The 72089-nt window shown below is 39.9% G+C and overlaps 1 protein-coding gene across 1 annotated transcript; it reads left to right on the top strand.

Annotated features, from left to right (window-relative positions):
* The first annotated feature begins 11591 nt into the window (after nucleotides 1-11591).
* On the top strand, nucleotides 11592-70651 carry LOC6603368 (ran-binding protein 16). Its single transcript, XM_026992560.1, has 14 exons — nucleotides 11592-11743; nucleotides 52638-52730; nucleotides 52927-53033; nucleotides 53093-53322; nucleotides 60786-60885; nucleotides 60944-61159; nucleotides 68221-68367; nucleotides 68428-69107; nucleotides 69162-69454; nucleotides 69520-69673; nucleotides 69729-70134; nucleotides 70206-70344; nucleotides 70408-70485; nucleotides 70548-70651. Exons 4-14 carry the CDS (start codon nucleotides 53150-53152, stop codon nucleotides 70634-70636), a joined length of 2475 nt encoding a protein of 824 aa, XP_026848361.1. The 5' UTR covers nucleotides 11592-11743; nucleotides 52638-52730; nucleotides 52927-53033; nucleotides 53093-53149; the 3' UTR covers nucleotides 70637-70651.
* Nucleotides 70652-72089: the final 1438 nt, after the last annotated feature.

The following is a 72089-nucleotide window of genomic DNA, read 5'->3' as shown; positions in this document are numbered from 1 at the left end:
TCTCGAAGTGACCGAGGACGGCCATCCAGGCATGGAGACTCAGGCCCACTCCAGGGCGTGACCTGCGTAGGTCTAACGATAATTATAAAATACAAAATTGTACCTCCTACCTCATTGTCAATTCACATATAAGGCTCTGATCTTAAAAATAAAATTTAGTTTAAATTTATAACTCAACTCGCAAATGTCTACACTTTTTTTTTAACTGGCTAACCGAATTGATTTCTATATAGAACAACTCTTTTTTCATAAACGGTTTTAGATTTCGTTTCAGAATTTTAGATCTACTAAATGCATAACTCCGTTATGAAATTCGTAAATGCTTTCGTTGATTTTCTGCTTGCGATCTCTTATCAACTCTCTCACGTCATCTTCAGATAGCGGTTCCAGAAAATAGAAATTCTGCGATTTACAGCGTCTGCATCTCCAGAACCATTCACTTGCTTGGCCACTTAAGTTTTCTCGTAAGCTATCATTAGTCAAATCATGTATATGAACTTCCCTACTGGCATACCATTGGGTGAGCCATTATACTGCACTTTCCAGCTGGTAATCAAATTTGCTACTTTTCAACATAGCGACTTAGATTGAAACTACTATTTCTCTCCAGTAAATTGTTATTATTTCTATATTCATTGGATATGATGGTAGGTACATCTCTTTCTAGATTAAGTGACGAAAGCTCTAGTAGTTCCTCTTCCCCAATAAGGTTCGTTGTTATTTCCATTCTCATCTGTATTGGTATGTAAATGAGGTATTGCGTCAGTTCTTCAATTTATTTCTGTTGATAACTTAGAAATTTAAGGAGAATGTTCCGAGATCATGGACTGCATTTGACTAATTTGCGAAGTTATTCGATGATCTACCTGTGATAATATTCTCTGCTCTAAGAAACCTACATCTTGGCTTGGGTTACCCGTAGAGGCAGAATTAGACAATACGTTACTGTTATCCTCGAGATCTACCTCCTCATTTGATTCCTGCGACTGTTTCTTTTTCTTCTTTTGACTACCCGTCAACAGAATCCTCTCCAAACTATTTGTTTCCATATTCAGGTTGTGGTCGGCAACATTTTCGGGGGTTTTTTTTTGGGTTTCAACAGACTCTGCAAAACTGTTCATTATTTGTTGATGTGGTCATATATCCAAATTACGTCTTGCGGCCATGGCGCACACACAAGTAAATCTTTATGAATTTTAACGAATAAATGCTCGAAAATATCAAATTCACTTGTTAGGTTGTTTTAGTATTATAACCCTACATTTGTATTTACCTTGCTGCTAGCTTATAATTATTAGTGTTAATCTACAATTGTATTTACTATTAACGTTGTACGAAATATCGTAAGTATCTGAATAAGTATCGATATGAATAATCATCCGATAGTTCTAGTTCTGCGAACTAGAACTATGCGAGAACTATGCGGAGAACGGGAGATCGGAGCTGGGTTCAGGGCACTTTTGGCTGATCGACAAGACGGAGAGGTTGGAGAAAATAAAGCGAAACAGAGGGGTTGTAATATTGACGCGTTAACAGAATACTTAGATGATAAACAAGACCGAACTCAAAGCGATTTAGAATCAGTACGTAAGAAATCTTTGGATAAAATCGAGCATTGTCAGCAGAAGAGTGAAGAGTATTTTGAAAGGAATCACAAAAATCATATTGAGTTCTTGGAAGGCGATTTCGTTGTAATGAGAAACATTGACACCACAATAGGTACAAATAAAAAATTTGTTCCGAAGTACAGGGGTCCGTACATCATCAAAAAGGTATTGCCGAACGACAGATATGTGTTAAATGACATTGAAAACTGCCAAATAAGCCAAATCCCGTATGAGGGCATTATAGAGGCATGCCGATTAAGGAAATGGGCAGATTGGCGTAATCAGTGTGAAAGTGACCCCTACTTAAATAGTTAACAAAATATATATATACACATATAATTAAAATTACTCTTAATTACATATTTACGATCGAGGGCGATCTAATTGTCAGGATGGCCGAGCTGTTAGGTTGTTTTAGTATTATAACCCTACATTTGTATTTACCTTGCTGCTAGCTTATAATTATTAGTGTTAATCTACAATTGTATTTACTATTAACGTTGTACGAAATATCGTAAGTATCTGAATAAGTATCGATATGAATAATCATCCGATAGTTCTAGTTCTGCGAACTAGAACTATGCGAGAACTATGCGGAGAACGGGAGATCGGAGCTGGGTTCAGGGCACTTTTGGCTGATCGACAAGACGGAGAGGTTGGAGAAAATAAAGCGAAACAATAATCTTAGAAAGTCCGTGTCCCTCACACGCCGCAACTGGCCGTTCAAGTGCCGACTTCCGGCGGTTGCCGCCTCCCTCCATGTGACACTGAAGCTTTCAGTGGGGACTACCAGCAGTGGCCCACGTTCCGAGACCCGTTCACCGCCATGTACATAGAAAACCCGAGGTTGGCTCCAGTGGAAAAACTGTTCCACCTCAACAAAAAGACGAGCGGTGAGGCCCACGACATAGTGGCACAGGCTCCGCTCACGAACGAGGGTTTCGCGTCCGCATCGAACGCCCTCTGTGAGCGTTTCCAAAACAAGAGGCTGTTACTCAAAGCCCAGCTGAAGATCCTTTTCAGTCTGCCCCAAATCCGTACCGAGTCAGCAGCAGCGCTAAAATCGCTCCAGAGGGCCGTCCACAAGTGCCTCACGACCCTCACCCACTCTGAGGTCTCCACAGACAGCGTTTCCGCTGACGGAGTGTTAGTGTACCTCATTTCCGCTAAGCTGCCAAAGACGACCTTAGAGGTTTGGGAGCAATCCGTGACGCACATCTCCGAAATTCCCACCTGGCACGCCATGGACAAGTTCCTGGCGGAGCGGTACCTGTCTCTCGAAGTGACCGAGGGCGGCCATCCAGGCATGGAAACTCAGGCCCACTCCAGGGCGAGCATACCCACTTCAAACAATTCCAGAAGCAATCCGTTTCGGTCTCAAGGAAGTCCTTATCCTAGGAGTGTCCACTCGTTTGAGACCACAGTGAATCAAATGAGGAGCACGTGTGATCTCTGCTCCAAAGAGTATCATCCAATCCGTTTTTGCCCTCACTTCCTTCAAATGCCCGCTGACGCTCGCTCCGACTACATTAAGCAAAAGCAGCTTTGTTTGAACTACTTTGCAAGGGGCCACCAGATACGAGCATACCAAAGCGCCCACAATTGTATCACTTGTGGAGACCGGCACCACACGCTTCTACACCGGAGCAATCCAGCAAACTCCAGCGAAGCAATTTCCCTCACTATGGCCCAATCGGCCGCCAGTTCCACACGGTCTAAGTTTGCCTTGGCTGCAAGCAGACTGACACGTTCGATCAGAAGCTCAGAAGCTCGCTCTGCCAAGTTCATCGAGATCAACTCCGAAGTCTGTGCGCGAAAGTGGATGCGGAGTTCGAGGCCTGTGTGGGGGCGATAGCTGAAGCAGATTCAGAGGGGGTAGCTGACGCCCAAGGAATGTACGATAACTACTACACGGTCTCGCGCAATGCCTTGCCGAACTGAACGATCACTTCAAGCCCCCGACTGTCCCTCACACGCCGCAACTTGCCGTCCATGTGACACTGAAGTTTTCAGTGGGGACTTCCAGCAATGGCCCACGTTCCGAGACCTGTTCACCGCCATCTACATAGAAAACGCGAGGTTGGCTCCAGTGGAAAAACTGTTCCACCTCAACAAAAAAAACGAGCGGTGAGGCCCACGACATAGTGGCACAGGCTCCACTAACGAACGAGGGTTTCGCGTCCGTATGGAACGCCCTCCGTGAGCGTTTCCGAAACAAGAGACTGATACTCAAAGCCTCATACTCAAGATTCTTTTCAGTCTGCCTAAAATCAGTACCGAGTTAGCAGCAGCGCTAAAATCGCTCCAGAGGGCCGTCCAAAAGTGCCTTACTACACTCACCCACTCTGAGATCTCCACAGAGAGCGTTTTCGCTGACGGAGTGTTAGTGAACCTCATTTCCGCTAAGCTGCCAAGGACGACCTTAGAGCTTTGGGAGCAGTCCGTGACGCACAAGTCCGAAATTGCCACCTGGCAAGTCATGGACAAGTTCCTGGCGGAGCGGTACCTGTCTCTCGAAGTGACCGAGGACGGCCATCCAGGCATGGAGACTCAGGCCCACTCCAGGGCGTGACCTGCGTAGGTCTAACGATAATTATAAAATACAAAATTGTACCTCCTACCTCATTGTCAATTCACATATAAGGCTCTGATCTTAAAAATAAAATTTAGTTTAAATTTATAACTCAACTCGCAAATGTCTACACTTTTTTTTTAACTGGCTAACCGAATTGATTTCTATATAGAACAACTCTTTTTTCATAAACGGTTTTAGATTTCGTTTCAGAATTTTAGATCTACTAAATGCATAACTCCGTTATGAAATTCGTAAATGCTTTCGTTGATTTTCTGCTTGCGATCTCTTATCAACTCTCTCACGTCATCTTCAGATAGCGGTTCCAGAAAATAGAAATTCTGCGATTTACAGCGTCTGCATCTCCAGAACCATTCACTTGCTTGGCCACTTAAGTTTTCTCGTAAGCTATCATTAGTCAAATCATGTATATGAACTTCCCTACTGGCATACCATTGGGTGAGCCATTATACTGCACTTTCCAGCTGGTAATCAAATTTGCTACTTTTCAACATAGCGACTTAGATTGAAACTACTATTTCTCTCCAGTAAATTGTTATTATTTCTATATTCATTGGATATGATGGTAGGTACATCTCTTTCTAGATTAAGTGACGAAAGCTCTAGTAGTTCCTCTTCCCCAATAAGGTTCGTTGTTATTTCCATTCTCATCTGTATTGGTATGTAAATGAGGTATTGCGTCAGTTCTTCAATTTATTTCTGTTGATAACTTAGAAATTTAAGGAGAATGTTCCGAGATCATGGACTGCATTTGACTAATTTGCGAAGTTATTCGATGATCTACCTGTGATAATATTCTCTGCTCTAAGAAACCTACATCTTGGCTTGGGTTACCCGTAGAGGCAGAATTAGACAATACGTTACTGTTATCCTCGAGATCTACCTCCTCATTTGATTCCTGCGACTGTTTCTTTTTCTTCTTTTGACTACCCGTCAACAGAATCCTCTCCAAACTATTTGTTTCCATATTCAGGTTGTGGTCGGCAACATTTTCGGGGGTTTTTTTTTGGGTTTCAACAGACTCTGCAAAACTGTTCATTATTTGTTGATGTGGTCATATATCCAAATTACGTCTTGCGGCCATGGCGCACACACAAGTAAATCTTTATGAATTTTAACGAATAAATGCTCGAAAATATCAAATTCACTTGTTAGGTTGTTTTAGTATTATAACCCTACATTTGTATTTACCTTGCTGCTAGCTTATAATTATTAGTGTTAATCTACAATTGTATTTACTATTAACGTTGTACGAAATATCGTAAGTATCTGAATAAGTATCGATATGAATAATCATCCGATAGTTCTAGTTCTGCGAACTAGAACTATGCGAGAACTATGCGGAGAACGGGAGATCGGAGCTGGGTTCAGGGCACTTTTGGCTGATCGACAAGACGGAGAGGTTGGAGAAAATAAAGCGAAACAGAGGGGTTGTAATATTGACGCGTTAACAGAATACTTAGATGATAAACAAGACCGAACTCAAAGCGATTTAGAATCAGTACGTAAGAAATCTTTGGATAAAATCGAGCATTGTCAGCAGAAGAGTGAAGAGTATTTTGAAAGGAATCACAAAAATCATATTGAGTTCTTGGAAGGCGATTTCGTTGTAATGAGAAACATTGACACCACAATAGGTACAAATAAAAAATTTGTTCCGAAGTACAGGGGTCCGTACATCATCAAAAAGGTATTGCCGAACGACAGATATGTGTTAAATGACATTGAAAACTGCCAAATAAGCCAAATCCCGTATGAGGGCATTATAGAGGCATGCCGATTAAGGAAATGGGCAGATTGGCGTAATCAGTGTGAAAGTGACCCCTACTTAAATAGTTAACAAAATATATATATACACATATAATTAAAATTACTCTTAATTACATATTTACGATCGAGGGCGATCTAATTGTCAGGATGGCCGAGCTGTTAGGTTGTTTTAGTATTATAACCCTACATTTGTATTTACCTTGCTGCTAGCTTATAATTATTAGTGTTAATCTACAATTGTATTTACTATTAACGTTGTACGAAATATCGTAAGTATCTGAATAAGTATCGATATGAATAATCATCCGATAGTTCTAGTTCTGCGAACTAGAACTATGCGAGAACTATGCGGAGAACGGGAGATCGGAGCTGGGTTCAGGGCACTTTTGGCTGATCGACAAGACGGAGAGGTTGGAGAAAATAAAGCGAAACAATAATCTTAGAAAGTATAAAACATCCGTGGATTTTCTGCGCCAATACACTCCAAAAATAATCTATACGGAATAAGGGTATTGAGATTTGAAACAAAAAAAGAATTACGGCAATACATATCACTCTATAACTTGTTTCGAAAATATACTATTAAAAAAATATTGTCTTTGATAGGAGCTGAAGCTTCAGAAGAAATATACGAATTGTTCCGTACAGTTAGCATTCTAAATCTTAAAGATTTATCCAGAAATTTACAACCTCTTCTTCCACTTAGTTCCTTGCACATGAAGCAGTAGGTCTGCTCCATCTTCGTTTCGGACAGAACGGACTTTGACTAGCACCAATCTTTGCAATTTTCCTGAAAGGAAACAAAAGCAACAAATTTCTACATGCTGACAATAAGTAAGACACAAAGTTTTGTTACGCTTGTTATTGTATCGTGCCCCACGTTGGACGCCGCTTTTGTAACGGGTCCTGGTGTTCTGGTGTGGTAGTTGCTGTAACGTGTGGGATCTTACGGCTAGGGCTCGTCAGATGGCGGGGATATTTTAGTTGTTCTAGTTAAACACATACAAGAGGTTTTGGTGCTAACCTGGCCGTTAGATGCTATACAAAAAACAAAGTCGATAGTGCCACATGGTCAGGTCTTGTTACTCCGAGCTTACCCACCCAACCACGTAAACACTGCTCGCTTATTTTTGTGTTAACCCTTAAACCCCTATATGTTTCCCCTTCCAATACCCCATTATAGTTATTTTACTCCAATTTAATATCGACCAATCTTCAGTATATTTTCATTGTAACTCAAAAAACTAGCAAACACAAGTTTCCTTACCGAAAATAACACAAGTATTTAATTTCGACCAGTAGGCAAATCAATGGGAGAAAAATATTAATTGAATTGAAAAAAATGTGGCTTAATCACTAAAGAATATAGTTAAAATTGATAGATATATGTATGTATATATAAAAGATGGGGTATATAAATATGATATAGGATATAAGAAATAATGAAATTAATATAAAGAAAAATAAATATCAGAAAAAAATGGTCAAAACGTCAGACCAGCGATCCGCAATGAAAATCCAAAACAAAATTAAATTTCTATATATATTTTTATTTTTTTCTTAATGGTAGTCAGTGAACTTGTTAGTTAAGCTGCAATGCATTAGCGAAATACATGGAATGCGAGCAATACAAGCTTAAAGCGGAATTGGCAACTACGAGAACGAAAAGCTTCGAATGTTTTGAACGCAAGCGTTGCGCTCTCTTAGCAGCAGCCGCCCGCCGTTAAGCATGCCTTTTAGAATTATGCGAATACCGGCGAAAAGGAGAAAATGGAAATTGGTCACTTACAGCATCAGTGCAGTAACTCGCTGTGAAGCTGTGGAAACAATGTTAATGAGGGCCCATACCGGTGGGGGATTGGTCAAAGGGGGGAATATTAGGAAGGTTTTCTTTTTATACTATCATTATTTTGTTGTTTTGTTCAAACATGCAAAATAAATTAAGTTTTGGAACTTTTACTGGTAGCGGTGCTATCGAGGCATGACTGTGACGCGTAGGTGAATGGAATTTACATACAAATAGCAAGGTTCAGAAGGAGAAGGAGCAGAAGGAGCTAAAAAAATAAAATAGTAAATAAATAAAATAAAATTAATACAATTCAAACTAAACTATTCTACAAAATTTTAGTACGGATCCCTAGCGGCTTCTTCTAGACTGTTTCAGAACTTGAGTAAGCGGAGCACCCGTAGTGATCGGGCTATTGACCTCTATACACAGCAACTGCAAGGCGCATGGGGCCTACGCAGAAATAAAACCACGAGGGTTAGAGAAAACGTATTTTTTTCCTACAGGGCACTTGAACATACCGTTTATTCTGACTTTACCACTAAGACAAGAGAGCTGTTCTCTTCTGGAAGAGATGATTGACGCACGGTTTTCCAGACACTTGGTGGGGAGGCGTGACAGATATGCAATTTAAACCAGGGTAGTTTATTTGCCAGTTTCTCGCCGCACGGCTATAAATTTCGCACTTTTACTGCTAGAAGCATGCACAGCTCGGATATCTCGAGGTTGTTTTCCCCGTTTGTGGGACCGTTTCTTGCACGTGGTCCTTTTCAAAAATATATATTTGTTACCGAAGGCGGAGACAATAAAATGCTGCACCGATTTGAATATTCAAAAGAGAACGAACTTGTGCTTTTGAACTGCTGCTACTGCGAAAGCTCTTCTGCGATGCGCTGCACAGCATGTGCGAAAGCTTAGCTCAGCTGTCGATCAAGTTGTTCTTCCATGTTTCTCATTAAGTATATTTGTAAAAAATTATGTTGTGCATCTTTGAGAGGTTTCAACGTTACGCGTTTCGGGCTTTTCGCTACAAAGCAATGAATGCAATGGCTCAGGTGGCGGAGTCAATAATGAAATTTGTACTTTTGCACAAAGGCAGCACAATCCGACCTTATCTCCGTAAAACTTCAATGCGCCACAATATTCACAAAGTACATTGAAACGATGTACCAAACGCTGCACCGATGCAAGCAGAAATCAGTACTGCAATTGTATCGAAACGCTGCTCCATTCATATCAGCTCTCGATAAATCTCCTCTTATGCGTCGTAAATTATCTACTTGTTGATTTCTGTTGTTCGCTCGACGATTTCGCATTGCGAACTGAGCCGTTTAACATGCTACCTCGCTTTGCTCTTGTGATTGAGAAACACTAACGTGGCGCTCTTTACGGGCAATTTGTTTTTATTCGTCAACAGTTTCATTCATTAGCGATATTTCGTATAATTTTTGAATTACGGCTTTGTCGGTAAAGATTAGATCGTCTTGGTCGCTACATTTTTAAAGATGAATTAAAAAAATAGAAATTAATTATAAAATTAAATAAATTTTATATATAGAACAAAAAACACTGATTTATATATTTTAAGCGCCTACACGTTCTGTTCTGATTCAATATTCCAAATCTGAGTCGACCTGAATAATGATTTCTTATTATAAAAATCACAGCCAAGCAGGTGCTTGTGACACACAGCCTACTATCACTAACCATACTGTATGGTTAGTGCTACTATGCTGACGTTTGTTTTATGTCGAAATGGGGTAAAGAGTATCCACAGGTAAAGGTAAAAAAACAAATATAGATACAAGTTTTTTTTTTATTTTTTTTTTTTTTTTTGAGGGAAAAAACTCCTTAACAACTGGCACTATAGTACAACAAAATAAGTAAAACTGTACAAAACTATTGTTCAATCATACCTACCATTTGTGAGAATAATACGGGTTAATACTGTGGGTTAATACGCATACATACATTCAAATGCGCTACCTCATGACAGGGGCTCGACCCGAAGGCAGCAGAATGTGAAAGCTGTTGGCCAGAGCCCATAACTCCTAGAACTGAAGTGGCCCATGAAATCACTCGCAGCTAATAGGCTACTGACACAGATGACCATCCACCATCCATTTTCCATTTCGGGGATAGTCCGTAAAGTTTTGCAGGTCCGAAAATTTCCCAGTTATTCCACTATCCATCTGGGATGTTCCTAAACCACACGTTTCTATGCGATAGTTAGCCGATAGTTTTCAAATGCGGCCCTAATATGCTCTGCACACTGAGCCCATCCCGCGGGGATCGGTGCGATTTTTTGACAGATGTTAAACTCCGATTCACACTGGCACCATCCACCATCCGTCAAAAACAGCTGACAAGTACATTCAATTTGTGCGAAAGATTTATTAATTTCTTATAATGGATGATGGAGAAAAATTCTTAATAGTTCTTGACAATAGCGCCATAATATTGTGCTGTTGTATTTTACACAATATATTATGTATGCACAACAGCGCGATTAAGGAAAATTGGGAGCTTGCAACATATTAGCATTGCGAACAGCCCGATAGCAGCAACAGTGCTGCAGACTTTAAACAGTCAGCAGAACAGATACGATCTGCAACCGCCAAATATTGTGTTGACCGTAATGAAAATTAATAACTTATTCACTTTTATATTTTAAAACTTCTAACAAACCGTTCTGGAATTTCGTTTGGGTGCTGATTAAGTCCTGTACCATCTTCTCCTTCCTCATGTCGTACTCTCTGTCGGTCTCTAGCGATCTCTTCCAGAAACGAAGTGTCATCCTTTTTGGTTTTGGCCAAACCAACTTCCAAACAGAGCTGCTGCAATTTTTAAGGGAATCCAAAGAATAAAGCTTATTGTACATATATGGATTGTTTTACTATAACCAATTTAAAAACTAATTTAAAATTGTGGAAATTTCACACAATTCAGAAAAAAAAACGTTATTTTATGCTCATCAGTTGTTTTTAAAAGGATGGTGGATGGGCCAGTTTAAATCATGGCTTCACATCTGTCAAAAAAGCCCACCGTTCCGCCGAGATGTGCTCAGTGTGCAGAGGTTATAACATATACAATATATTTTCACAAAAACTCTCCCCTTAAAAAGTATTAAGTGGAGAACCGACGGCGTTTATATAATATGTCTAAAATAAGAATACAAATGTGAAATTGTGTCAGTTTTTATTTTGTAGTACGAATCAAACATATAACAGCTAGTTCCCACGCCCAACTGTCAATAAGCTGAAGACTCAAAACAAAATTAAACTCAACCCTGGGATTATGTTTTCTGTATTCGCTGTGCGAAGTGTTCATTGTATGAAGTGGCACATCTATATACTGTATGGTTAGTAGTACCGGTGTTGAGAAATTAACCGCCAATTTTGTTTTCTATTTATAGCCTATGTACACTGGCCGCCGTCCATCAACACTTTATGGAAAGCACCGTAACGTTTTGCCTTTCTGAAAATTGTTCAGTTATTCCGAACGCCAAAGCCGAAGGCCCTGGGATTTAGTTATTTTTATTCGCTGTGCGACATGTTCGTTTTATGAACTGGCACATCTATATACTGTATGGTTAGGTCAGTGCCGGTACAGAAAACACCCCATATTAATATATCGATGTCGTGTTTCTGAAATCATAGTCGATAGTATCCAAAGGCTTAAGGATATTTTGCATCACTATTGCTCCCTGCTTGATGGATTTTAAGTCGATTTTCTCCTTATTTACGTATAATTTATAAAATAATCAACAGGCAGTGTTAAAATATCTAGGTCATTCGATCTTTGTATTACTGTACTTTTTTTTTAAATTTTTTAGAAACAATGTTAACATTAAATGTTATTCAGCGCGTGTAGTTAAAAAAGTGCCGGGTTGTGAAACGTGTGTAATACTCACATAAATACAAACAAAACATTTTAGCATATTTTTTGTTATTAAAACGAAAGCGGCCAATCAGCTGTGACGTTATGGTACTTGATGAATTACTTTCATTACTTTTAGTTGTATATAATATGTGGACCAATTCTTTCTGTTGTTATCAAATTCAAACAAAAAAATTACAATATTTGCATTTGTGTTATGTCTAGGTGTATGTACATATGTATGTATATTACATAAATATATTGAATTTGAAGTCTAAAATAAAATAAATGAATTAGTTTATGCATTTCTTCAAAATTTATTTAAAGAGTTAGATTTTAAAATTTGTTTAAATATGCATATGTACACATATGCATACAAATATACCTAAAACAGTTTTTCTTTTGTTCGGCATAACATTAATTTATTTATTACACTCCACTAAGAACAAAACTGCCAGAAAAACTTATACCATGCAAAAACATCTACATTTTTGTACTGGTTCCAAACTGATTTTGTGTGATAACCTGCGGCTCCAAAAAGTATAATGAATCATGGTTATTTTATGGTTCGAATTTCTTTAAATTTATATAAATATTTATTTTTATTTTTTTTTTTTAGACATTTTGTACATATTGAGTATGTTAAACCCAGTTGTATAGAATTTCGCTATTTTGAAAAGATAATGAATGCAGATACAGTCAGCACAACATTTATTCGGACACTCGTCTATGTCAACTATCTTTATAAATAACTTGAAAAGTATTTAAGTTTGACAACAAATTTTTATTTCATTATAAACATGGATATTACTACTACTAATTTTAAATCTAAAAACAAAAAAAAAATTCTTTGGCGTATAAAAAAAAATTAAAAGTATCAAAAAAGCCACTTTTTTACGCACAACAATTATTCGGACACTTTTTATTTTGTACGAAAAAAACTTATTGTCCCCAATTTTTTCTGATTTCAATATTTGGTGGGGCCGCCCTTAGCTTCAATAACAGCTTTTAGACGTCGGGGCATACTTTTTACCAAATGATTGGTTTCATTTGGATCAATTTTCTCCAATTCCGTCATCAGAGCCGTTTTAAGGATTTCCTTGGAGGAAATTTTATGTTTCCTAATTTTTATTTCTAGCAAATCCCAAACATGCTCTATGGCGTTCAGATCTGGTGACTGCGGCGGCGTTTTTAACTGCTTGCACTGATACAACAGCCATTCTTGGACCAAAAACGAGGTATTTTTGGGGTCATTGTCTTGTTGAAACAAGAAATTCATCGCTTTAAGACCCAATTTTTCGACACTCGCCATTAAATTGTCAGTCAAAATTTTCTTGTAGATGTGCTTGTCCATCTTGGTCTCAATAAACACCATTTGCCCAGGTCCAGCTGCTGCTATACACCCCCAAACCATTACATTTCCACCGCCATGCTTCACTGTTGGGATGAGGTCTTTCTCTTTCATGGCTTGATTATCCTTTCTCCATACTTTGGATGGTCCATCATGTCCGAATATATTATATTTAGACTCCTAACTAAATATAACATTCTCCCAAAAAGAATCTGGCTTATTTAAGTGAAGTTTTGCGAACTCCAATCTTTTTTTTTTGTTCACATCGGAAATGAAGTGAAGCATGGCGGTGGAAATGTAATGGTTTGGGGGTGGAGAAATTGGAGAAAATTGATCCAAATGAAACCAATCATTTGGTAAAAAGTATGCCCCGACGTCTAAAAGCTGTTATTGAAGCTAAGGGCGGCCCCACCAAATATTGAAATCAGAAAAAATTGGGGACAATAAGTTTTTTTCGTACAAAATAAAAAGTGTCCGAATAATTGTTGTGCGTAAAAAAGTGGCTTTTTTGATACTTTTAATTTTTTTTTATACGCCAAAGAATTTTTTTTTTGTTTTTAGATTTAAAATTAGTAGTAGTAATATCCATGTTCATAATGAAATAAAAATTTGTTGTCAAACTTAAATACTTTTCAAGTTATTTATAAAGAAAGTTGACATAGACGAGTGTCCGAATAAATGTTGTGCTGACTGTATCAATCGTCTCTCAAAACGTCGTAGTTTTAGCTTACCGTTTGAGAAATATTAAGCCCTGAAATGAAAAAGTGATAATATTATAATGCCATATTTGTCCAATATTTTAAATTTTACAGCTCATGAAATGTCAAAATAAATTAGTTTCTTGTTTTTTATATTTTATTACGGATGTGGACACATTGAATAAACGTCGCTAAGGACATCGCCAATTCCAGAAATCCATACAACAATCACACAAGCTATTTCACTTACTTCTGTCAGCCAAAACGTTCCGTTTTTAGGTGCTCCCGTTTTCACAAATTTTTGTCATCGATTTGTTTAATTTTATCATCGTTTCTGGCAAAACAAAAATTACTTTAATTTTTTGACTTGCTTTGTTTGAAGCAAAACGGCGGCAGTAATTGCGCGATTTAAGATCAAGTCATCTTCGATGTAACATTGTGTATTTAACATGTTTGACAAACTAACAGCATGTTCCTTAGTAAAATGGCTATATGTATGTGCACTGCTTTGAATGACGTTTTTTTTTCAACACGTATTTTCTTCATTTATTTTATATTTTTATTTAGTTAGCTGTTAATAAGTAAAAACAAAAAGGCATAGACAAATTCAATATTAATTTTTTTAATAAATAAAAAATAAATTATTTTACATTTTTTACATAAAAAATGGGTATAACAGCAAAAATATTTTTTATGAAACAAATTTCCAAGGAACAAGTTAATGGAAATATGAACTCTTTTAATAATTAATGGAGCTAAACTTTTGCTCCTGAAGCTTTTTTAGCCTACTGGGCATTGAATTTGCCAAGTTTTGTAGTGTTGTTATTTCCATCCTGTTCCATTCTGTTTGTTTTAGTTGCTTCAATGTATCGTACTGCTTTGTACAGGCATAGACTCATCAATGGTATCTTGTGGGTCTCAAAATAGCCTATTGTAGTACGGGCAACGTGAATTGGCGAATTGTCCTGTTGAAAAGTTCATTGATCCCCATGGAAATGCTCAGTAAATGGAATTAGCTCACTATCTACCAATTCTATTCTTTTAGTCGAGAAATTGCACTTTTAATTGTCGAAACACTTTGTTCGAACAACTCACTAATATATTTATTAGATTAGCCCTCATTGTGTAGGTGCCAGATAATTTTTATACCCGATACTCAAAATGAGTATTGGGGTATATTAGATTTGTGGTAAAAGTGGATGTGTGTAACGTCCAGAAGGAATCGTTTCCGACCCTATAAAGTATATATATTCTTGATCAGCATCAATAGCCGAGTCGATTGAGCCCTGTCTGTCTGTCCGTCCGTCCGTCTGTCCGTCCCCTTCAGCGCCTAATGCTCAAAGACTATAAGAGCTAGAGCAACGATGTTTTGGATCCAGACTTCTGTGATATGTCACTGCTCCAAAAATATTTCAAAACTTTGCCCCGCCCACTTCCGCCCCCACAAAGGGCGAAAATCTGTGGCATCCACAATTTCGACGATACGAGAAAACTAAAAACGCAGAATCGTAGAAGATGACTATATCTTCTAGAGTGCCAAATCTGAACCAGATCGTATAATTATTACAGCCAGAATCACGAAAACAATTTCACTCTTTCTCGCTCTGTCTCACTCTAACACACAGGTTTCATGGTCGGTTTTGCCAATTGCAAAATATGAGTTCAAGGATCTCAGAACCTATAAAAGCCAGAGCAACCAAATTTGGTATCCACACTCCTGTGATATCGGACCTTGACCGTTTCCTGTCCAAATTTCGCCACACCCCCTTCCGCCCCCGCAAAGGACGAAAATCTGAGGCAACCACAAATCTCAGAGACTATTAAGGCTAGAGTAACCAAATTTGGTGCACACACTCCTTTAAGATGTCACTATAAAACGTATATCTCAGAATTTCGCCCCACCCCCTTCCGCCCCCACAAAGGACGAAAATCTGTTGCATCCACAATATTGCAGATTTGAGAAAACTAAAAACGCAGAATCATAGATAATGACCATATCTATTAGATTGCTGAATCTGGATCAGATCAGATCAGATCATTTTTATAGCCAAAAGGAACAAATCAATTTGCAGTGGCTACGCAGCGCCCGACGTCACGCTCAGACTGATTTTCTGTCTCTCTCGCACGCACTCTTTGTCGTGTCGTTAAATATTAGCGGCGTCTGCCGGAGGAGAGCCATACTGACTTAGTATCGGGTATAACCGTAGAGTTGCGGTGTCCGCAGCAACTCACAACGTTCCCCCTCGTTTTTTTTTGCGAATTGTTCAATTCTGACCCTTTTGGCATTTTTAATAAGGCAGATCAATTTTTGGGCACGAATGTAAATGGGGGTTTCCCCGAAATGGATTCGCCATGTCCTAATTAATCCCAAGCGCCGAAAAAAATGCGATTGCCCCTAAAAAAAATACTAAAAAATAACGTATTTTTCTGAAGAGACGAATACTTTTGTGATATGAAATTTGGTTGATTTTTTTGTTTTTATATGAAAAAAAAATTTAATGGTTAAGATTTAAATAAAATTATGTTCAATTATGTTAGATAAATACTAAATTTAGCCCATCCTATGAAAAAACGATTAAATTCGTTGTAAAATAACCACCAAAAACGAGCTGGAATATAGAGGATACCTAGAGACGAATACTTTTGTGACTGACTGTAAGCTTGAGCATTCATTCGGCCGGATACAAAACAAATTGGGGACTTTCCTTAGGCACTAAATGCAGCCCATACCATAAGTGATCCACCGCCATGGTTCTGCTTGTAGCAAGTTTCCCGTGGATGACGCGGATCTCTAAAATACTTACGATGGCCGTCTGGACCGTCTAAATTAAATTTTTTTCGTCACTAAAAATTATATTTTCGAATTCGAGGTCCCAGAACTTGTGTTTTTCATAAAAGGTCATGCGCGCATCTTTATGCTGTTTACCTAAGCGAGGTTTGCCAACTTTGTTTTGATATTTGAGGTTCAAATTTTCGGTCAAAATTTGGCACACACGTTGCCTGGTGATTTTTAAACCCAGTTCTGTCTTAATTTTGTTGCAGCTGATCATGTCTTCAGTTGCCAGCTGCCGCATGTGCCGTTTTGTGCGTTCGGTAATGGTTGGTACCGGGATAAGCCGACGATTTATGCGGTAACCGTCTGGATCTTTCAAAAAGATCAAAATTGTATTACGATGTCGATTCATTAGCGAAGCGATGCGACCAGTTTTCATGCCGTCTAACTTCATTCCCTTGATCCTTCCCTCAGACAATTCTGAACCACGAGGCATTTTTAACTAAAAGTTAAATTTTCTTTAATATTCTTATTGGTTTGATGCAATAATGATTTCTTACGTACAGAATCAAACAGCTTGTCACTTTTACTGAAAAGATGCTAACACTGCGACTCTCAAAACATGAATAAACATGATTGCACATATATCTATTTTCTACGTAGAGCGCGAGCTTGATCTCTTATCTAAGCTAACGGTACCACAAATGGAGTTCAAAGACAAATCATTGTCATAACTGAACACAACAATAAGAGATAAGAACTGCATAGTCAAACCAAACAAGCAGCTATTACTTTTTAAGAAAAATTGAAAATAATTTTTGCACATATAGCCATTTTACTAAGGCAAATTGAAAATTAAATTTATAATGGTCAAGTTTTCAAATTTTTGATGTCATTTCGAAGTGTCAAACCTACTTTCGAAATGATTTTGGAGAAAGTTCAACCCCATCTGGATGTTACCACAAAGTTGATTTTTTGCACTTACATTTTGAAGTCCGATTTAAATGTGCATTTTTGGCAAACATTCCGATAACCGAATCGGGCTGCGATTGCAGTTTGCACGAAAACGAAAAGTTCTTGCCTTGACTCATTATTTTCAAGCCATATTTACGGCCGGGCTAAAAAAATATTTATTAAAAAAGAAAGCACAAGCTAAATTGTCCTGGTAATGGTGTTAAAATTACGTTAATGCATTAATAAGTCATCTATTTCTTATACCCGATACTCAAAATGAGTATTGGGGTATATTAGATTTGTGATAAAAGTGGATGTGGTAAAAGTGGATGTGTGTAACGTCCAGAAGGAATCGTTTCCGACCCCATAAAGTATATATATTCTTGATCAGCATCAATAGCCGAGTCGATTGAGCCATGTCTGTCTGTCCGTCTGTCCGTCCGTCCGTCTGTCCGTCCCCTTCAGCGCCTAGTGCTCAAAGACTATAAGAGCTAGAGCAACGACGTTTTATATCCGGACCTTTGTGATATGTCACTGCTACAAGTATATTTCAAAACTTTGCCCCGCCCACTCCGCCCCCACAAAAGACGAAAATCTGTGGCATCCACAATTTTAAAGATACAAGAAAACCAAAAACGCAGAATCGTAGAAAATAACTATGTATATCTCTTAGACTGCAAAATCGAAACCTAATCGTATTATTATTATAGCCAGAATAAAGAAAACAATTTCCTTTTCTCTCGCTCTGTCCTCTCTCTAACACACACGTTTCATGGTCGGCTTTGCCTATTGCGAAAAATGAGCGCCTAGATCTCAGAGACTATACGAAAATCTGGGGCATCCACAAATCTCAGAGACTATTAAGGCTAGAGTAACCAAATTTGGTATCCACACTCCTGTTTGATTATTCTATAACACGTGTATTTCAAAATGTCGCCCCTTTCCGCCCCCACAAAGGTCGTGTTCCACAATATTAAAGATACGAGAAAACTGAAAACGCAGAATCTTAGAGGATGTCTATATGTTCTAAAGTGCAAAATCTGAACCAGATCGTATAATTATTATAGCCAGAATCAAGAAAACAATTTCATTCTTTCTCGCTCTGTCTCTCTCTAACACACAGGTTTCATGGTCGGTTTTGCCAATTACAAAATATGAGTTCAAGGATCTCAGAACCCATAAGAGCTAGAGCAACCAAATTGGGTATCCACACTCCTGTGATATCGGACCTTGACCGTTTTGTGTCAAAATTTCGCCACACCCCCTTCCGCCCCCGCAAAGGACGAAAATCTGAGGCAACCACAAATCTCAGAGACTATTAAGGCTAGAGTAACCAAATTTGGTATCCACACTCCTGTTTGATTATTCTATAACACGTGTATTTCAAAATGTCGCCCCTTTCCGCCCCCACAAAGGTCGTGTTCCACAATATTAAAGATACGAGAAAACTGAAAACGCAGAATCTTAGAGGATGTCTATATGTTCTAAAGTGCAAAATCTGAACCAGATCGTATAATTATTATAGCCAGAATCAAGAAAACAATTTCATTCTTTCTCGCTCTGTCTCTCTCTAACACACAGGTTTCATGGTCGGTTTTGCCAATTACAAAATATGAGTTCAAGGATCTCAGAACCCATAAGAGCTAGAGCAACCAAATTGGGTATCCACACTCCTGTGATATCGGACCTTGACCGTTTTGTGTCAAAATTTCGCCACACCCCCTTCCGCCCCCGCAAAGGACGAAAATCTGGGGCATCCACAAATCTCAGAGACTATTAACGCTAGAGTAACCAAATTTGGTACACACACTCCTTTAAGATGTCACTATAAAACGTATATCTCAAAATTTCGCCTCACCCCCTTCCGCCCACACAAAGGACGAAAATCTGTTGCATCCACAATATTGCAGATTTGAGAAAACTAAAAACGCAGAATCATAGATATCGGCCATATCTATCGGATTGCTGAATCTCGATCAGATCAGATCATTTTTATAGCCAAAAGGAACAAATCAATTTGCACTGGCTACGCAGCGCCCGACGTCACGCTCAGACTGATTTTCTGTCTCTCTCGCACGCAATCTTTGTCGTGTCGTTTAATATTAGCGGCGTCTGCCGGAGGAGAGCCATACTGACTTAGTATCGGGTATAACTGTAGAGTTGCGGTGTCCGCAGCAACTCACAACGTTCCCCCTCGTTTTTGTTTTGGAAAAGGAGGGGGGGAAAAGATAAGCACACATATAAATTTGCAAATTACTCTTTCGGAACATTTAGTGCAGCGAAGTGTCTCATGTGAACGAATGCACATAGCGACAAACTACACTCGTTGGTTGGGCAAAGAGCGTGTTGAGAACAAACGATGTTAAAGTGTCTTCGATTCTGTTTCTAATCGTGTCCGCGGGCAACAATTGTTTTATGACTGCCTTTAAAGAGTGACCACTTCTTTTGTGCTCCGATTTTTAGTGACGTTTCTTCTCATTTGTTAAAAATATTTGGTCGATATTCACATAATCATCACTCGTCTTGTTACGAAGAAAGTATACTTTAACCAGCCGAAATTTTAATATGTAGCAAAACGAGGCGAGTTGATTCTTAAATAAAGGAAGCACCAAGCACCTGATTTCAAGTACTATTTATAAGAAATACAAGATTTTTGGTTTAAAAAAAGCCTTGTGTTCAAAGGAAAGTTTCACAGTGACATAGGTATGACGGGACTCCGTTGCATACAAGTCAATAATAATTTTGAAGTTACTTTGAATAATGCAGTAAACCTTTATTCATTACTATGAGTTAATATAGGATGCGAGGCTTACACCGAAATGTGTAGTTGCCACTCGGCGGATCAATATAAAACTAAACTTAAGGTACCCAAACTCCCGGTCTCGAGCCCTCGCTCGCACGGTCAGCGAATCTGCCTACTCAGCGATCTTGCAGAAATCGCTCCGCCCAGTGGCCAATTTGGCTAACATTTGTTAACTACTCCCTCCTTCAAGACTAGGCCGTCCTCGGTCAAGCCCAAGTTCTTCAGCACCTGCTGGACGGAACTTCAGCAATGCGTTCTAAATTTTCCTCGCTGAGTTTGTGGAGGTATGGCAGGCTCAACAGAGTTTGGTGCCGGGTGACTTTGATTCTCGTGGCCGCTGTCACACCTGGGAACCTTTTCGGCACGCTATTGAAGTTTGTGTGCGTAGGTTCCCGTAATTCGGCGTTCCGGGCCATTGTCAATGGTCACGATGACATGTGCGGCGTTGATTACTACGATGCCTTCATCTAATTCGACGATCGGGAGCAGATCGTTGAGTTGTGTGTGGCAGTGGGCTACTGCTCCGGAATGCAGCTCTTGGGCACAGTTGTTTGTCGGTGCCGCCTTGCAAGAGGCAAGGCTTGGGAGCCCTTTGCATGACGTACTGCAATGACCTTGCTGTAGCACTCAGCTACGATGTTCTCTGGCATTCGAATTATTACTCCGCTATGGGCGACAGGAAACATAGTTATTTTCTTACAAATGTACTTAGGTCTAGGTATTTCGATTACGAATATTACGAGGGTTGCTATTTATATTTTTGGAATTGGCAATACTAATGCCAATACGTAAAATCTGACAACGCCACGATAAACTTTGTCATTTTTTAGCACATATGTACATACAACGTTTTTATGTACAATTGTTTTTTTTTTTGTTTACAATCAGCTAACAAAAATTCACTTGGCAAAAAAATGGAAATTTTTCGAGATGGTTTTCGTTGGATTATTTTTCACAACTTTCGACGTGGATTATCCCAGCAAGAATGTTGATGAACTTAGCTCGTTGCATGGCGAGAAAGCACCATCAAAAAAGACAGATTATTGATATTTTGCAGAATTGAATCGTAGTTCACTCGATGACGAGTCCCGTGAAGGTCGTCCAAAATCAGTTGTTGTGCCACAAAACATTGATGGTGTGCGTGAAGTGATATTGCAAGATCGACATGTGACATATCGTGAGATAGAGGCATCCTTGTACATTAATTCCACTGCAATACATTCCATTTTCCATGAACACTTAGTTGTAAAAACAGGTTTGTTCTCGTTGGATACCCTATAACTTATCAATCGCCCAAAAAAAATGCTCGCGGCGATTGGAGTAAGGAAATCCTTAAAAAGTTCGACCGTGGTGCTTCAAAAGCCATTGTTAAAATCGTGATAGTAATGAATCATGGCAATCGACCGTGTGGGTGTTCCAAAATGAGCCAAATCCAACAGAAGTTGTTCGACCACGAAGCACTTTGAAGCAAATGGTCGCCTGTTTCTTCGGGAGAATGGGTCATGTGGCGATTGTTCTGCTAGAGCAACGTAGGACTGTCAATTCTCAGTGGTGCACGACCATTTTTTTGCCAGAGTTCTTCGGAGAAATTCGCATAACCAACTGCCGAACACGAATCATTCTCCATCATGACAAGGCGAGCTCTCACACCTCTCGACAATCAGGTCAATTTTTTAAACAGTCAAAACATCGAAATGATAACTCATCCGCCCTTCAGTCCTGAATTGGAACCCAATGACTTCTTTTTATTTCTTACATCAAAAAAATAACTGCGTGGCTAACGATTTACGCCGAAGAAGCAGCTGAAGAGTTCAAAAACCATGTTTGAAGGTGTCTCAAAATGAATTGAAAAACTGCAATGAGCAATGATTCTAACGATTGCAAAAGTGTATTGATCATGGGAGGGAATATATTGAAAAACAATAAAACCATTACATTTAAAAATTCTTGTTCTTATTTCCTATTCCCGAAATATAAATAGCAACCTACGTATTTCTTCCTTCCTGCTAACTCAACAATTGTTTGACGGTTGCAGTGAGGACATTAATCTGCGCCTGGGTTTTCGAATTTATGTTAATTTGTTTATTGCTAGCCCTAACTAGTTCGTACTCAACCTGTCACGTCTGTTGTAGGTCGTCAAAATCCGGTGTCCCTGCGATAACCTTTAGAACCGTGCCAAGATTATTTAAACTTCTGGCCTGTCTGTGGTGAACTCCTAATGTTTCGTCCCATATCACCGTCCGTCCTTCAACTATGGGGATGTAGTCCGCGTGCGAATAGTCCGTCAGCTTGGAGTCGGTTAGGGTTGTCCATGGTAGGGTTGTAAGGAGGCAGAAATACTCGTTGATGGGCCTAGTAAAATTGGAAAAAAAATACAAAAACTTATTTACTATACCATACTAAAAGTTAACTCCTTATCTACCTCAAATTGTCTTTGTGGACCAAGTGGTCCCCAAATCTGCTTCTACTCTTTGAATTTGCCACATCAATGTCGAATTGGTTCTTTAACAAAGACCGAATAGTTTCTGAATTAAAGGCTGCCACATTGTCGCAATTAATGGTTCTGACGTTTGGGAAGATGTTTACCAATTGTAGAAGTTGTATTTTTACGTCAGTGATCGTGCGCGAAGTATTTTGCTGTGTAGTTGCAAACTTTGAGAACTTGTCGACCGCAGTGAGAAAATATTTTCCTGCGGTGGAGAATATGTCAATGTGAATCAATTCACCTACCCTTGCTGGTATTGGTGTTAGTCCTAATTCCTGCTTCCTAGGGTGCCTATCGTATTTGGCCTTTTGACATATCCTACAGTTCGTTACTACTTCTGCCGCGATCCTTTCCATTTTTGGAAAGTAGTAATCGCGCAGCACCTGCTTCACGTTTTCCTGGGCTGCTCTGTGTGACCGATTGTGTTCGGTGACTACTATTTCCCTTCGCTCTCCGTCATTGGTGATTTCCGGAATTGCAGTACCGGAATTTCGTGTCCGGAAAGGCTTTAAGGTCATTTTGCACAAATGCCAGTATTGGCAGGGTGCAGTGGATGGCATTAACGACCCCAGGCTTTACTACTTCCTTAATGGAATCTAGAAGCGTATCATAATTGACAAAGTCAATCTTGTGGCGTGTTTTTTCGGAGAAGAGGATGTGAAACTGCTTGGAAGGGGAAGTTGATTCTTCCAGGACTATTTGGTTCCTGAAGCTGTTCAAAGGTTTGTCAACGGCTTCGATTACATAAGTAAGCGAGACCTCACTGTGGATTGTAGCAGTATCTGACCGACTCTGTCTCTCTAATACATTAATGTTTTGCCGCGACAGCGCGTCTGCTACATGATTGTCCCTACCTGGTTTGTAGGAGACCCTTGCGCCTCACTCATCAATTCGCGCTTTTCAGCGCATTATTTTTGAGTTTGGATTGCTGTCGGAAACTGCAAAAATCAGCGGCTGATGGTCTGTATAGATGTTTAATGGGAGCTCTCGTTCATTGGTCTCGTAGTTCACTTCTCTGTCTTTCAGGGTCCTAGATATCATCGTTATTGGTCCGTTCTTTTGCGACAGCAGCGCCCCAATGCCACTGGATGAGGCATCAGTGGTTAGGTCAAACGGCTGGTTAAAGTCTGGGTAGTATAGAATAACGTCTTCCGACGCCAAAATGTCATAAGCTTGTCAAAGGCCTGTTTTTGTACCTCGTCAAAGTGGACAGGAATGGATTTCGATCGCTGTTTGCTGACCTTACCATTTTCTCCCCCTTTAAAATTCTGGTGATAGGTCTTGCTATTTGAGCAAAGTCCTTTATGAAGCACCTGTAGGATCTTTTCAGATTCATTTCCGAAGTGAAGTCTTTTTGTCCCCAGGTTAATATTGGCGCCAGATTCAGTTAATGTGTCAAGTCCAATGATGCCATCGAAGGTTGAAAGTTCTGGCAAGATGAAAAACGGGCTTTTTATGCCGAAAAATTTCAGGAAGCACTTTCGCTCGACTTTATTAAAGCCGTGCAGTAATTTCACGATGAATGGGGCCTCCACCGGAACAATTCGGTGAAGTTCGCTTAGAGGTTTGATGTAGTTCTTCGCAGCCCCCGTGTCTATCAGGAAATTTAATGTTCTCCCCGCTACTGTTCGTTTGATGAACGGCAGCAGGGACTCTCCTCTAAAAAATTGACCGTATCACTATCGTACCCTGCGTCATTTTCCTCGTCGATTTCAGTCACTGCCTCCTGTGCTAGCTGCTCATACTGTTGCTCATGTTGGTCTGGGTCTTCCTGAGCGAGGTGATTAACCCTCGGCCTGCGCTGGTCAGAGAATCTCTGAGATCCAGCCGGCCTCTTGAATGCCCCCTGTTGGTGACCGTTATCAATGGTTGTCGTGGCAAGCGGGCCTGCATTGGATCCCTGTTGCCTCCGGAAGTTGGTTGGCGGAACTTTGACGAGGACGGGTCTACGTCCATTTGTTCGACCCTGTCCCGGTCTTGGTGACTATTTGTCTGCTGATTGGCTTGATCGCGCACTTTCCTTGTGTTTTATAGTGGTCGGGCTCATTCTGTCCACCCTGTCTGAAAGCCATTCGTTGTTTACCCCTGTCCTCTAAAGCTCTTCCGTAGTTTGCCGCAAAAACATACCTATCGTGGTTACCTTCAATTTCTTGAGACAAAGCCAAGGCTGATGGCAAGTCTTTAGGTTGAGCCGAAAATAGTACGTCCGCTACGGTTCGTCTGAGGCCTGAGATAAAGACACGGAGGGCGTCAGCCCTATGTTTTTCGTTAAGATGCTGTGCCTGTGTGGCCTATTGTGACATAATTGTTTTGTTTGTAAGAAGGGTGAATTTTTTCCCAACCTCTTCATAAAACTGTACGAAGGACAAGCCGCCCTGTCGGAGCGTGGCGAGTTCCTGTTCTAGCAGGTGCAGTGGACGAATACGTGAAATCAAGGCGATTGATAATTGCCTCGAAGTTCAACACCGTGTTGAACGATGCTAAGAACGAGTCAGCGGGGCCTCTAATCTTATTTCTGATTATGACCGCTTGGTAGTGCTTTGAACTACCTTTGTACCCCTCGTACAGCGTATAAGCAGCCTTTGCCGCTTGGCACCAGGAAACGTTCTGCTCCTGGGTACCATGGAATTCTGGAAGTGTTTTCACCGCATCCAGAGCTTCCTCACAGACCACCGCTCTATCTAAAGCAATCGGCTCCAAAGCCTTGGCCTCGGGTGCCGTAATTATCGCTGCCTGCAGCTGGCTGGTTAATATCTTTACACCTCCAGTGCAGAGCCGACCGCCGCGGACACAATGGCTTGGAGTTGTGCAGCGTCCATTATTCCTGATCGTTCCCCCGGGCCGCGTTCAAAATCTAGGCTAAGATCATCTAACAGTTCTAATAAATCGTTATTGTTATGATGAATACTCATGTGCGGATTCTTTTTTTCCGACCGCTTCTTAATGTGCTCTGTCTTTGTGGTAGGTCAGTTTTCCCCTTAGGTCGGCGTTAAATTCGGATTCCCTTATGAGAAATCTGATATGTTGCCCGCCCTCTACAAAGTAATCATATAGCGAGTGTAAAAATAAAATTTCGAGATAAATGACGCCCGAATGATTTTGGATGTAAACAGTTTTTATTAGCTAGTTCAGTTTCTTCGTTTTCTTTTTTAATTTTACTTTTCCCTTACTGATTACTTTGTGGGCGATTTTTATAAAATTTCCACTTACATGTTTTCTATTTCGCGTTTCCCCAGTTTTATCTTCTTAAATTGTAGTGGTTCTCCAGCTGGCCGTCTCGTATGCTTCTTCCTGTCTGTCGTCGCCGCTGCCCAAAGCCGTCCGCTCTGGTGTAACAAATTTTGGATTTATACTCGGGGCTACGAGTTGTTTGGTGCACTTTTGGCACGCACTTCTTGTAATTTTTTGTGCTACTTTTTGAGCGGGCGTTGTCTCCGCACTCATATTTTTTAGAATTTAGATATTTTGTTTTAACTTCCCTTGTTTTTTTTAAACTTTAACCGAATGCTTTCTTTAACTTTTTTGAGCGGGCGTTGTCTCCGCACTCCTTTGTTTCAGATTTCAGATTTTATTCGTTTTGAATTCTTGTTTCTTTGTTTTTACATGTTGACCGAATTTTGTCTTTAACTTTGTTGAGCGGGCGTTGGCTCCGCACTCTTTTATTTCAGATTTCAGATTTTGCGTTCTAACTTCTTTTCTTTCCGGTTTTATTTGTGGGCCGAATATTTTCTTTAACTTTTTGAGCGGGCGTTGTCTCCGCACTCAGTACTTTGCCGATTTACACTATAGCGGGCGTTGTCTCCGCACTACACTATACGTTAGCGTTGGGCGCCAGTAAATAATAAGTTTTCGGGTTATTTGGAATAATATGATGAACACTTTATTCGTAATTATGAGTTGATATAAACCACAAGGCTAACACCGAAAAATGTAATTGCCACTCGACGGATCAATATAAAAGTAAACTTTATGTACCCAAACTGCCAGTCTCGAGCCCTCACTCATCGTCCGCCGGGCCCGTCGCAGTTCATCAGAAACGCTGACATTGCGCCTCGTGTCTGGTATCCGATGCAGGCTGGCATCCGGCGGTGTCGGCGGCCGCGCTCCCACGGTCAGCGAATTTGCCTACTCAGTGATCTTGCAGAAATCGATCCGCCCAGTGGCCAATTTGGTTAACATTTGTTAACATACATATGCAGTGTACAATATACAATATATAAATTAAACGAGCAGGTACGTTGTGATCCGCAACTTAGTTTTCAATTCCATTATACCTCCTGCCTTTAGTTTTTAGTCTAACTCTTGGGTCTCCTCTCATGGACCGATATATACTATGCTCGAAAAATAAAATTATGAGGCTTTTCGGCCAAAACGTTTCGTTTTCGTTTTAAGGTTCTCCAGTTTTCACATATTTTTTTTGGCTGTTTGCACCAAAACGAAAATTGTTGCCCTGGACAATTTTTTCTGAGCAAAATTTGAGGTTGGGTTAAAATAACATTATTTGTAAAGAAAGCTACGGTTAAATTACCCTGATATAGGTGTCAAGTTTATTTTAATGCATCAATGAGACATCTATTTTTTCCTTTTGCAATTAAGGTTCGTTTCGTTGTATAAAATGCCGTTTACTTTTCAACGAAACTGTTTTCGAAATCGAAGTGTGTGAGAGAGAGATATGGAGAGAGAATGAGTAATGAGTGGCGATGCGTAACCACTGCAAATTAATTTTTTTTCTTTTGAACCAGATTCTGCAATGTGTTAGGTTTGAAAATTCTCTTTGGTTTTGCGTTCCCGGTTTTCTCGTATCTCCAAAACTAATATGTCCTTAAATACTTCGATTACCGGGTATAATAACAAGTTTTGGTTTTTTTTGTCTTGATCAAATTTTGGCAGCTGCTGCCCAACGTACCGAACTGTATGTAAGCGATCAAGCGATTGGCGAAGAAGACACTTGAGTGTTGAGTCTTCTCCCGATCATTTTTGCATTCGTCGGGTATCACAAGTGAAATAGTTTCTTCATCAAAACAAGTTCTAGGGATCATGCTTTCAGATGAATTGATCATGACCCGGCCAATTGAGCTGATCACGTATCCTTGTAGTGACATGTTTCGCGAAGCAACTAGGCGTTGAGCTGTTTAAGTGTTGACTCGCTGATTAATACTGTGCTGGGGCATTTGACTTGTGTTTTTGGCGTCAACCTAGTTGTTTGAGATGCCAAGCTTTGTTGGCACCTATGTGTTTCAAAAATGAAAAGAGAATTTGGTTTAAACTTTATAAGTCGTATTTAATTTTGGTGGCTTAGCGGAAACCGATTGTTTGCTATGGCCAGATAGAATTAAAGCGAGATCGATATGCAACCAATGCGTAGAGGGGTTAGCATAGAACTAAAATAGACGACGGCGCCAGAGAGCCCCTTTAGCGGGAGAGCGCAGCAGCTCTGCAGAAAGTCAACTTTTTACAACATAGGCAGCTCTCTCTGCTCATACAATAATAATGCTTAAAGTTATGGTTATTATTTAGCGGCTGGCCCTAGTTTTGACTATTTTTGGAGGGATCCATGTTTGTGCCTTGTACCAGATAAAAGTATTTACCGAAGCGGTAATATTTTCGTAGATATTTCGTAAGCGGCTCATTATGCTTATAAATCTATGATCTACGAGACAGCAATCGCAATGCTTTTAAGTTATAGCAATTCATCGGCGGCTGGCCCGAACATACTCCACCCTTCGGGAGCTAGTCTCTCAACAGATTTCCTGAGGTTTCCTGAGGACGTTGCTCTGGACGACATCGACCACTCTAGCCAATGCACTATGGGCGATTCTTCAATTTTGGCGGCATCAAGTCTAAAAATAAAGCTAGAAGCAACATTTTTTAATGATACTTAAATATTTTACTTTAATTTTTTTTCTCGTCAATTGGGCCACGCCTTTTTTTTCGACCCTTTTTAAGTCCGACACTGCTACGTAAATTGCAGTTTCTATTATACATTTTATTAACGAAAAGTTAAATTAAAAGCAAACGAAAAAAAAATTATATTTGAACATGTTTTCGAGATATGTCTTAACAGTATTCCAAACGGTAAAAATATTAAAACGTTAAAAATCTTCCTCATGCAAAACGAGAGAATTCTCATTTTTGTAATCGGTTTCATTATTCGACTCGGTTTCTTCGTCTTTATTATAATTATTAAATAAATTACATGAACTTAACTGATGTTGTAAACTCTAAACGGTTTATAACTTCTATTAGAAGCGGTTTTTTTCGAATTTATTAACCTTTTTTATATGATAGCTTTATATTAATGGATCAGATGAGTCCATAGCTCTGTTAAAAACGTCAGCCATATTATTCAATCTACAATTTAGTCTGGCATAAGAACGACGGAAAATTGTATAATTTGTATTACGTTCTTCTGAAGCATTCGCACCTAAACATCCAACAGGAACTATACACATATATACATACATATACAGATATATTATACACTCCCCGACACATCAATACAATGTACACTTTAGGCACTAATATTTCCGGCACAAGCCAAAGAAAACGGTGAATTTGTATTTTCCTCAAATCTCTATTTAATTATGCATAAATTTAAAAAAAATCGAGGGGGAACGTTGTGAGTTGCTGCTGCGACCGCAACTCTATATTTATGCCAGAATAGTATGGCAAAGTCAGTATGGCTACATTAAACGAGCGTGCGAGAGAGACAGAAAATCAGTCAGAACGTGTTGACAGGCGCTGCGTAGCCACTGCAAATTGATTTGTTACTTTTGGCTATAATAATAATCCGATCTGCTTCGGATTCGGCAATCTGGTAGATATGGCCATTTTCTATGATTCTGCGCTTTTGGTTTTCTCGTATCTTTGAAATTGTGGATGCCACCGATTTTCGCCCTTTATGGAGGCGGAAGTGGGCGGGGCAAAGTTTTGAAATATACTTGTAACAGTGAAATATCACAGAAGTCCGGATATAAAATGTCGTTGCTCTAGCTCTTATAGTCTTTGAGCAATTGCTCTGATAGGGAGGAACAGACGGACGGACGGTCAGACAGACATGGCTCAATCGACTCGGCTATTGATGCTGATGGGGTCGGAAACGCTTCCTTCTGGACATTAAACACATACATTTTCACCGCAAATCTAATATACCCCAATACTCATTTTGAGTATCGGGTATAAAAATAATAGCATTAAAGTAGATTAAGGAACAAAATTTAAATAATACAACTCAAATTTCCGTTCTTAAAAAATGCAACATTTGAATACGACACGCATATTGAAAAATTTTTTATTTTTGATAATTTCTCTTCAATAATGAAAATAAGTGATAAATATGGTAAAACTAGGTGTGTTGTGAGTGATTTCATAAAGAACGGGTCAAATTATGGCAAAAACATAAAAAACCGAACCAAAATTGCTACATGCGAGCCGAATCTAAAAAACACGACTACAACTCGATTTAAAAGTCTAAAACTGTACTTTAAGCTGGTGCTAAAATAAGAAAAAATGTTTTTTCGAAGACTTTCGAAGAATAAAAAACCTAATTTTGCGGACGAAAACTTAGAATACTCCCATACTTTTGCAATGTTCATATGGCGTGGAGACTGTCGTAGACTGTCGCTATAAAGCATTTTCAAAGGAACAAAAATTAAATTTTGAAAGGTCATAAAGGTTTCTTTTTTATATTCAAAGAAGGACAGGGAGTGAGGAGTAAAGAAGAATTACAATTAAATCGTTTTCACAGCAGTGTGAGCGCTATTATACTTTGGTGAGCAATATCCTAAAACTGCGTGAACCAGTTGATTTTCCATCAAGTCGAGTTTATCAAGAATTCAAAAAACGTGAGGTGTTTTTTATTAATTACAGTCCCTTAAGGTGTAGAGTCTTCGAAAAACCACGTTTCATTACTGTAGCAGTAGCTTAAAGTACAGTTTTAGATTTTTAAATCGAGTTTTAGGCGTTTTTTTTAGATACGGCTCGCAGAAAAGATTGCATAGCGGTTTTTAATGTGTTTGCCAAAATTTGACCAGTTCTTTATGAAATCACTCACACTTTAGAATTTTTTCGATGTCCGGTCGCGGGCACATCCAAAATAAAAATTTTTTCAATATGCGTGTCGTATTCAAGTGTCGCATTTTTTAAGAACGGAAATTTGAATTATTTCAATTAAATTGTTTTCCTTAATCTACTTTAATAAATACTGCTATTATTATTTTTTAATTTATGCTAAATCGAATAACGATATGAGGAAAATTCAAATTCACCATTCTCTTTGGCTTGTGCCGGAAATATTAGTGCATGAAGTGTACATTTTAGTGTGTCGTATTCAAGTGTCGGGGAGTGTATCTGCTCCGTGAACTAATATTTTATTTACAGTTGGAGACATAGAATCCCACGGATATGTCTTCATATAAAGAAAAAACATGTCTTTGCAAAAACATCGATACTTTTCTGGGTTGATTGAGAATTCACACGATATTGCTATTAATATATAGTAAAGGTTGTTCAATATGACCTCATCAAATAATGTAATGGACGCACAGTTTTGTATATGCAATGATTCGTCTCGCCGTGTTTCCATCATTGCTGTTAACGCTTCCGGTATGCTAATATGCAAACCCATTTCCTTCCATATTGTTTGCTGGGCTTCCATCTTTCTTATCATCATAAAGACAAGAAAAACTCCACAGATCTAGTCCAGGCATGCATTAGGACGAAAGGTTTCGGAATTAAAGTCTGTGATTTGGTCACTTTGGCTTTAATTCGCTGTATGTTTGACTTGTTCAAACTATCTATATTCATTTCCTTTATTATGTACGCTGTAACAGAATCAGCATTGCGGTTGTTGTTGTTCCAAACATCAGCAAGCGTGAAGTTTGTGAACGCAAAGGAAATTTTAAGTGCTCAAAAGGAGCAAAAACGAGTAAAAAAAATTATTATTACAACATTGGTTATTAACTTGCTATTTTTAGTTACATGTTTTGATATTCACTTTTCAAGCAATACTATACGGAACACAATTAAAATTGTTATATTTTTGCTAAAAAAAATACAGTCAACAATAACACTGGGCAATAAAAACAATACGAACATTTAATCACACTTATGGTAAATAATAGATTTTAAACACCTTGAACTTTGTTTTCCATATTGTTCGTATTAGTTTAAATGGGGGCCGCCTATAAACAAACGAGCAGGAGCATCTAAGCCATGAGGATTTTTTGAAAGCGAGAGGAAAGCGCGACAATTAACAATTGCCGTGATCGAAGCTAAGCACATATGGCCCAAATGAGTGGTACAAGTGTTTTTTTTGCCAAAATGCGGAGAGCGCGTTGGAATGAAATGCCACTCGATCGAGTCAGCCAAATAGGATTCATGGACCTTTTTCATATGCGAGGCGCTCAGACAAAACTTCTTTAGCTGCAGAAGCTCGTTCTTGGCGCCAACGAAATTTGTCGCCTTGTCCGACCAAATTTGACTTGGCTTTTGTCCGCTTAGAAACGACACGGTGGTCAAGTCCCTGTCATGTGCATTGCCTTAAAGGTGAAGCAGATGAATACACTGATGTATCACTTGATCGAAAGATATAGTCACTCTCTACGATTCTTTTTGGTTTTCTCGTATCTTTGAAATTGTGGATGGCACAGATTTTCTTCCTTTGTGGAGGCGGAAGGGGGCAGGGCGAAGTTTTGAAATACACTTGTAACAGTGAAATATTACAGACGTCCGAAAACAAAATGTCATTGCTCTAGTTCTTATAGTCTCAGTCCACAAATCTAATATACCCCTATACTCATTTTGAGTGTCGGGTATAAAAATGCGTGTCATCAAGAATTTGGAGGGGTGTACTATTTGGTTCAATTATCTCTCTAGGTTTCTAAAGTAGAGCTCCTCTTAGATCATCCTGTTGGGCAGGTCGACTGTACGAATGCCGTATATCCAGGCAGGGGCCAGTATGGCTTTGTAGATCATGACTTTGTTTTTAAACTGAGCTTGTTACTTTGTTTAAGTAGCCAGAACATTTTCCGCGCCATACACACCAACTTGCTCGTCAAGCTACGGATGTGACTGTAGAAAGTTAAACGTGCATCCAGTGTAACTCCGAGGTATGTGTGATTCCTATGCTGCTCCACGAGTTTCCTAAGCAGGAAGACACCAGGGCTAGAGCCCATTCTTAAAGTGTGCGTCACCACTGCACATTTATCAGTGTTTATGGAGGTGATCCATCGGCTGGCCCATTTTCAAACAGCTTGAGGTATTGCTGTAGATTGTCTATGGCATCATAGACACATCTAGCCCTCGAGAGTACTGCTGTGTCGTCAGCAGATGTTACCACCTTGAGGGTCTGCCCTGTTTGCTTCGGACCGTAGGGAGATTTGGCATGTCGTGGGTCAATAAGCAGTACAGTATCGGCCCAAGCATGCTGCTTTGCGGTACTCTTGCCTTGATGGTCTTGGTCAAAGAAGCTGCACCATCCTGGACTGAACGGGAGGTCCTCTCCGTCAGAAAGCTTTTGATAACTTTATACAGCTGGGGGTTGAGCATCATTTTGATTTTTGCGAGTGGTCCCTCGTGCCACACCCGGCCGAAAGCCTGCGAAATATCCAGATAAGAAACCACAGTGTACTGCTTGTTTTGGAAACAGTCTAGTACAGCTCATACACTTAAGCTACAAGAACTACACCAAGAATTTAAGCGAAAATCAAGAATAATTTATATTTTACAGATCCCATTTTGTGTCTCAAATTAGTTCTATATGTCAGTGTTTTAATAAAACAATAACCAATAAGCCACCTGGAAAAAAATGGTTAAAAAAGTTAAAATTTGCTCAGTATTCCTAGTATTTTTAACAAAAGTGGAGCAACGCCTTGGTATTAAATCTAAAGGACGTGCGCACTGTTGAGGGGTGATTTTCCTCCATTCTTCCTGTAGAATTCGGCGCAAATGTACGTGTTCCACTACCCTGCAGTTGATTGGGTGTGCCGTGCTGAAGTCTGAAGCCAAATTGGTAGTTTGACGTGTCTGTTGACCATCGGCGACTCCAGTATCCTTCGTAGGATGCAGCGCTCAAACATTTTGTCAACAGTTGAAAAGAGACTAATTTGTCTATGGTTGTTGAGGACTTCCGGTGGCTTTCCTGGTTTTGGCAACATAATTATGTGGGCACATCTCCAGGCTTTGGGAAAGTATGATAATCTTAGCGACGAGTTAAAGATTAGCAACATATACAGAATCGTTCTGATGGGTAGCGCCTTTGCCACAACATTGTCAATCCTATCGTCGCCAGGGGCCTTCTTGGACTTGAATTTCTTTATGTCCTCCGAGATTTCTTGAAAAGTGATTGGCGTCACAGGGAGCTCAATCTGGTGGGTCTCATTTAGCCTTTCAGTGACCATCATTGCTCTTCTACTAGATGTCGTCCGAAATGGTGTGAATCTTTCTTCCCGATTCTGTCCATTGCTGTTCTTGCCCATGAGCCGTCAGCCTTCCATACCGAAAAGCGAAGTTTAGGTGGCGGCTTGTAGCGTCCTGTCAGTTTTCAAATGTCGTAGTTTGAGTGTACGTCTGCTGTGGCCTCCGATAGCAGTCTATCCGTGGCATCGGTCTTCTGTTCCGCCAATTTCTTCCTTACCCGGCTAGCCACTCTCCTGAAGACTCTGTCAACCTGCGGCTCATTGGTGCGTATGTACTCGTGCCTGAGTCGTTTCTTAAGCAGAAGAAGCTCGTCGATCTCACTTGAAGTGCCGCCTCTGTGGAGTCCAGTCTGTGAAGTTCGACTGCCTTGAGGGCCAAAGGTGGTAGCAGCTGCAGAAGCATCACAGACTTTGCTCACAAGAGTGTTGACTGCAGCATCTATATCCTGAGCGGTTCTTATGTGTGAAAGTCTAGCGAGCTACCCAGAATGTCCTCAAACAGGGGAATGTTTGCGTTCGGTTTCAATAGCCTCGTCATATCTGGGATTGTCTGCGGAGTTTTCGATTATGTAGCATTGAGAGGCAGGTGATCGGAGCTTAGATAATGCTCTTCACGGATGGTAAGCTAATTGCTGGGGATAGATCGATATAGGAAGAAGTCTAGGCAGGAGTGAATGGATCTGTAGAATTTCCTGTCGCCAGAATTTGAGTCGACCCATTGGTTAGGGCGTCATGCAGTGCCAACGCTCTGCGGTCTCCTCTGTGATTGCCCCAAAGTTTGTGCTTCGCATTAAAGTCTCCTCCAATGATAAATTTGTTACTCAGTTGGGCCAGAAGATTGTCGAAATCTGTGCCAGACCAGGGAATCGATGGGGGCAAATAGGCTGCAGCAATGAGGATCTCTCCGCGTAGTGTTGAAACCATGACCAACGAAAGCTGAATCGACCCCAATTGCACAGCATGATGGTGGTAGTGGGAAATATCCTTCCAAACGAGTACAGCTGCCTCCTGGCCGTTGGATTAGTGGTCGGCTTTGTAACACTCGTATCCGTGGAGCGTGTAGTTTTTTTCTGGGTATAAGTAGGTTTCAGCAACTAACATGATGTCAATATTATGACGCTGTAATAATAGAGCAAGCTCATTAGTGTTATGAGCCAGGCTAAGGGCGTTCCCAAATCCGATCCTTAGGTCCGACAACATTATGGTCTTCTGAGAGATTGCGAGGGTATGGGTGTATCTGCTTTACGCAGTTTGTCGAGGGATTGCAGGATACCTGCTACTGCCGTTGTGAGGCCCTCTACTGACCTCTGAAAATCCATAAGAACCTGAGCCATCGAGTTCGTATACATTTGCGAGGATGAAAACCTTGTGCGTTGGTGGATCAAGTTGGTGGTCTGCGTTTTCCTTGAAGCTGAGGGAACTGGGTGTTATAGTCCTGCTTTCCTAAGTTTTGCCGGCGAGTATCAACGTAGGCCTGTTTGGGTTTGTTACGGCGGAAAGCATCCGAAGGATTACCCGCGCTGTACTGCCATTGATGGGACATTTCTCACCTTTGTAGAATCTTGGTTTTGCGGAGAGACGTTCACGGCGGATTGGCGATTTTTAAGCATCATGACGTAAATCTTGCAGGATCTATCATGCTGCATGCTTTCCGCTGCAGTTTGAGCATGTGAGTTCATCTTCGGTCATGGCGTTGCATTCTGTGCTACCTATCCAGTGGTCCTCGGCGCATCTGCAATACATTATTCGCTTTAGACAATAGTTTTTCGTGTGGTTGAATTTAAAGCAACGGAAGCACTGCCTCACACTGTTGATTTTGCGGGGCACCTTCATTTTCACCCGTTATCTGCAGACTCTAGCGATCTTGAGAGCTTCCTTGTTGTTAGGGGCCTGGCCGAGGTCAATAAACTAGGCGTTTTGGTTGGGGGGTTCCTGCCTGACTCCATCAGCGCTGATGGAAGGGCTCCTCCTGGACTTCGGGTTGTACAGGTTGACCCCTCGATGTCCCAACTTCTCAAATGTCTGGTTGATGGTATCCTTGGGTCAAGATTCTGCAAGATTTTTTGCCACTACCCGGGTGTACTGCACCCGCAGTGAATTTAGTATCCTAATTATCTTTCTATGGGTGTCATCGTCCTTTGCGTAAATACGGAGGTCCCCTGAGGGTGCCGTGCCCAGGGATGGTTTTTTGCCTAGACTTTCGTGTTTTTTTGGGAGTTTTCTCAGCCTGAGTTGCTTGAGCCCCAGCTGTGGTGGACGGGACATCATCAGCATAAGGGTTATGTTGAATCCCATTCATCTCCCTCGCCGCAGCCTGGGCAACAGTTGAGGGATCCTGTTCACGCAAAGGGGCACAACGGTTGCCTTGAAGAGGCGCAGGATGAGGGACCGCGGCAACTTGGCGAAGTGTTCCCTTTTTGTGTGAATCGTTGAAAAATTCAGATCCACGACGTTTCTTTTTTCCCGCTTTTCGCCATATCACAGATGATGAGATACACAAGGGTTTGGGAAAACTCAATTCCCTGTTCCAGGGAGGAGGTGCCTGAGCCTGACTTTGGTCTGAATTATTTTTTTTTTTTTTAACTTTTATTTTGGAATTTGCTGTGCTCTGTGACAAGAATTGCCAGGCCGGAACACAATGCTTAGAAATGACCGTCCGTCTCTAACTCAAACTTCACGTCGAAACATTTCTCAGTCCAGATTCAACAAGAACTGGAATTCATGTGTTAAAAACCGATTCTTCCCGACGTTTCTTCCTTCATTGCTTACGTACGTTCCACCGTCCTCGAATATCTCAATATACTAACAGCACCTGTCTGCTATTAAAACTGTTTCTTCCTTTCTATCAGATAATGATCATATGATAGTACATGGTGATTTCAAAGAATTCAACTTGCCATGTGCTATTTGGTCTTCTTTAAACGAGTCAAATCACATAATCTTTCAATGTCTCAACCATGTGAAAAAATACCATGGGTCGATTGCTTGGTCTGTGGTTTGAACCGGAAACCTTCAAATTAATACTGCATATATACAAAATTTCAAAAATGTTCTCCTCCTTCTTTTATCTTCTGTTATGTAATAGCTCGGTAAAATGTAATTAACCAATTAACGGTATTTAAATCCCTTTAAAAAGATGAAAAATTTGAAAAATGAAATAATTTTTGTTAAGTAAAAAGGATGGATCTACAAGAAAAATTTTCAAACAGCGCAATTATTCGGGACACCTAAAAAATATCATTTGTGAAAGTTTTGTTTATGATCTCAGGTAAACAATTTTGTCTGGTCTCTATTAGACCTGCATGAACGGGCCGCACCAAATCGATTCGGTGGGATTTTGTATTCGCTTCGTTCAATCCGTTAGAATCATAATTCGGCATAACTTCGAAACGCTCGCTCAAAACGAACTGAACGAAGCAGGTCTCGTAATTTTTACTGAGTCAGATCCGAAAATTTCATGAACTTCATAACATGTTTTGGGTCATTTCAGAGACATGCGAACGAAACTTGCTAATATTAATCCGAAGTGATCGTATTCAGTCTTAAGTGATTCGGTGTGATTTGAATCTGACTGAAAAAAGGTACCAGCAGTTGTATTGGTATCTCGGTTTCCTCCACTAGGGAGCTCACACTGCACGAGGAATAGTGTGTGAGAGACAGAGAGAATAAATAATGGCATGGATGCTGTTTCGTAGGCTTTGCAATTTAATTTCTTCCTTCTGGCTTAAATAATGATTAGATCTAAACAAGATCCGGCAATATGGTAGATACGAGGGCTTTATATTTATATTTCGTGAATAGCAAACAAGAACAATAACTTTTAAATGAAAACGGACTTATTTTTGTTCAATATATTCCCCCCAATATATGATCAATACACTTTTGCATTCGTTCGAACCATTCCTTATAGCAGCTTTCCATTCCTCTTGAGACACCTCCAAAGCATGGTTTTTGAACTCTTAAACTGCTTCTTCGGCGCTAGTAAATCGTTGACCACGCAATTTTTTTTTTTATGTCAGGGAATGAAAAGAAGTCATTGGTTTCGCATTGTCATGATGGAGAATGATTCGTGTTCGGTAGTTGGTTTTGCTAATTGCTCCGAAGACCTCCGACAAAAAAATGTTCGTGTACCACTCAGAACCCCAACAATGGCCACATGACCCATGTTTGAGATGCCAAGTTTTTTGGCACCTATGTGTTTCAAAAATGAAAAGAGATTTTGGGTTAAACTTTATAATTCGTATTTAATCTTGGTGGCTTAGCGGAAGCCGATTACTTGCTATTGCCAGATAAAATTTATGCGAGATCGATATGCAACCAATGCGCAGAGGGGTTAGCATAGAACTAAACTATAGACGACGGCGTTAGATCAAAGAGATTGCCGAAGTGGCGGCAGCAGATCAAAGTAGTTGCCGAAGTGGCGGCAGCAGAGAGCCCCTTTAGCGGGAGAGCGCAGCAGCTCTGCAGAACGTCAACGTTTTACAACATAGGCGGCTCTCTCTGATCATACAATAATAATGTTAAAGTTACGGTTATTCTTCAGCGGCTGGCCCGAACAACCCATTCTCCCCAAGAAACAGGCGACCAGGGAACATCCACACGGACGATGGCTCTTTAGTTTCCGGCTCATACCCATATATTCATGATTCATCACCTATCACAATTTTATAAACGTCTTTTGAAGCACCACGGTCGAACTTTTCAAGCATTTCCTTACTCCAATCGACGAGAGCCTTTTTTTGAGCGATAACAACTAAGTGTTCATGCAAAATGGAATGTATTGAAGTGGAACTAATGTGCAAGGATGCCTCTATATCAGGATATGTCACATGTTGATCTTGCACTATGAGTTCACGCACACCATCGATGTTTTGTGGCACAAAATTTTGGACGCCCTTCACGGCACTTTTCATCGACTGAACTACGACCACGGTTAAATTCTGCAAGCCAGTGATAAACTGTCGATTTTGATGGTGCTTTCTCGACATACAAAGAAAGTTCATATACACATTCTTTTTGGGATAGTCCACGTCGAAAGTTGTGAAAAATAATCCAATGAACCCTCGAGAAACTTTCATTGTTTTGCCAAATTGACTTTTTTAACTGATTGTAAACAAAACAAAAACCAATTGTACATAAAAACGTTTTACGTACATATATGATACAAAATTACATTTATTACGGCGTTGTCAGATTTTACGTATTGACCTTAGTATTGCCAATTACCGAAATATAAATAGCAGCCCTCGTATAAAGATTCTCTATAATTCTGCGTTTTGATTCCTTCTAAGTGTTACACACAGCCTAAACATTTCGAGTGCCGGGTATATTTACGCGCAGAAACTTTTTGCAGTCTGGACATGGTTATTTTTAATATAATTTAAAGTTTAATTTTTCCATGTAAAAAATGTGAACATAAATACTGTCTTTTCAGCATTCGTCTCCTACTTCAACAAAAAATATTTTTTTGCAGTCGTAGGATTTTTTCAAACTAATTTTTTCCTCATAACTTATCTTTGTAAAATGCACATCTTTCTTCATTTTATGTTCCCTTTACAATCCTTTATTTCAAAAATAAAATTTTGTTCAGAATTTTAAAATTCCCCTATGTTCTGAATTTGTAATACTTCAAAGCGTCTTGATTTGTGCGGACACTTCATATTTCTTAAAACTTACCTCCGCAAAATGCCCATTTTTCTTAATTTTATTTTTCCTTCAAATTATCTTTTTTGTTTTTAAGAAACAACAAGCTAATTGTTTTTAATTGCAAAAAAAAATTTAATATGAAAAATTACTGAGAAGTTATTTAAAACAAATCGATAAATATTTTGTATAGTAAATGTTTTGTCAAAATGTTTTCTAGTTGCCCGATGCGCTTTTTTAAAGTGTTTTAGCCAAAAAATTTTTTTTTTTTTATAGCGACCTGTTTATATATGCAATCTGTTCGATAGAAGAATAATCAACAAATCTATAATTACATTACATTAACATTTACATTGTATGGTAAGCGTTCTAAGCGCTCTTTTGAAATTTTTTTGCTGGCAGTGCCCCAGATTGAAATCCCATAGGTCGACATGGGTTTCATTATGGTCTTACAGATTAGTAGCTTTACGCGTAGCTGCAGGGTAAATATTTTTCCGACAAGCCAGAGATGCTTCTTCAGACTTTCATTGAGTGTTTTTTAATAAGGTGAAGTTTCCAAGTTAGTCTTCTGTCAGGCCCCTGTTCCAAGTACTTGGCTGTGTTGCTGCTGGGGATGGTAGATCCGTCGAGTTGGACTGGGGGACGCAGAGGCGGTGATGGATGGACTTCGCACAGTGATAATACATTTTTATTTTTATTACAAAATTCGATCGTAATTTAATTTTCAGTCGTCTAATCAAAATGACCGAAAAACCCTTACAAAAGTGTAATTTTTTATAACCGATACTTGTAGAGTATAAAGGTATATTAGATCTCAGAAGGAAGCGTTTCCGACACCCCATAAAGTATATACATGTATATTATTTCTAGGAAACATTTTTTCAGTTTAGTAGAAATAACTATCTTCTATAAGAATGGGGGGATTTACTTATCAATTATAAGATAACTTAACAATAAAGATGAATCTCTCAGCGCAATAGAGCGTAAGTGTACAATATTCTTGGCTAGTCCGTATTTAGACAACACAAACAAACTGTATGGTTTCCCCACGAAAGAACATGCAACATATAGTTGTCCGTGCGAAAAGCATGGTGTTTCCAAATCTAAGCCACATACAGACAATGTCTGGCCTTGTGACTTATTGATCGTCATAGCGAATGCCAATATAATTGGGAATTGATTTCGTTTGAATTCAATTGACACATTTGTATTAATCATAGGGATTCGTAGCAACACATTTTAGCCTTGAAACTTTCCATTCAAAATGATGGCTTCAATAACGTTTCTGATTACTTTTTTAATGACTAAACGTGTGCCATTACACAGCCGTATGGGGTTCAAGTTACGAAGGAGAATGATCGGAGATCCAACCTTCAATTGTAAATGGTGTGGTGGCATACCGGGCAAATCCAATGAATTCAAAAACCCAATTGGATAATTCACAGTTTCGTTGGTATCGCAAACTGCATCGATATATTTGTATAGCAACAAGTCCACAGGCAACCACTGTGGTATCTTTAAATTTAACAAGATCGCTCTTTCTGCCAGCCAATTATGATTTTCATATTGTGTGTGTGTGTACATCGGGAAATATGTTATCGATGAGAGAATTTTGCAAGTCGATGATTGTGCAGAAATCCGTCTGTAATTTTATGCATCCAGTATTTTAATGCACAGCAACTTTCCCATCGCCAATATCTAACAGTTTTTAAGAGAAAGTTTCGACGGATGGATCCTGAAGCATTTTAACGCGCATATTCACCGTCAGCTGTACATTTTCAACATTATGCCACAGTCGTGATGACGCCAAATTGCCGCCAAACAGTTTATCGTTGTTTTTAAATCCATTAATGTCCTATCCAATGCTTTAAGCGAATTTGAATGCCACAGTGCATTCATCCCAGATAATAATTTTACATTGTTTCATCACTGTGGCCATAGAAGATTGTTTTTTTATATTATACACTGTGTCTGGATTATTTTGAATGTATAATGGCAGCTTAAATGCTGAATGAGCTGTTCTGCCTGCATCTCATAAAGTTGCTGCAATGCCAGATGCAACAGGCAATGCGATGCCATTTTTTGAAGAAGTAAGAATTAGCGAAATAAGGAACTTTTTGCCAATTCCACATGGTGCATCAAGAAAAAAGAATCCCCGTCCTGCCGAAACTGCCAGTATATTGCGTCGTAAATAACTTTTTGTTCATCATTTAGTAGTGGAACTTTGCGACTAACAAAGCCTGCCATTTCTACATTATAGTACTCTAGTTCACGATTCATATCTGTGTTGAGTAAATCAGATGCACTTCGATTCGGTGAGCTCAGACAGAAATGACTGATTGGTAAACGACCATAGATTGTTGGCAAAGCTCACGACATCGTAAAATGATGCTGTCTCGGCCGCGTCTAATCATCAAACTATACGAATAAAAATCCTTCAAACTAACGTTCCTATTTGTTTGGCTCCTGTAATAATATATACATTAAATTAATTGAAGATTTATTCTTTAATAAAAAATCAATGTTCTTAATAATGAATAAATTAGCTGTTACGGGATCTCGTTGTTTAATTTTTACACAATATCCGTCTTGTCCCTTCCAGAAAATTAGTGTATATTGGAGAGCGTCATATTATTATCACCAATAAACTGAAGATCATTATTTCTTCTTCGAATCTCGATTTGTCCGTCGCCAACAATGATTTCAGCAACGTCGTCAACAACAGGTGCATTGAATCTACATACGTACATAAATGCTCTCCAACTGGTGTTGTATCAGGATTGATGACAATAGCATGATTGTCACTTTGTAGTTTGTGCATGTGTGATTTGAATAATTTCAATAATTCATTGTGCTCATTTAACATAGCGTCCAGCTCACTGACGATACGCCTGGCAAAATGTGATTTGAGATTATGATAGTCGCAACGTGCATCCACGCGATTGTCGAGTGCACGTGGAGTAGAAGGTGGAATTAATTTGTTGAACGTTTGCAATATTTTTAACTATTTCTCTTGCTCCAAATTATGTCATTTGGAAGCATGAATTGAATGTGCGAATCGACTTCAAAAACATTCTAGAATCTGGATCTGTACCGATAAGTAAGCCGAGCAATGGTTCAGGTGGTGTTGCAATTTCGGTTATTTGTACTTTTCCTGATGAGCAACACATCCCAACTGGCTCATTTTTAACTTTGAGCTCGTGACAATGCGGGCATTGCTTTTCCAAAGTACCAATAACCACTTTAGAATGAGCATAATATTTAACATCAGGCTCATACTGAAATGCTAGTCGAAGAAATAAATTTGATGTCAATGCTCGATGAAATTGTTGGCGTTGTATGTATGCATCTGTGCGTTACTCTCCGTTCTAGTTGCTTTTGTTGATTTTGCTCATCTCGGGCCTCTTGCGATTGTGATTCACGTAACTGCGCCATGCTCACACGCTCATCTGCATTGTTTTCTTGGACTTTCTCATCGGAAATTCGTACTCTTATATCTCGTATGGTTCTACACTTGGTCGTTTTTTGACTCAAATTGGCCCCACTCCCTTTTTTTTTTTGGCATTGTTCAAATATATTAAATTCTCGGGTTACAATGTTTGTTATTGAACTTCTCCGAAATGGCCCGCCCGATTTTCTTGAAATGTTATGTTATTTCGATTATAAGTTTTTGTATTTTAGATGTTTTCGCTTCCGAGATGAAACGAATCTATCTGAATTAAACTTGGTCAAAACATAGGGGCGTGTAAAAAAATTATTCATACCAAATCTTTGATTTGTGGTTGCATTTATCAGTTTTTCAGAATTGCAAAAGTATAATACAACCAGACGTAAGATATTTAAGTTATGCGAAAAAAGAAGCAATGCGTCTGAAAAAAGGTTGTTTTTAAAAATGACACGAGGGGGAACGTTGTGAACCGCGACAAAAGCCGAAGCTCTGCTTTTGTACGTTGCGTTGACGACTTCGACTTGGGTTCGTTGGTATGGTCCGCCGATCCGCAGTCGTCGGCATTACCAAGTAATGTACATTTGCCGCACGAGATTATTTTTATAGATAATTGTTTTAGTATGGGCTTATTCCAAGTAAATAATGTTTTGAATAGGCTAAATAAGATTCAAGACTTAATTTTTGTTAGTTCGGATATAGATTTCCATGTTACATGTTGCCAGCCTCTCGCCTCTCGAAGAATGTGACATGCATCATATGCCGTTGGAATTCTCAGCTAATTTCCATTCTTATTCGCCATGGGCAGATTTTTTGCTTTGCTTTTTATACCCGATACTCAAAATGAGTATTGGGGTATATTAGATTTGTGGTAAAAGTGGATGTGTGTAACGTCCAGAAGGAATCGTTTCCGACCCCATAAAGTATATTCTTGATCAGCATCAATAGCCGAGTCGATTGAGCCCTGTTTGTTTGTCCGTCTGTTCGTCCCTATCAGCGCCTAGTGCTCAAAGACTTCTGTGATATGTCACTGTTACAAGTATATTTCAAAACTTTGCCCCGCCCACTTCCGCCTCTACAAAGACGAAAATCTGTGGCATCCACAATTTCAAAGATACAAGAAAACTGAAAACGCAAAATCGTAGAGTATTCTAGAGTGTAAAATCTCAACCAGATCGTATAATTATTATAGCCAGAATCAAAAAAACAATTTCAGTCTTTCTCGCTCTGTCTCTCTCTAACACACAGGTTTCATGGTCGGTTTTGCCAATTGCAAAATATGAGTTCAAGGATCTCAGAACCCATAAAAGCTAGAGCAACCAAATTTGGTTTCCACATTCCTGTGATATCGGACCTTGACCGTTTTGTGTCAAAATTTCGCCACACCCCCTTCCGCCCCCGCAAAGGACGAAAATCTGGGGCATCCACAAATCTCAGAGACTATTAACGCTAGAGTAACCAAATTTAGTGTCCGCACTCCTGTTAGATCTTACTATAAAACGTATATCTCACAATTTCGCGTTACCCCGTTCCGCTCGCACAACGGACAAAAATCTGTTGCATCCACAATATTGCCGATTCGAGAATGACCATATCTATCCGGTTGCTGAATCTGGATCAGATCGGATTATTTTTATAGCCAAAAGGAACAAATGTATTTGCAGTGGCTATGCAGCGTCCGACGTCACGCTCAGACTGATTTTCTGTCTCTCTCGCCCGCACTCTTTGTCGTGTCGTTTAAAATTCGCGGCGTCTGCCGAAGGAGAGCCATACTGACTTAGTATCGGGTATATAAATCAATCCCAGTTCGTTTTGGCATTTCATAAATTCCAAAAGGTTGACGAGCTCTTTTCCGTCAGCTATGAACCTGGGTAGTTTGCGCGCTTATACAGATAGTGGAATAGCACTCTATCTCTTTCAGGTGTCAATATTGGCACACTTACTGGATCGGAGGTGGAAATTTTGGAGGCAATTGATGAGTTCGGTAATTCTAATAAACCTGGTTGTGATGGCATTTCTGCCTTCCTGTTTCGTTCTGCGAACCTCTCAAAATTCTCTTTACAAATGCGCTGGTAATGCGCCACGACTACGCCAATTTTTAAGAAAGCTATTAAGCGTTTTTAATAACTGTTGCAATTTTGAATTTAATGAAAGTCGAGAGGTTGTATATAATTCACAATTTTTTTGCATATGTAAACCAACTTATCGCGTATGTACAGTGGTGCTCATACACTTAAGCCACAAGAACTACACCAAGAATTTAAGCGAATATCAAGAAAAGTTTTTATTTTACAGCTCCCATTTTTTGTCTCAAATTAGTTCTATATGTCAGTGTTTTAATACAACAACAACCAAGTTATGAAAATATATAGTCAGCGAAATAATTAAAAAATCTGAAATCATCTCCAAAATATCCTGCTCATATACTTAAGCCACCTCAAAAAAAAAATGTTTAAAAAAGTTAAAATTTGCCCAGTATTCCTAGTATTTTTAATAAAACTACTTTCATATTTTGTAGGATGACCTTTCTGCTTAAGAAAAGTGGAGCAACGCCTTGGTACTGAATCTACAGGACGTGCCCACTGTTGAGGGGTGATTTTCCTCCATTCTTCCTGTAAAATTCGGCACAAATCCTTTCAATTGCTGTTTTTTTTTTGGCAAATGACTTGGTTTAGAATTCCCCACAAGTTCTCTATAGGGTTCTGGTCGGAACTCTGCGGAGACCATTACAAAACATTGATTCCCTCTTGGTTAAGCCACGACTTGACTATCCTGCAGCAATGTATCGGGTCGTTGTCCTGTTAAAATATACAGGCAAGTGGCAAATTATCGGCATGTTCTCCAGATAATGTGTTAATCAGAATGTCTCTCTACATTTCGGCATTCATAATACCTTGAATCTTCACCAGGGGACCTAAGCCCGATGCTGTCCATCATGAATGTTAAAGAGAGCCTTCAATTCGCCACAGTGCATATGAGGGTGATTGGGCGAACGAATGATGCGAGGATGTTAATATAATAGCTGCGACGATTAGCTCAAGACTGAAAATGCAAGGGTTGACGGGCAAAATTTCCGGGCCCTATGCAGCAAGCTTAGACGCGAGCGAGAGAGTAGGATAGCCCGAGAGCGTTAGAGCTGCTCGGGGCTGCTGCTAAGCCGAATACGAGAGATTGAGATATAAGGAGACGAAAGAATTTTTCTGCACATGCATATGCGGTAACAAATGATATTTACAGTGGGCGTTGGAAATGACAACAACAAAATGCATTTCCTTTGGTCCGCACCACTGGCAATTATTTACAATATTTAAGCTGCTTGACCCGACAGTGCCAAAGATCTTATCTCCAAATTTAGACCAATTGCCAAACTCAACAATGTTTCAAATCTTCTAGAGCGATTCATTGCCAGAAAGATCACTTTCCTCATGAAGTCGTACATTAGCCCAAATCAGCATGGTTTAATGCCGGGTAGATCAACGACCACTAATCTCATCGCTTTCAGTAATCTCTGCACTCGTGTATTTGAAATGTACTCTGAATTAAATGTTGTGTATACTGACTTTGCTAAGGCCTTGAACAAAGTCTCCCACTGTGCCTTAATAGCCAAGCTGCACAGGGATTCATTCCCTTCTGCTCAGTTGGTTTAGGTCATATTTTGAACGACGAGAGTATGTCGTATTGGTAAATGGAAAGCTTTCGGACCCATTCTTGGCTACTTTCGGCCTTCCACAGGGAAGTGCATTTGGTTCACTTCTGTTCTCAATTTTGATCAGCGACATATCTCTCAGCATTCAAGCTTTTCATCATTTGCTTTATGCTGATGATCTTAAAATCTTCCGATCTGTCAAAATCTAAGGCGAAAGTATGATTCTTCAGCGCGATCTGGATAGAGTTGTTCGTTGGTGCAGACTTTATTCCCTCCCTCTCAACATTGGCAAATGTTACTTTGTTTCCTTTGGCAATTGTGTCACTGTAAAATCAGAACTACTCCAGCGCGTCGAGACGAACGATCATTTCTAAAAATGTTGTTCCATGACGGTCATGATGTCAAAGTAGCGCGCGGAGATCCTCGTATCCGCAGCCTACCTGCCACCATCGGTTCCCTAGTCAAGCGCCGACCATCAGCTGGCCCAGCAGAGAAATGCGAAGCACAGGCTTTGGGGCTGACACAGGGGAGACCGCAGAGGTGGCGCTGCATGATGAGCTGACAAATTGCTCGGCGCAAGCACTGCGACAGGTAGCCGCAGGTGGTGGGTAGTAGCATCAAATAGGATATCCATGCCCTCCTTCCTGGGCTTTTTCGTCTACCGAGCTATCGCCAGCAACCAGATCACCATCCGAGAGAAGCACGACCTCAGCTCCGACCAGCTGCCATTGCTACCCTATCGAAAACTCCGCAGACAATCCCAGTCCCGACGAGACTGTTGAAGTCTGGCTCAAATGTCCCGGTCTTCAGGGAATTGCTAAGTAGCTCGCTGGATCTCCACACAGACGTCAGGACTTCCCAGGATGTAGACGTAGCAATAGAAGCACTCGTGGCCGAAGTCTGTGACGCTTCTGCAGCTGCTGCCACCTGGGGCCGACAAGGCACTCGAACGTCACAGACTGGAAGCCACAGAGGCGGCACTTCGGGCGATATCGAAAGATGCTTCTCCTCAAGAAGCGACTTAGGCGTGAGTACATGAAGACAGAGTCTTCAGGATAGTGGCTAGGCGAAGGCCACAGCAGACATACACTCAAAGCTGACTGGACGATACAAGCGGCAAGCGCTACACTTTGCTTTCCGGTAAGGATGGCTGACGGCTCTTTGGGCAAGAACAGCAATAGACATTGTGGAGGCTTTGCGACGAATCTGGAAGATAGGTTCACACCTTACGGACGGTCACTGAAAGGCTTAACGAGGCCCATCAGATGAAGCTTCCGGGGGCGCCAATCAACTTCCAAGAAGTATCGATGGTCCTAAGAAAGCTAAAACCCAAGAAGGCCCCAGGTATTGATAGGATCAAGAACATCGTGGCTAAGGCGCTACCACACAGGGCGGTACTGTACCTATTGTTTATCTTCAACGCGGCATTACGGCTAGCATACCCACAGACCAATCAGACTCCTCCCGACCTTTGGTAAAATGTTTGAGCACTGCATCCTACGAAAGGTTGTGAAGTCCTCGCTAGTTAGAAGAGCCATTCCGAACTATCAATTTGGGTTTAGACTCCAGCACTCCGGGCAACTACAAATGGTGGTGGAGCACATACTCGATGGCTTCCAACGCAAGCAGTACACGGTGGCGGCATACCTCGACATCTCACAGGCCTTCGATCGGGTGTGGCACGAAAGACTGCTCGCCAAGATCGAGGTGCTGCTCAACCCCCAGCTGTTCGAGCTCATCAAAAGCTTCGTGACGGAAAGGACACTTTGCGTTGTCAAGGACGGATGCTGCACATCCTCGATAAAATTCATTAAGTGAAGAGTACCACAAGGCAAAGTGCTTGGGCCGACGCACTACTCCCTTTTCACCCACGACATTCCAAAGCCCACCACGCTCAGGGCAGACCCTCAATATGGTGACGTTTGCCGATGACACAGCAGTGCTGTCGAGGGCTGCACACATTCTGCTGACCCTGAGCCGCTGATTATATTGTAATCCTAGTCATTATATTTACCTCCAACTCATCTATAACAGTTATAGTGTATAATTTTATCGTATATTGTTATCTGCGTTAGTTGTTATTAATAATAAACGACCAAACAAAAAAAAAAAAACGAGGTAAGTAATCATTTTAATAAGATCTCTGATGTTATCCCTCTCTGATAATAGATTTAATTAACAGAACAAAAAAACGTCTTAGGTCTTCGAAAGAAACAGAACGGCCGCGGCTGTTGATCAAGAATATACATTAGAGTGACCCTTATTTTTGGAAAGTAAGATTTGAACACGCATACCCTCAATTTTTTTTTTTACTTTTGTTTCCAAATTACTACAAAAATTATTTTTGCTTTTTTAAATTTCATTAAAACGTACAGAATCGTATTAGAAGTTGTGATTTTAACCACGCATACATTTTACATTTAGGTTTTTGGCAAACTTTTTGTTACTCGCGTCAAATTTAATTTGTATTCCTTATTTGACTAAATATAATATATAAAACATATATGTATATACATTGAAAAGTATTTGTTTTAAATATATATAACATACATATATAACAAAAAGGTTATATTTAAATCATAACGAATACTTGGGTTTTTATAAAGCGATGTGTCATCCCTGTTCACTGTTCCATGAACATATGGCAGACCCCGTTACTTTTGTGTTTTTGGCGCCAAAGCGTTTAGCAAGTAATAAAACACAATATAATATTTTTAGCAAAGGCTCAAGAGTTACGCAGCTCCAAACCGCAAATTTTTTTAGTTGGTGATATAAATCATCATCATAGTTGGCGCAAAACTTCAGTCGAATCGCCAAGTGCTTGCGGTTCCGTTTTACAATACGCGTGAAGTAAAAATGACAACAAATGAAAGTGCTAATCTGGCGCTTCGCGAATGCATTATCTTTTGGGAAAGAGCAAGAATATCCACAAAATCTTTGCGTAACAGGAAGCTACTATGCTTACATCAAGCTTGGAGAGACATTCAAAAATATACTAAAAAAGTATCAGAAAAGTATACATCCCGTAGAGAATTTTGTTCAAACTTTGGACAATTTGTTTGATATTGCCCATTCCGAAGCAATGGAAATAATCAAAATGGTGGAGTGGATAAAGAATTGGCCAATAAGGAAGAACGCTCTCAAACAAGGCGTTTGAAAGAAGAAACCCGGCAAAAAAAAAACATGATTCTTCATTGGGTGCACCTTCTTTGAATTTTGTTCTTCACACATATAATTTATATGAAATTATTCTTAATGATTTTTAGAACTTTACTATTTAACTTTGTAGGATGATTTACTGTCAAGCTTGGAAGATATAGCTGAAAGCTCTCATAATTCCATGATAACAGAAAGTGGTCAGCCTCAAAACATAAAAAGACTTAGTCACTCCGAAGCTCGTGGCTGCCTTAGAGAGGTGCCAGCATAGTGTACGTTCTCTGTTTACGTTCTTAAAGCTACTGTAGAGGCACTTGGTTACAATTTTGATGAGCTTAGTATTAACAAGTCTACCATTCAACGAATTTGTACAGAAAGTCGGAAGAAACGTGCTATAGCGATAAAAGAGGATTTCAACAATAATATCCCAGAAGTTGTCTGTCTGCACTGGGATGGAAAGCTTTTACCAGCTCTAGATGGTTGAAGCTGTAAGGAGGAACGTCTTCCAATTGTAATCGCATTTGACAATACAGAACAACTCATTGCAGTGCCACATCTGCAAAATTCGACAGGTAAAGAGCAAGCACAAGCTGTTTGGAATGCGGTTCTCAAATGGAATCTTGAAGATTGCGTACAAATTCTTTGTTTTGATACAACAGCTTCAAACACAGGTCGGTTTAACGGCACGTGCTTATTGTTAGAGCAAAAATTTGATAGAGATTTGCTATATTTTGCCTGTCGCCATCATATCTACGAGCTTGTGCTGAAAAGTGTTTTTGAAGTAAAAGTTGCAGAAATAGCAAGAAGTCCAGATATTCCGCTTTTTAAAAAGCTTAAGGATACTTGGAAAAATCTGGACCTTTCAAAAATACAATCTGGTCTACAAACTGTGGAAGCGCACTTTAGCCGTTCTAAATATAATGAGGGGTTGGCATTTTTTCAAGCGAAACTGAAAGAAAATTTTGCTAGAGGAGACTTTCGGGAGTTAATTGAACTCTCCATAATATTCCTAGGTGGCGATATTGGACGGGAACAGAAAGCAAGACATCCTGGCGCAATGCATCAAGCTCGTTGGATGGCACGAGCCATTTACACCTTAAAAATGTAAATCTTAAGCTCTCAGCTCAAGCTCACTCAAAAAGAAATCGCAGCTATATACGACCTGTCATTGTTCGTAGTATCTTGAAAGCACCGTATCAGGATTTATGCTTTTTAAAATCCTTGAAAGAATATGAAACTATCGATGAAGCTATAGCAAAAGCTGCTTTGAAGAAATTTTGTCATCATTTATGGTATCTACATGATGAAATATCGGCTCTCTCACTTTTTGATGACGACGTTACTTTTGATGTAAAGGAAAGAATGGTCACAAATTTGAGTAAACAAAATAGAACCAGCTTAGGAAAACGATATGTACCATCGATGGAAGATCTTAACGGTGCACTTTTTGGTAAGTAATATTAAACGTTTAAGTATTTACTCAAAAATGAAATTTTTTGTTTTCTTTCCATTTTAGACAAACATGGACGATTTCTTTATCTTTGATATCTTTAAAAAGCAGGACATCATTTGATCGCCTTAAAATTGATGACAGTTTATTGAGTCTGTGCCCTTCATCATGGAACAGTAACCCATCTTACTTAAAAAGCAAGACTAGTCTTTCATTACTTAAGGCAGTAAATGATACAGCAGAAAGAGCTGTGAAATTGATGAAAGACTCTTACGGCCGTCTAACAGTGGATGAGGAACAAAGAAAAATGTACCCGGATTATAAAAAGGAGACTTTAAAAAGAAAATATTCCCAATAAAATATTAGAACTGCGTTCATTGGTTAAAATTTTACCTTTCACATATGTAAAATTTTGAGTGTGATTCGGCATTGGTTAATGACAAAATTTTCAAATAATATTTAGAACACATATACTTTATGGAAAAGGAAAAAATAAGAGGGTATGCGTGATTGAATTCGGAAAAAAAAATTCCCCCATATAAGGGACACTAATATACATATATACCGTATGGGGTCGGAAACGCTTCCTTCTGGAATTTACACTTCCATTTCAACGAAATATCTATTACATCCCTATACTTTTCGAGTACCGGGTATAAAAACCCTGATTCCTTAAAGAAAAATAAAGTCCCAAATCTATCAGAAAAACGCGGCTTAGTTCGAAACTTAAATATGTTGTTGCATAGTGTTATTAAAATCATGATTTAAACTCTCGTACATTTATGTACAAATGTATTTATTTTTGGGAATTACAGCAACTTAAAATACTGTGCAAACAACTTTACAAAGCTACAGATATAAGAATAGTATTTGAGAAAACCACCGACTGGAGAGGGCATAAACAAATGCGTTTATATTTCAGAGTGCGACTTTTTTTTATTGCTGCGGGTACATACATTTATACCTATTTAACTGTAATCTTTGAGTACCGGCTAAAATAACATATATTCGTTATTCGGAAACGAAAATCTCTTAAAAAAGTGGATTTGATTCTTCACAACAAATATCGGAATCCGTATCTCTTTTCCCACATTATTAATAGCTTAATAGATTGTATTACCATTAGATTTCATTATTGGAATGATGATTAAAACTTGTTTATAAAAATTTATTTTTTTTAGGAGATACAGCAGCTTGAAGTTCTGTGCAAACAACTTTACGAAGCTACAGACGTTTGCATTCGTGGGGATGCAGAAAAAGCCCTTGCTACATTTGTAAGTAGCTCAGATGCGCTACCAAAATGTCAGCTTCTACTAGACCGAGCTGATTCGAGTTATGCACAGCTGCTTGCCGCATCAACCCTTACAAAACTAATACAGGGACTCACCCTTGAGCAAAGAATCGACATTCGTAGCTATGCATTAAATTACTTGGCCACAAGGCCTAACTTGCAACATTTTGTTATTCAAGCTTTGGTTACACTCCTGGCCAAAATTACAAAATATGGATGGTTCGATACTTACAAAGGTGAATTGATCTTTCAAAATTTATTAGAAGACGTAAAAAAGTTTTTACAGGTATGTGGCAAGTTCTTAACAGTAAAGACGCTAACACTAATTTTAATTTTGGCTTCTAGGGTTCTGTGGAACACTGCACAGTTGGCGTTCAAATCTTATCACAATTGGTATCTGAAATGAATTCTATTGTTGAATTAGATGTACACTTGTCCTTCTCCAAGAATCGGAAGATTGCTACATCCTATCGTGACCAGCAACTTTACGACACATTTCTACTATCTTGCTCACTTTTAATAACAGCACGTGATAACAGCAAGAACCTTAAATTTATGGATGAATCACAGAAGGCGTAAGTTTTTACACCCGATACTCAAAGAGTATAGAGACATATTAGTTTTGCGTTTCCGACCCCATAAAGTATATGATTCTTGATAAGTATTAATAGCCGAGTCGATATAGCCATGTCTGCCTGTCCGTCCGTCTATTCGTCTTTTTTGTCGCCAAGTTCTTAAAGAATTTATATGCTAGAGCAACTAAATTAAGTGTGCAGGCTCCTGTGATATTACACTGAATTAAGTTTGTTTTAAATTTTTTTTTTAATTCTCATAAAACTCAAAAAAATTTGTAACCTTCACTTAATTTCAGGATTTTTAAAACTAGGTGTAGTATACTCAAGTTATATGGAACAATGCAAACTTCGTTTTGAAAGAACATTTAAATATTTAAAAAAATGTTGGCTCCTCAAGTTTATCATAAAAAGTGGGTCGGATGTCAGGGAGTTTTTTATACCCGATACTCAAAATGAGTATTGGGGTATATTCGATTTGTGGTAAAAGTGGATGTGTGTAACGTCCAGAAGGAATCGTTTCCGACCCTATAAAGTATATATATTCTTGATCAGCATCAATAGCCGAGTCGATTGAGCCCTGTCTGTCTGTCCGTCCGTCCGTCTGTCCGTCCCCTTCAGCGCCTAATGCTCAAAGACTATAAGAGCTAGAGCAACGATGTTTTGGATCCAGACTTCTGTGATATGTCACTGCTACAAAAATATTTCAAAACTTCGCCCCGCCCACTTCCGCCCCCACAAAGGACGAAAATCTGTGGCATCCACATTTTTAAAGATACGATAAAACCAAAAACGCAGAATCGTAGGGAATGACCATATCTTTCAGACTGCAAAATCTGAATTGGATCGTATTATTATTATAGCCAGCATCAAGAAAACAATTTCATTTTTTCTCGCCCTGTCTCTCTCTAACACACACGTAGCATAGGCGGCTTTGCTTAGAGTAAAACATTAGCGCCTAGATCTCAGAGACTATAAAAGCTAGAGCAACCAAATTTGGTATCCACACTCCTAATATATCAGACCGAGACGAGTTTGTTTCAAAATTTCGCCACACCCCCTTCCGCCCCCGCAAAGGATGCAAATCTGGGGATATTCACAAATCTCAGAGAGTATTAAGGCTAGAGTAACCAAATTTAGTGTCCGTACTCCTGTTAGATCTCACTATAAAACGTATATCTCAAAATTTCGCCCCACCCCCTTCCGCCCACACAAAGGACGAAAATCTGTTGCATCCACAAATTGCACATTCGAGAAAACTAAGAACGCAGAATCATAGATAATGACCATATCTATCAGGTTGCTGAATCTGGATCAGATCGGATCATTTTTATAGCCAAAAGGAACAAATCAGACTGATTTTCTGTCTCTCTCGCACGCACTCTTTGTCGTGTCGTTTAATATTAGCGGCGTCTGCCGGAGGAGAGCCATACTGACTTAGTATCGGGTATAACCGTAGAGTTGCGGTGTCCTCAGCAACTCACAACGTTCCCCCTCGTTTTTTTTAACTTTTAAAGCTTTTATTCTGTAAGATAATAAAAATAAATATTCTCGCTTTTGTTACTTTATGTTATTAATCATATCACAAAACTTTGTTAATATTCGATTCACTATTTTATATAATAAATTATCAAAGTACAAAAATTTGAATCGTGCAAAAGTGGATACATGGACTTTTTTTTTTTTTAAATTAAAATCTCTTAAGGAAAGAGATATCTTTGAATTGAAATTATTATTATTTTTTTCTTTATCACTAAATGAAAGAATCTATGAAAATCAGAAGGATTGATACATTTTTAAAGATTTTATAGGCGTTTAAACTGACAAGTGAAACCATGTATCCCACTCGCCACTGTAGATGCTAAAAGAATTTTCGATCAAAAAACAATTAGAGCGAACTTTTTTTTGTTAATGAAGATATGTACATGTATGTGTATGTATATGTAAGTTATCATTGTCTTAACTGTTCATTTTTTAGTATTGTATGTTTTTAGTTAGCGTACAAAAATAATAATCGTTCAAAGAACAAGTCGTTATGAGAAGAAATGTTCTTTTGTCTTTAGTTTTACATAATTCAATGGGCTAGAATAGTCTAAGGCGTTTGAATCCATGAGCTCACTTGTGGTCCCGAATTTAGTGCGGTTTGAAGGCCGTCCCATCCGTTGTTTTGGATGCATGGGTAGTAAGCCTGGAAAGTGTGTAAGGAAAGAGTGGGGATTGGAATGCATTTATTAAATTTCAATTTAATAAAAGCATTAAAAATATAGAAATTATTCTGTGTTTTCTTGGTCTGCCTAGCACCTTTTTTCCAGAAGTCTTCTCCCATTATTTGTATTTCTCTGTGAATGCCATGTTTAACATACGTAGCCCGAGACCACAAAATAATTGCATTCTGCAGTACATGGTGCAGTCTTCAGTTTTTGCCTCGTAGCCTCGTGCTGCTGAAATTGGACCTACCGAAGATGAATATGTTATGGCTTTGATACTTATTGTAAGCATACGGAGATTGTGATAACGAACTCAGTTGAAAATATTACTCTCTTAATTGGAGGCTCAGACAGTTGTCTCGTATGGGTATGGTCGGGACCCTAGTTGGGTGGCAAGGACTAGGTTGCCCTTATTTGTAGATTCTACAAAGTTTAGATGTGCCGACTTAAGCTCAAAGTTCGGCTGTTCGGCCACTTTATACTTCGATAGTCCTTATTAGTGCCATTCTGAAGGATCTTTAGTTAAAAAAGCTTTTAAAATATTAAGCCGATCGAAAAATATATAAGAATTATTTGTTACAAAATCAGATAGTCTCTTTGTAATTAATGTTTGAAAATCTATTCCTTTAAAAGTAAGTGTTTTCAGATCATCATCGTTAACACAAATGGTCAAGAGTTGCGCCACCATTTTTCGTTCTGCATGAAAGTTACTTTATCGTTAAACAATGCAAGTGCGATATATTCATCAGATAGATACCGAAAAAATCTCTTTTAAAACGACATTTGTAATTTTCCGATCAACTTCTTTATTATTATACATTTTGCATATAAATTGAAAGTCCAGATTTATATAAATTTATATAAAAACCAACAATAAAAATAGATACATCGCGCAAATAATTTTCTTTTTGATTTTTCAATTTAAAATGCTCTCGAAAAATATATATTTTAAGGGATAAATCGCCTCAGACATCCAGCGTTCATGGATCGAAAAAAATGACCTTTCGGAACCGATCCCAAAAAAATTAGATAACAGTTCAACGTAATCAGAACGCGCATGATGTTTTGTCAATTCAATATGCCGATAATTTTACTGTCGGCTTTGAATGAAAAGATATTTTCGCTTGGTCTTGGGACTTTCGCTTCGGATTTGGTCCTTCAGTTGGTGCTCGGATTTTCGTTGACCTTTTTCGACATCATCTGCTAGTGCTATAACAAAGAAAATGTAAAATTTAGCTACAAAAGCAGCTATCTTTGCTCTGAAGTTTCCAGTCTCTAGTTTTATTCTTGTGACTTGTTTTTCTATTCGCTCAATAAATTATTGGCGAAGGAATTCGCGCCTTTAGCCAAAACCCACGTCTTTCTTTTAAAGCAAGTGCTGCGCTTTTTTACTTTCAATCGAACTCTACTGTGACTGTAGAAAAAGGCACGCAGCGCTTGTTTTATTTATGGTATCTTAGTTTCCAAAACTTATGGTGTCATGACATGGCAAAAAAAAACGATAAAACCCTTCCTAGCTCGTTGCAGTAGACACCGCCACCAACGCGGCCGTCTAACTTTGAGCCATCAGTGTACAAGTGGACCGCGTTTGCGGGTCTCGGTTCGCCCATCTCCCAGTCCTCCCTAGGTGGGATTGATACGGGATTGCGGTAGTCTTGTCAGGATTCCCGAATGACCAAATGCGGATACTTTCCATAGTTTGGCTTCCCTCATTCTGAGGGCGGAAAGTGTTGCAACCTTCTTTCCCATGAGGTCTACGCGAAGGAGGTCCAGCATGGTATCGAGGATTTTTTTTTTTTGGGGTAGTGCGTAGCCCGTCAGTTATGCATAGCTCTGCCATGCGTTGAACTCTGCTGAATTTATTGAGGCGTGTTCTTTTGTCTAAGGTTGGCCACCATGCCACCACTCCATAGAGCATGATTGGTCGTATGATGGCGGTGTAAAGCCACCGAACTATATAAGGGGTCATTCCGAAGGTTTTCCTGCAAGTGTATTCTCTATCCTCTATGCTCAATTTCCAGTCGAGCTTTCTATCGAAGATTAGGCCAAGATACCTGGCGTTGTTGATAAAGACTAGCGCTTCCCCACATAGTTTTGGGGGAATCAGTGCCGGAACTTTGTACTTCCTAGTGAAAAGCACCAGTTCCGTTTTAGACGTGTTGACGCCTAACCCGCATTTTTCTGCCCATTTCGACATTTTCGTGAGAGTACTTGTCATGCACTCACACAACGTCTGCGGAAATTTTCCGGAGAATGCTATGGCAACGTCGTCCGCGTACGCCACCACGCGGCAGCCACCCCCCTCTATCTCCCGCAGCAGTTCGTTCACTGCCACGTTCCATAGGAGGGGCGAGAGGACTCCGCCCTGCGGGGTGCCTCTACTGACAAATCTGGTGGACGTTGACGTCCCGAGTGATGCCACCAACGCGGTCTCGGTTCGCCCATCTCCCAGTCCTCCCTAGGTTGGATTGATACCTCGAAAGGCGACGAGAGATGGTCCCTAGGGGTACAATAATCTGTCCTCTCTGGGGATTGCGGTAGTCTTGTCAGGATTCCCGAATGACCAAATGCGGATACTTTCCATAGTTTGGCTTCCCTCATTCTGAGGGCGGAAAGTGTTGCAACCTTCTTTCCCATGAGGTCTACGCGAAGGAGGTCCAGCATGGTATCGAGGATTTTTTTTTTTTTGGGGTAGTGCGTAGCCCGTCAGTTATGCATAGCTCTGCCATGCATTGAACTCTGCTGAATTTATTGAGGCGTGTTCTTTTGTCTAAGGTTGGCCACCATGCCACCACTCCATAGAGCATGATTGGTCGTATGATGGCGGTGTAAAGCCACCGAACTATATAAGGGGTCATTCCGAAGGTTTTCCTGCAAGTGTATTCTCTATCCTCTATGCTCAATTTCCAGTCGAGCTTTCTATCGAAGATTAGGCCAAGATACCTGGCGTTGTTGATAAAGACTAGCGCTTCCCCACATAGTTTTGGGGGTTTTGTACTTCCTAGTGAAAAGCACAAGTTCCGTTTAAAACGGATTGACACCTAGACCGCATTTGTCTGCCCATTTTGACATCTTCATGAGTGTGCTTGTCAAGCACTCACACGGCGTCTGCGGAAATTTACCGCAGAATGCTGTGGCAACATTGTCCGCATACGCCACCACGCGGCGGCCACCCCCTCTATATCCCGCAGCAGCTCGTTCACTGCCACGTTCCATAGGAGGGGCGAGAGGACTCCGACCTGAGGGGTGCCTCTGCTGACAAATCTGATGAACGTTGACGTCCCCAGTGATGCCTCAACCGTCCTGCATTGTAGCATCTGATCGATCAGGCTCACCGTCTGGGAGTCAATCCCCAGGTCCGTCAGTGCACCCGAGATGGCGGTCGGGAGGATGTTATTAAAGGCGCCTTCTATGTCGAGGAAGGCTACGAGGGTGTACTCCTTACAGTTAAGGGACGCTTCTATAATCGATGTGACCGTGTGTAGGGCCGTTTCGGTGGATCTTCCCTTCCGATAGGCATGCTGGGAATCTGAGACTAGACTATGCGGAATACTCACCGTGAGATGCATCCCCAGGAGTTCCATCGTCTTCAGAAGGAAAGACGATAGACTTATGGGTCTGAAATCTTTGGGGGCAGTATGCGAGGGCTTGCCTGCCTTAGGAATGAAGACGACTTTGGTATGAAGCCAGGTTTCCGGGATATATCCATGGGAGAAGATTCCCATTTGAGCCAATTAGTGGCTTTTTGTCCAGCGTGAATCAGTTGGGCAGGGATAATGCCATCTGGCCCCGCAGACTTGTATGGTTTGAAGCTTTTGATTGCCCAGGAAATGTTTTCCTGGCTTAGCAGGTTTGTGATATCACTGATATCACTTGAGGCAATGGAAGGAGCCGCGACTTAGTGTGGTCTGTTTTCATCGCAGCCGGGGAAGTGGGTGTTGAGGAGAAGATGTAGCGGCTCATTGCTGGACGTTGTCCACGATTGGTCGGCATTCTTCAGGTAGCCCAGAGTGGGTGTAGTCTTCGAGAGAACTTGCCGCAAGCGCGAGGCTTCTGAGTTATTCTCGATTTCGCTACAGAACTTACGCCATGAGGCGCGTTTGGCTTTCCTAAGTTCTTTATTATAAGTTGACAGACTGACCTTGTATTCGTTAAAGAGTGTGTTAAAGAGTCTCCGGGAGGCTTTCCGGAGCTCCCACAGTTTAGGAGTCCACCATTCAGTTTTCTTCCGGCCTCTGCTCTTGCCAGATGGGCAGGATATATCGAGCGCCTCATTGCAGGTGTCGGTAAATGTTTTAACGAGATGAGTCGTGGCCTCCCTGGAAAACTCCTCCTCAGGTGGAGTCTCAGGGAGAACACGACAAAGGTGGTCTGAGTACCGAGTCCAGTTTGTCCGCCTGAGGTTCCGGAATTGAGCTGGTCTCGGTGGTGAAAAAGAGAATACGGTTTCCACGTACCTGTTGTCCGAGAAGGAATGCCCTTTCAGGACGCTCCAGGATACGATGTACCCATGTATCTCATGAAAGGCAAGTGTTAGGTCTAGGACCTCCTTGCTGTTTTTAATAATGAAGGTTGGATCACTTCGCCGATTTAATAGGACCACCTGGGTGGTCAGTAAATAATTGAAAAGGTACTCACCCCTATCGTTAGTGTCAGTGATTCCCCACTGACAGTGAATGTGCGTTGGCGTTGGCGCTGGCGCATGACGTGTGGCGAGTAGCCGAACCGAACGCGAACATGCAGGAAAGATAGTTGTAAGGCTAATATTCGAGGAAAATTAGCTCAACACTTACTACGCAACTAAGCATGCATTCAAACTACAAATACAAATTCCACTACAATTAAAAATTACTAGAAAGGTGTGTGAGGATTAGTGACTTAATAAGAGGAAGAGTGGTGGATATAATATGGTAGAGGGAATTATAATCCGAGCATAAGACCCTAAACGGTTCATGCATGGAATGATTCGATATACAAAGTGGAAGGAACAACGGTATATAGTTTCTAGTAAGTCTAATGGGAATCGTGAAGTTTATGCGGTTAAATTGCTAATGGTCAAAAACTTAATTTTTTGCACTTACATTTTGAATTAAATGTGGCGGGAAAAAGCTGTCTTTACACAATTTAGTACATTATGAGTTAGAATAGGAACAATGGATCTGCAAGGCTATTAACTTCGGACCATATAGCTAGTCCCATTGTATTATTAATAAAATTGAATTCGGTCTGCTAACTTTTGGTTACTTTATGCATATTAAGGTTGATATCTCATGTGCTGCGACTGACGAAAAATTGTTTGAGCTTTGATTTTATTGGAAGTTCAACAGATGAATCTGCCGATGATATGAACAATGTTCAGGTATGTTATAAATGGATTTAAAGAGTGAGTATTCGAAATAATGTTGTTTTGTAAATAGATTCCAACAGCCTGGCGGCCTGCGTTCCTGGACTTAAACACACTGAAACTTTTTTTTGATTTATACCAGATTCTTCCAAATGGTTTAGCTAGCTACTCCATATCTTGTTTAGTGCAAATGACATCTGTGCGTCGATCTCTTTTCAGTAACACTGAAAGAACGAAATTTCTCACACATCTGGTTGAAGGTGTAAGAAATATTCTGACTAACTTGCACGTAAGTAATGTATCTGCATTTTGTATACAATTTCATGGTATAAGAAAATTGGCCGGATGTTTGGCCAGAAGGAACCATTTTCTACCTCCATTCGAACTATATTTTCTTCATCTAAAAGATAAATCTTGGAATTAGCTATATCATAACAATATTTAATGGACGTTGACTGCATCTTTTAAGAGGCGATGCAATTACTGCACCGTCAAGTGGCCCGTGTGACACCAGCAGATTAGCACGAAAGTTTCTAAGAGAACTAGACATGCATTCAAAATAAACATAAAAATACCACTACAATTATTAATTACTAATTACTAGATAGGTGTGTAAGGATTAGTAATTTAATAAGAGGAAGAGAATTAGTGGTGGATATGATATGGTAGAGGGAATTATAATCCGAGCGTAAGAAGATCCTAAACGGTTCATGCAAGGAATAATTCGATCTACAAAATGGAAGGAACAACGGTATAAAATTTCTAGTAGGTCTAATAGGAATCGTGAAGTTATGCGGCCCAACAGATCAGGGCTGTCTATGTCACCCCTGATCAAGTTGATCAAGCACAAAAATCACACCAAGCATTTTTCTACGGTTAACTAAGGATGGGAGGTCTACTAATAGCAGTCTACTAGTGTAAGTTGGGAGTCTCACACCCGCATCCCAGTTAAGGCCCCGCAGAGCAAAGAGTAAAAAGTTTTTCTGTGCTGATTCTATACGGTCCTGGTGTACTTTGTACTGAGGGCACCATACACAGGAGCCGTATTCTAAGATCCGACGAACAAGCGAGGTATAGAGAGTCTTTGTTATATAGGGGTCGTTAAATTCCTCTGACCACCTCTTTATAAACCCAAGCACGCCCATGGCCTATTTACCATGTTAGAAGTGTGTTCGGAAAACTTTATCTTTGGGTCTAACATAACACCCAGATCATCCACCAGGGTAATTCTGTCAAGAGAACCACCAAATAGGGTATAGGGAGCCAACAAAAAATAAATCCGTGCTGAGTTGGAGATATAAGTGATTTGCAGAGATGTTGTAAGTGCGGAGTTAATACCTTCTCAAACATTTTGGGAATAGCGGATAACTTTGCTAGACCTATATAATTTTTCTCTTCAGACTTGCTACCTTTCGTATGGACAGGAATTATAAACGATTCCTTCCAGATCGTGGGGAAGCATGAAGAATCAATGGACAGAGTGAATACTTTAAGCAAGGGTCCATACAGTCTGCACAGCACCTGAGTATACAGCATGGAACCCCGTCTGGACCCGGTGAAAACACCGTCCTAATTAGTAGAAGATCATGAAGTAAAGAAACTTAATTTAACAAGAGACTGAAAATGCCGTTCGACCTCGGTAAACCGTATGGGTACGGATGACCACAGTAGCTTTCCTCAGAATAGGTGGTTTGGAAAAATTGGGCAAAATGATCGGCAATTGCCTGATCATTATTTGCCGAAGTATTACAAAATGATAGTGAGGATGGGTGTGCGGACATTCTACGCTTACTGTTTACGAAGCAGTAAAACTGTTTAAGGTTCTGAGAAAAACGTATCCTGCATCGAGATAGGTAGTTCTTATAGCATTGTGCATTAAGAACTGAAAAGTTTGATCGAGCAGTTACATAGCGAGAGTGAGAAGTAGGAGAACTAACTTCCTGAAATTTTTTATAAAGTCTTGATTTTAAGTTTTTTAGGCTGGATAACTCATTGGTAAACCAAGGGGGTTTTCCAGATCTAATCGGATAAGAAAACGGGACACAAGAATCAAAAAATGTGCCAAGAGCATTGTAAAATATGTTTGTGCCTTTTATGACATCAGTGCACAAGTACAAAGCGGACCAATCAAAATCCCTAAATAGATTATTAAGCTTCTAAAATTTGGCTTTACGAAAGCAACGGACACGTTCAGGTGGCCTACTCGACCGATCCAATACAGTTGGTCTTATATCTAGCGACACTTCGCAAGTAGGATTGTAGGCGTCTTCAGGTATAGTGAGCGGAAGGGCTCGGTTTAACAACACTATGGTTGGATCCGATACAAAGCACAGATCAAGCAATCACATGGTTGACTTGAGACAGGGTCAAGCAAGCCGTCAACAAAGTCATTTCGTGACATGGGCACTAGGTTACTGGACTCGTTTACCGAAGACCAAACAGTTGCTGGCAAGTTGAAGCGAGGAAGAAACAGCAGTTAGAGCGGACAAATGCTGCTCATAAATAGAGATATCCGAAAAAGGTGGAATATACGGGCAAGTAATGAATATAGCGAAAGCGGGAAGAATCAGTTATACACACAGGAATTCCAGTTCCGGTTGAACCTGGCATGTGAAGTGTTCCGACGTGGAGTTAGAGTCCACTGAAATCAGAACCCCTCCTGCACGTCGAGACGAACGGTCCTTTCTAAAAGTTGTGTACCGACCTGCCAAAACCTCGGAACTAAGAATGTCCGGCTTTAACCAGGTTTCAGTAAACACAATAACGTGGGAAGCAAATGCAACACTATCCCGGAAAAGAATGCTGAGCTTACTACGCAAGCCTCTAACATTCTGATACGTTACTAAAAGAGAAGTTAGTTTTTTGGAAAAGTGGAAGGGCTATCTCCCTGGCATAAGAGAAGTTGAATTTCTCCACCTTTAATCCCACGGCTTTTATTTTGCTTTGAATAAAAGCAATTACATCATTAGATGTGAGGTCAGGGGCCAGCCGTGAAACAAAAACTTGTCGTTTTGGTTTCGTTCCCCACCAGTGGTTTAATCACCCCAGGCCTAGTACCTGTGGTGGCAATATCCGGAGGTCCGGAACGTCTATTTACTGGTGGGATCGGGACAGACGGGACAACTAGCGAACTTGCGGACACCACGGACACGAACGCTGCAGACGTACTTGGCTGCACATTCTCCGAGGCGATGAATTCGGCTACCGAATCTGCATCGCCAGAAGCTGTCGTTGCCCTTGGAGTGGCAAACGAGATCAAGAGAGGCGGCGCACGGCTGAGTGACGGTTGGCACTTGCAGATCCCGCGGAGTGACCTTTTTACGCCTCGGAGACTCATTCAGCAGTTGCAGACTGCCAAATTGAGACTCCATGGCTAGGAGCCGATCGTATTGCTTTTTAAAGCCAACGGTCAGCTCCTTAAAGCCCTTCCACGGCTGCCTCATAAAAACCACCATATCATTTTCCATCGCCCGGCATGCCTTGCAACTGAAATGCAACCCATTACGTTTGGCTATAGCATCACTCACGAGGCCAGAAAATCCAGCGCATTTTGCGTGCACTACGCTGTCGCAGAGCCAGCAGGTGACATTCGGATGATCGTGGGTATTCGGCTTCTCGCAAGTTTCATTGGCGCAGACCACAGCGAATTCCATTTTAAATATTTAACATATCTATTTAAACATTTTCAATACCAATTTCAAACAAAAATTGATATCAGACCAATGTGCCAGACAATTGCTCAAAGCGGAATTAGTAAAAAAGAGAGGGAGGAGATCGGTTATAGCGTGAGCTACTAAGCAGAGAGTGCTATTGCTCAGAAAGTTTAAAGAGCGAGAGAGAAAGAACAGTTATTGAAGTTGAGGTGATAGCGAGAGAGTGATAAAACAACAAAAGCTACCAGACGAGAGCGGACTGCAATGCAATGTAATGCGTACTCACTCACTGCAACAACACAAACACAAGCACAAGCCGACGCCGAAAAATGAAAAGTTAAATAATGTTTTAACACAAATCAAAAGGCATGCACTCGCGGAATAGTATAGGTTTCCAGATTGTTGTCTGGTTAGGAAGTTAAATAGAATTTATTTAGGAAAACACCGGCTGTTTATTCAAAACAAAAGGAAAAAATGCGAAGCGCAAAACAAAAACGCGTCTGATCACTACGAAAGAGAACGACTCTTTTTGCGGTTAATTGCTGTTCGCCGGATTGCGGATACAAGAATTTCGTGTACAGCTGATGCGAAATGTTTTAGTTGCATCGAGAGTGGACATATCTCCCGTAATTGTCCAAAGAACGCTGGAAGAGTGAATATAATCATGGGTTGTTTAGGACAGTCCTTGTAAATGGTATCGAAGTTCAGTGCCTAGTTGACGATCCCGTGTAACCTTGGTTAAAGAAGGTGTGTTTGAAAATTTGAACGATGTGGAAATGCTGTGCAACAAATTTGCGGGGCCTAGGAAACCAGAACACGAAGCCGATTGGATTTTTTCATGCCGACATAGAAGTAGATCAGTTGCGAACCGAACACAATCTCCTGGTGGTTCCAAGCAATGCAGTGGAATATGATAGACTATTGGACTAGGAATTTATAAAGAAGTTCTCGCTTATGGCCGATGCGATCTCTTTTCTAGGCCTGGAACATCAGAAAATGTCGGAAGATGAGTACAACATGGTTTACAATGTGTTCGAAACTTCGGTAATTTGTGGCTCCAACCCAATATCAAAAGAACATCGAGTAGCTATTGGAAAGCAGTCACAAGTCAATCGAAGGTGCTATAATATGTCCAATTTAGCCTAAGATGATTCCAGATGGGGGAATAAAACCTTTTTGCCAGTCGTCAAGCCGTTTGTCTGAGTGGCTCGATCAGGGTATTGTGCGAAAATCTACTTCTCACGTAGCGGCCAGAATTGTAATAGTCAGAAAGAAAGATCAAACGTTGAGAGTCTGCGTTGACTATCGGAAACTAAAAAGCATGGTGTTTAAAGATCGTTTTTACAAATTTCTTTAAAAAAGACGTCGATTTTAAGAAGAAGAACGGAACAGAGGAAGAACGGTCGATCCTGGAGTTGACATCCTTTCTGGTAACCGTTCCTATTTTGCGAATCTACATAAGAATTGCCTCAACCGAGCTACACACTGACGCATCCAAAGATGGCTACAGAGCAGTTCTGTTGCAGATGTTTGAGGGAAAGCTTCACCCGGTTTAATTCTAAGCAATGAATCTAAGCAACGTAGTTACGTACTCGAGTTGAAATATCTTGCACTTAAAAAAGTTTAGATATTATCTGCTGGGAATAAGGTTTAAGCTGGTCACAGACTGCATTGCGTTTAAGCAGACGACGAGTAAGCTGGACATACCAAGGGAAGTGGCGCAGTGCAGGACAGCTGCATTTACAGGACTTCGAAATGGAACATCAAGCCAGATACCAGGCTTATGCTTCCAAAACCACTGGTGGGGGTCACACCAATGCGCTTGCCGCTCAAGTTTGTCTCAAGTTCAGACCCCAAGACATCATGATTTAACTGATTTTATACAAAGCAAAATATTAGAGGCCTATGCAGTAATCTCAGCACTCTCTCCCTGGAGAGTTTTACATTTTCATCGCAGGTTACTGTGTTCACCTTGACCTGGTTAAAGCCGGATCTTTAGTTCCGAAGTATTGACAGGCCGGAACAGAACGCTTAGAATTGCAGTGGACTCAAATTTCACGTCTGAACGTTTCACTGTCCAGATTCAACAAAAAGTGGAGTTCCTGCTTAAAACTGATTCTTTCCGCCTCTTCTATCTTCACTACATAAGATCCACCGTCCTCGAATATATCAATATACAAGCAGCACCTGTCTGTTTCTTTCTCGCTGTCAGATAAAGATCCTATGATAGTTTTTAGAGACTTCAACATTCCAGTTACAGTTTGGTTTTCATTAAACCAGTATAAAAACGTTTTCTCATGTCGCGACATGACTTTATTGACGGCTTGGTTGACCAGTCCCTATTTCAAGTTAACCATGTTAAAAATTCCTTGGGTCGTCGGATCCGGCCATAGTGTTGTTATTCCGGTCCCGTCTGATCAATATACGTGAAGACGCCTGCCATCCTACTTTTGAAGTGTCGCTTGATATAAGACCACCTGTATTCGATCGGTCGGGTAGGCTATCTGAATGTTTCCGCTGTTTTCGTAAATTTTGCGAAACTTAATAACTTTCTTAGGGTTTTTGATTGCTCTGCTCTTTAATTTTGCACTGACGTTATGAATGGCACAAACGTTTTCTACAATTTACTTAACACATTTTTATACCCGATACTCAAAATGAGTATAGGGGTATATTAGATTTGTGGATCTATATCAGCATCAATAGCCAAGTCGATAGAGCCATGTTTGCTTGTCTGTCTGTCCGTCCCTATGAGCGCCTAGTGCTCAGAGACTATAAGACCTAGAGCAACGAAATGTTGTATCCAGACTTCTGTGATATGTCACTGTTACAAGTGTACTTCAGAACTTCGGCGTGCCCCTTTCCGCCCCACAAAAGACGAAAACCTGTGGCATCCATCGTAGAAAATGATTATTGCTTCTAGAGGGCAGAATATGAACCAGATCGTATCAATTTTATAGCCAGAATGAACAAAACAATTTCATTCTTTCTCGCTCTGGCTCTCTCTAACACACACGTCTGTTGGTCGGCTTTTCCTATCGCAAAAGTGAGCGCCTGGATTAATTTGGTATCCACACTCCTGTGATATCGAACCTACAAAAGTGTGTGTTCAAGCAATCCACCCAAGGAATTTTTCACATGGTTGACTTGAGACAGGGACAGGTCAAGCAAGCCGTCACAAGGTCACGTCGTGACATGGGCACTAGCCGATTAGACTCTTGTACCGAACACCAAACAGTTCCCGGCAAGTTAAAGAAATCAAGAACTGCCACATTATCTTTATCTGGAATATGGATGGAATATAGGAGCAAGTAATGAATATAGCGAAAGCGGCAAGTAATTAGGTATACGGATTGCAATATTAAACAATAGAACATAACTAGCTCTTGAGATAGCTCTCTTTATATTTTTCCCGTCTTCGTTGTGTCTTTTCTTATGAAGACTTCAAGAATAATTGATAGAGATGCGTGGCCTGCTTCTCCAACCATAATCACCACTTCACAACGCTTCGAGTAGATTTAGTATAATGTTACAATGAGACGGAGTGCACGGAAATATATAAATATAAGTTATATATTGATATATATATAAATATATGTATATGTTATAACAATAACAGGCTTACATATATACCAATGTAGTACCTTATATCATAACGTCGCATATTTCTTTTAAATGTATATGGTTTTATTTTCAGGGTTTAAGTGATCCAGATAACTATCACGAATTCTGCCGCTTGCTAGCTCGCCTGAAATCAAATTATCAATTAGGCGAGCTTATTGCTGTTCCTTGTTATCCAGAAGCTATCCAATTGATAGCGAAATTTACTGTGCAATCATTGCATGTAGGTGTTTCAAAGTTATGTTTGTTTTAAGAATACATCAGATATATTTCCTTTCTGTAGTTGTGGCTTTTTGCACCAAACAGTGTGCACTACTTACTTACTCTTTGGCAACGTATGGTAGCATCTGTACCATATGTAAAATCCCCGGATCCACATTTACTTGGTACATATACACCAGAAGTGATTAAAGCTTATATCGAGTCGCGCCTAGATGCTGTTCCTTTAATTGTAAGGGATAATTTAGAGGATCCACTGGATGATCTGTGTATGGTCCAGCAACAACTTGAGCAACTATCAGTTATTGAGCGGTGCGAGTATAATAAGACTTGCAGTCTTCTTGTGCAGCATTTTGATCAAAAGGCACGTGAGTATGAAAACCTTGTACAGACGCCCAACGCTAATCCTATAGATATCACTGTGCATGAGCTACAGCTAACTTGGTTGGTGTACATTATCGGGTCGGCCATTGTTGGGCGCCTTTCTGTTACGACTAGCGACGAGCACGATACTATGGATGGAGAACTTGTCATAAGGGTGCTTCAACTAATGAGTTTGACAGATGCACGTTTGCCTCAGGCTGGATGCGAAAAGCTTGAGCTGGCCATGCTAAGCTTTTTGGATCAAGTTCGCAAAATGCATAGCAGCGAGCAAGCTCAAAAAGCGAATGTATATAAAAGACTGACTGAAGTCTTTGGACTTAGCGATGAGCAAATGCTATTAAGCTTCATAAATCGTAAAATGTATGTATATTAATTACTTGTTTCTCATGCGCTAAACATTTCTGTAATTTTCAGTATAACCAATTTAAAGTTTTGGGGGCGCTCTGAACAGATTATTACTAAAACTCTGATGTTACTTTCGGATCTTTCTGTGCACTTTAATTCAGTGCGTAAGCTTGCACGCTTAGACGAAGTGCAATTTATGCTGACACACCATACAAGCGAACATTTCCCTTTCCTAGGAACAAACTCTTCCCTAAGTGAAATGCGATGTCGCACTATGTTTTACACATCTCTAGGCCGTTTGTTAATGTTTGATTTGGGAGAAGATGAAGAACGATTCTATAATTTTTTGACGCCTTTGACAAGTCAGTTTAAATCTGCAAATTTAATTATCACACATTCAAATCTTTCCCACTCTGTTTTTATATAGATCAATTTGAAAACCTTGGAACTGTGCTGATGGATGCCAATAGCTTTCCTAATGACGAAGCGAAGAAAGCAGTTATTGGGTTAGCACGGGACCTTCGAGGATTAGCCCTGCCCCTAAATGCTCGTATTCAATATACTATGCTTTTTGAATGGCTGTTCGTATGCATATTATTTATTAGTATTGCAATTGACTAATATTATTGATTACAGTTACTATACAGACTATTTGCCCATATTGTTACGTGCAGTGGATTTATGGGCTCATGATCCCGCAGTTACCACACCCGTTTTAAAACTTTTCGCTGAGCTGGTACATTGTCGAACACAACGATTGGCTGGAAATGTATCCAGTCCTATGGGTATACTGCTGTTCCGAGAGGCTTCAAAACTTATTTGTATTTACGGAAACCGTATTTTACAATTGGAGGTTCCACGTGATCGACTTTACCCAATGAAACTAAAAGGAATAGCAATATGTTTTTTAATTTTAAAAAATTCACTTGGTGGAAACTATGTTAACTGTGGTGTATTCAAATTGTATGGAGATGATACACTGGACAGCGTTCTTAATATTGTTGCTAAGTTAATACTCTCTATACAACAAAATGATTTACTTGTAAGTTAACTTACATACGAAACAATGAAGTAAATTAGTTCTTATATTGGTTTCTTTTATTCCACTTATAGGAATATCCAAAACTGTCGTCTGCATATTACAATTTATTAAATTGCCTATCTCAAGACCATGTTACGTACCTAGCCGCTTTGGAGCCATGTGCATTTGTATACATATTGGAAAGCCTTACCAAGGGCCTTGCAGCGTTAGGTGCGCACTAAAAATAAAAATGCATCCTAGCAATATTTAAAATTTTTAATATTGAAATTTCAGATTCCGCCATTTACATAAGCTGCTGCACAATTTTAGATAGTATCGTTTCGTACATATTTAAACAGCTTCAGCTTAAAGGTAAAAATAAAATGATTTAAATCATAATGAGTTTTTAAACATATTTTTTTATTATACCTTAGTTTCCACATTCCCAAACAAAAAGCTTCGAAGTTTGACGCAGGAAAACGAAAAATTTCTTAAGGTATGTATCTCGAATAACTTTACATAATTCAAATTGTCGAAAATGATTGCAACGATGCTTGACTGATGTTTCTTGATGTACATACATATGTCGCAGGCAGAAGAGAACGTTTCAGATTCCATAGTTGTATATTGTTACGTTTATACCAGGGACCGTAATCATTATAAGTTATATAATAAAAATTACTTGGTAATGAACATATTTCAATTTTTACGATTTTCTTCACAGATATTGATAAAAAAAAATAAAGCTCAAAAATAATAATCATCAATGATTTTTATTTTTTTCTCTTAAAATAAAACTCAACAGGAATTTACGGCTTCTGTGTTAAAATGTTCGCCAATATTATTGCATATCCTTGTCAACGGACCACAAAGCTACACCCTGCGCTAAAATTTTCTTTTTGAAATTACATTAAAATTTTTTGTTATTTTTGGTTTTGTTGTCGGAAATACGTTTAATTAATAAGTATTATTTAATGTTACAAAAAGTAATTTCCACAATGATTCGTACGCGAGGTTGCATCTCTGATCAGTGAGCATCATTTTGAGTGCCGAAAATGATCTCTCAACACTAACTTGAGTCGCAGGAACTGAGTGCCACTTTGGCCAGCTCGTATAAGTTTGGGAAACGGTATCGATGCTCCTCCCAATACTCCATAATATTGGAGGTCAAGCAAATTGGCTTTGGGGTATAGACGGCAATTTCGGCATATCCTTTCTTGATGAGGTCTGCTCGCTCTCCATCCTCAGTTTCGTCTTCTGAAGCTACCTCAATAGTTTGCAAAAACTCGTTCAATAGCGAGCAGGTGTTTGAGTTTTGCGATGTACCGAACGAAGTTATCGCGCTTGAGCTGCTTGAGCAAGGCTGTGCTATTGCACTTGTCTGAAATATTAATTTTTAATATGTTATGTTATATGTATATAAATTATATAAATACTTACGGGTTCTTTCAAATTAAATAGCTGCATGAAAAGCTGCTTTAAATGAGCTCTGGCGAGCATCAGGCTTATTGGGTTCTGCAGCAATACTCGTCTTATCCGTGGATCCAAATAGATACTGCAAACGATTGCATCGCACCCCAAAAGGCTCTCCTCCCTGTCACGGATGCACTGGCTCAAAGCTTGGCTTTCACTGGTACTTGCTGCTGCCACAGTGAGCTTGAGCTCCAGCCATAGCATGTAGAACTCACTCATGAATAATTGAGTGCTTTGTAATTTTACTGTTGCAAGGTATGCCGGTTCCAGGGCATTAACAAGCCTTTTCAAGTCACTCCACTCAGCTGCAGTTAATTTTAATGAGCGTTTTAGGCGCCTTTCGCAAAAATCTTCGAATTGTTGCAGCTTGCTCAGCATATTGTATGTTGAATTCCAACGAGTCGCAACATCTAGCACTGGTTGGGGCAATGACTCTTCAGTTATTAAATACCTACATTACAAAGAAAAACGACATTCTATAAAAACATTTTTTGGTTTTTCTC

Source organism: Drosophila persimilis, unplaced genomic scaffold (assembly GCF_003286085.1).
Source record: "Drosophila persimilis strain 14011-0111.01,24,50 unplaced genomic scaffold, DperRS2 tig00000746-arrow-arrow-pilon, whole genome shotgun sequence".
In the NCBI taxonomy this organism is placed as follows: Eukaryota; Metazoa; Arthropoda; class Insecta; order Diptera; family Drosophilidae; genus Drosophila; species Drosophila persimilis.
This window is presented reverse-complemented; position numbering and strand designations above follow the sequence as displayed.

What these genes read in the sequence shown, in the direction of transcription:
- LOC6603368 (XM_026992560.1), top strand. Translation starts at nt 53,150, where the DNA reads ATGAATTCTATTGTTGAATTAGATGTACACTTGTCCTTCTCCAAGAAT. An exon ending in TTACTGTGCAATCATTGCAT is followed by an intron (nt 68,368 to 68,427) that starts GTAGGTGTTTCA and finishes TCCTTTCTGTAG; the next exon opens with TTGTGGCTTTTTGCACCAAA. An exon ending in TTTTTTGACGCCTTTGACAA is followed by an intron (nt 69,455 to 69,519) that starts GTCAGTTTAAAT and finishes GTTTTTATATAG; the next exon opens with ATCAATTTGAAAACCTTGGA.